General features: G+C 36.6%; 5 protein-coding genes across 13 annotated transcripts; 3 read left to right on the forward strand and 2 right to left on the reverse strand.

The window, feature by feature from the left end:
• The first annotated feature begins 3,949 nt into the window (after positions 1-3,949).
• Positions 3,950-7,697, forward strand: LOC135694769 (uncharacterized). The gene is made up of 3 exons (XM_089111148.1): positions 3,950-4,078; positions 5,839-6,000; positions 6,422-7,697. The coding sequence occupies exons 1-3, from the start codon at positions 3,950-3,952 to the stop codon at positions 6,959-6,961; spliced, it is 831 nt and encodes a 276-aa protein (XP_088967274.1). The 3' UTR covers positions 6,962-7,697.
• Positions 7,698-21,769: 14,072 nt separating this feature from the next.
• LOC148958765 (uncharacterized) lies at positions 21,770-27,870 on the reverse strand. 2 transcript variants are annotated; one of them, XM_089111038.1, is made up of 4 exons: positions 25,225-27,870; positions 23,015-24,619; positions 22,340-22,581; positions 21,770-22,139 (listed from the first exon to the last, which is right to left on the reverse strand). In XM_089111038.1, the coding sequence occupies exons 2-4, from the start codon at positions 23,132-23,134 to the stop codon at positions 21,770-21,772; spliced, it is 732 nt and encodes a 243-aa protein (XP_088967164.1). In that variant the 5' UTR covers positions 23,135-24,619; positions 25,225-27,870. The 2 variants fall into 2 exon arrangements, with proteins under 2 accessions (XP_088967164.1, XP_088967163.1); XM_089111037.1 differs by having other exon boundaries at positions 23,015-27,870.
• LOC148958766 (uncharacterized) lies at positions 21,840-40,544 on the forward strand. Of its 8 annotated transcripts, none has more exons than XM_089111039.1 (4): positions 21,845-21,956; positions 28,362-28,434; positions 33,215-33,250; positions 33,875-40,544. In XM_089111039.1, the coding sequence occupies exon 4, from the start codon at positions 39,860-39,862 to the stop codon at positions 40,199-40,201; it is 342 nt and encodes a 113-aa protein (XP_088967165.1). In that variant the 5' UTR covers positions 21,845-21,956; positions 28,362-28,434; positions 33,215-33,250; positions 33,875-39,859; the 3' UTR covers positions 40,202-40,544. The 8 variants fall into 8 exon arrangements, with proteins under 8 accessions (XP_088967167.1, XP_088967165.1, XP_088967172.1 ...); XM_089111046.1 differs by having other exon boundaries at positions 33,875-34,819; XM_089111041.1 differs by lacking the exon at positions 28,362-28,434 and having other exon boundaries at positions 21,840-21,956.
• Positions 40,545-62,128: 21,584 nt separating this feature from the next.
• LOC148958767 (uncharacterized) lies at positions 62,129-62,677 on the reverse strand. Its single transcript, XM_089111149.1, has 2 exons — positions 62,509-62,677; positions 62,129-62,349 (listed from the first exon to the last, which is right to left on the reverse strand). The coding sequence occupies exons 1-2, from the start codon at positions 62,675-62,677 to the stop codon at positions 62,129-62,131; spliced, it is 390 nt and encodes a 129-aa protein (XP_088967275.1).
• A 1,091-nt stretch (positions 62,678-63,768) lies between these two features.
• On the forward strand, positions 63,769-64,627 carry LOC148958768 (uncharacterized). Its single transcript, XM_089111047.1, has 2 exons — positions 63,769-64,282; positions 64,505-64,627. Exons 1-2 carry the CDS (start codon positions 63,769-63,771, stop codon positions 64,567-64,569), a joined length of 579 nt encoding a protein of 192 aa, XP_088967173.1. The 3' UTR covers positions 64,570-64,627.
• The last annotated feature ends 7,462 nt before the right edge of the window (positions 64,628-72,089 follow it).

Raw genomic sequence — 72,089 nt, forward strand, 5'->3', positions numbered from 1 at the left:
TCAGTAATTCCATCAAGCAGTTAAGACATACCAGAAAAACCAACCCATTAAGAACTTCCTGCAGCAGTGCTCTAGCAATAGTGTCAACGAAAGAGATGATTATCAGCTTCCTGAATAATCAATTAAGCTGTCATCAAGGGCTATTCAACTATCTTTCAACAAAGCAGAGGTGTGAACACAAGGAAGTTATTGAATTTGAAGGCAAATAATATAGAGCTGAAGAATGATGCCGATTGAAAAACAGTTCTGTACAGTTTTTTCACACTGTTTTAAATTACATTTGATAGCAGGTCAGAAGTAGGGGGGGGAGGGGGAGGGGGTTGGGGGTGCTGACAAAAAAAGATAGCAAATCCTCCCACATTTCCTTTCAAAGGATTATATTTGGAAATCTAAAATTGACAGAATTTATGAGGTGCCTTTGCGTCCATCAAGTTGAAAATCGATCTCTTAAGCATCAATATAACCATAGAGATAATGTACATACTAAAACTGTTTAATCTAAAGCACAACAAGAAATTTACCTTTTTAAAAGAGTACACAAATCGTGCTCGAACACCAAACATCAAAGCCTTCAAGATAACTTTCAGCATGCAATAAGAAAAAAATGTCACCTCATGTGAACTGAAAGCTCACATGAAGCACTTCAATAGCCAACAACTATTATTCAAATTACGAACCGTTCTCAGGTGAAAAAGAGGGTTCCTCTTCTTTTGATGTTTCCTCTGTAAAAACCATTCCAGCAACTGAGATAATGCAGTCATGTCTTGGATCCTCTTTGACAAAAACACTTATTGTAGACCGTTCCAATGATAATAGTGATGATTCAGGCAAGATGGAGGCAGAAGAAACTGAATGTAGCCAGTAATCAGATTTTGAAAGTCTTCTTCTTGTCTGTTTAATTTGTCAAAAATGAGGTTCCTGAATCACCTCAAGCTTTTGGAGGCCACTGAAATAACTATCCACCGTAACATCAAGAGGGATCTAAAAAATTCCCCAGGTGACAAGTTTTATGTTGGTGACAAAGTTCTGGTTAAGAACCCAGACATGAAAACTGGTTGAGGTATAAAGAAAAACCATGACCCATTTTTGCCATTAAATGTCATTGCCAAAGTTGTTGAGGTATTGCCCTCTTCCATGTATAAGCTTAATTTTCCTGATGGAGATAGCTTTTACCAAAAAAATACCAACTACAAAAACAATTTTAAGTTTAAACATAGATTCTTTTTTTGCGAAATATTTTGAAGTGCTGGATTCCGGAGTGCTTGCCGAGCTGTATAGTTTATCTAGTGGTTGACAACAGTGTGATATGCATTCTGCATATCTGAGGAGAATGGATGAACTAAAACAGGCTGGATTTCCTTTTTTTCTTTATGGTACTGTGGCTTGGGAAAGAAAAAGGAAAGTCTGGTTGAGTGACAAAATCATTTCCTTTCTTGAAGAAGATGACCACCAGTGCATTGACTGTTTTAAAAGCACAGACATTTAAATTTCGTTGAACGGTGTGGTTTGCAAAGGAAAAATCTTTCACCAAAACACAATACAGCTACTGGTAAAGGGACAAAAAAAAGAAATAGAAATTTTGATGAGGAATCAACTCTTCCAAAGACCAAAACGGTCAAAATATCTCCCACAGCAGCAAAAAAGTGTTTACATCTTCACATTATAACTTGTTGGCTGGTGCTACAGAAAAGTGCAACAACATTTTGGCTTCTTGCACTAATGTGCAAGTTCTTTACCTTGTAAGACAATTTCTTCACAAGCTAGATTCTTGTGAAATTGAAGGAAAACAAGGGAAGGGTTTTGAATCAAACCTTAAATATTGTATAGAAATTGTCTTTTCAGACTACCCATTCAATGTGAATATTCATGTGAAACTTATTAACTCTGATTTTAAAGGAGAACGATTCAAAATGCAACTTCAAGGTAACACAACACTTTGCAGCATGTGTGCTTTGCATAATACCATCAACAAGTTTTATCTAACTCCGCATGATTTTAACAGTGTTGCCGAATGTCTTTGGTTGGAAATGGCTCTGAGAGAAGATCTGAGCAACGATTTCCAAAAGCAAAGATCACTCTCAGGAGACTATAGCATTGATGTTATCATCAGCGTTGCACAAGACCAAGGCTATGAGTGCATCCGCTTTGACAATAATTTCAAGCTATTTTTTCAAAATGCTAACCCTTGCCATCTTGACGAAAATCCTGATGAACTGTTCAAAAATCTGCTTAAAATATTGGAAATTAAAAGAAGTGACCGCTTATTTATAGCTCACTCCATGAACCATTTTGTAACCATTGTTTTTTTGGAACATGATATGATCATTCTTGATAGCATTAAAGGCCCCGCCATTTACAGCATTCAGAGTGGGTTGACATATCTTTGGCAACTTTCATACTCCTCAGGTTTTGCTGCGTATCACATTCCAAAGCAAAAATACCCCTTCATTGAAGATGATGCTGATATTTTGCAGCCAAAGATAAATTTACGGTCTTTGAAATTATGTGCCATAACTCCACTGTGAATGCCAGCCAAGAAATATCTTCTGTCTTTAAGTAGTGAAAGCCCATGATATAAGGAGTCTTGGTGGTGAAAATTTTATAAATGACAGTATAATTTGCTCAGTTTCCCAAGCAATAAATAAATCATTTCCTAACGTATATGCTATTGACTCATTGCTAGCCACAAGACTTTTGAACCCTTCTACTATGATTTTCAAAACTCAAGCTACTCTTGTACCTCCCAGCAAAGATTTATTGCTCCTTCCAATTAGTTCTGGAAGGCACTGGTGGAAGGCACTTTCTATCAATAATGTTTCATCCAGCTATTCAGTTTTAGATTCTTCTGGCCTGGAACACCAAAAGGAGGTGGACACTCTTTTGAAACGTCTTTCTTTTCTTTCGTACAACGAAGTCTGCGAATTTAGAAGGAAGAAAATTTATTTTCCCCTCCAAGGCAGCAACGGCACCCAATGTGGATTATTTTTGATATGCGGTATGATTTCCGAAGCCAACTCTACCAACTTCGATTTTTCCCTGTATGACATGGATTATATACGGCAGCAGTTGGCATACAACATTGTTAATGGCCATGTGCTCAAGCTTTTTAGTCCTTCAATCTGGCAAGGTAAATCTTTTTCAAAACAAATAAAATTTTTTTAATTCTGAGTTTTTGTTCTTTTCAAATTTATGTATCCCACTATTACAATTTAACATAAAATTGTGTATGATGTTCAAATATGGTGAACAATTTCTTTGTTTCATTATAATTCACGTCAATGACCTTTTACCACCCTAAGTAACTGGAACGAAATTTCTACAACTAACTGAAAATCTCTTTTATTAGATTTTGCAACTGATGAATCGTTAAAAGATTATTTCCAGAGCTCTTTTATGATCCACTGATGCTGTAGGACAATTAACTTTTTATGAAAATACCAACTGTTCTAATGGAAACCAGGATGAACCCTTGTCCTTTTCAGTTTAATTCATTCCTCTCCCTGTTTTCAGGTGTACAATTTACAACCACAGTCAAAAAAATAACTGAGAATCTTGATGTATCCCAAGACAAAATTCTGTGTGTTGTGAAAGTTATGAAACGAGAGGGTGCCAACACTTTGATTAGGAATGTTATCCTCACACCAGATGAGTATTGCATTACAGCATTTGACAAGCTTTGTGTGGATGCCAATAAGATCCTGGGGATGGACACAACATTCAACATTTGTGACATGTGGGTAACCGGCACTGTCTTTCAGAATCTGCGATTGACAAATAATAAAGGTGAACATCCATGGTTCTTTGGTCCAGTGCAGCTGGACATGAAGAAATCCAAAGACACCTTTTAAAGATTAACCATTTATTTAATGGTTGGAAATTCCAACATCCGAGACATTCCTTTCTTAGTAACTGATATGGAAAAAGCAATGTTTCAAGTTTCAAGGGTGTTATGCCAAATCTGAAGAATCTTCTCTGTGTGAAGCATATAGCAGATCGTGATCAGAAGAAGCTGACCCAGCTTAAGGCAAGAGGGCAGAAAAGGATCATTGCTGATATCTATGGCACAAATGATGGTGTGGTGAGAGAGCTGGGCTTTGCTTCTGCTGATGATGAAGACGATTTTATGGCAAAGTTAATGTCACTCAAGGAAGATTGGGAAAAGCTCCCTCCTACGTTTCATGACTGGTTTTGCTGACACAAGGCCGTATGTTATAAAGGTTAAAATCACCTGAAACCACCTGAAATCACCTGAAACCACCTGCAAATCACCTGAACCACCTGCAAATCACCTGAAACCACCTGCAAATCTCCTTGCATTTAGCCGGTTTCCTGATTTCCCCTATCACACCTTAGTTGTGAATCAATTTTTCCAATTGTTCCCATACAATAGTGTATAATGAATAAAGAATTAGTGAATAATGTTTTTATTTCAACACATGTTCTAACTTTTCCATTCTTTCTTTGAATTGCCTTTTCTCAAGCAACCAATCATATTGCTTTGATTAGAACTGGAAACTGGTTTGAAATTTGATTTAGTTAGATTGACAAAAGCTCATGCACAATGTTTCATATGATTGGTTCGAGTTGATTTGATGACATATGACACAAACTTGTCATACGGAAAGGAAACCGAAGATCGAAATATTGGACTGAAACAATAATATATTTAAATGTGAGTGACACTTCAATTATCAATAATTTTTTTTAGATTACATAACTTTTTGTTTTTATATATACATATATTTATATATTGTGTAACTGATTTAGTATTTCAGTTTTTGTTGCCATGCTTTGAGTAGGCTAATGTATTTTCATTGAAAAAATATTGTTGGTAACTCTTTATCACAATACTAGGACCATCATCAGCCAGTAGCCCGAGAAGACACAAGGGGAAGAAACAGACCATCCTTATCATAACTTAGGCTGAACTTAATTTTGTTTCCGTATTCTTGCCATATTCATGTGTTGTTGGGAATTTGTCATTACTAATAATATCTTGTTATGATTATCATCACTACGTTTGCTAAATTTCATGCGTTGATGCAATAACTTATTGTTGGCTTTCCAACTATTTACACAATAAGTAACACAATAGTATTGCCGATTAACCAAGAAATGCTATATGAGATTGATGTAAGAAGGGCCTTTTGAATAAAGATTTGAGTAGAATGGTTTTTAAAGTTAGATCAGAATCGATACATAGATTTCTGATAGCTTGCCGATCAAAGTTTACCAACTAATATGAGCCTTTGTTCTTAATAATTATTTGTATATAGTGTAAAGACTTATTCTCGGGTCATGCAGTTACAGGAAGAGCCAAAACAAGCATTAATTTAACATGAAATAAAACTGAAGGACAGTGACCCTGTTTCTATACCTGCAGGGAGGTTGCCTTATAGCCAAAGAAAAGAGATTGATCAACAAGTTCAAGAATTACTGGACAAGAACATCATTGAACCCTCAAATCTTAATATGCATATGCAATAACATGACCATCATAAACAATCATTAATTGTCTTGCCTTGAGAACTTCACAATGAAATCATTTCATTGAGTCATTCGGATTGGGCATCGGGTCATTTTGGGTCTTTCAAAACTCATAGTCGCGTATTAGACATGTTTTGGTGGCCAAATGCATATTATGAAGTTAACCAATAGACCCATTTCACAGCCAGACAATACCAAAAATGCATGTGCACACCGAGAGGCAAAACATTCTGCCTGTTTACCTTGTTATGTCGAGAGTGATCGCAGTTCTTGAGCATATTTTTACAAACAGAGAATGGCATCTGCTTACTATGAAAAGCTTTCTGTTGAAGACAAAAAACAGTATGACGAAAACTAACTCTTGCAAATGGCACAAAGCTAGAAGATCCTTTCATGCTAGAGAGTGGCTGGACCAACGACATAACAAAGCTTCCTAATGTTGCTTGGGAAGGCATAACAAAGTACCTTGTTGAGTCCCCAAGTACATTCACAAACGAATCGCGGATGACTATCACTTTTTTCTGAGAATGACATGTCCATGACTGTTTTCATCATCCAAGTTCAGCATCAAAATCGTCTTGTTTCATCAAATTCCAGGTGAGTGAACTAGGCCCTACACAAAACAGGTGCCATTCTTTTGTATTTCTAAATCTGAAATGGAAACTCGTTGGACAGCATATGTAAACAAATTTAATCATGAATTTTCATAATCTAAGGAGTGAATCTTCACATTCTGCAACATTCTGCATGCATGTCAAGTCAGCCCACCATAGGAGAGCATAGATAGTACTTTAGAAGAATGCCTTCCCATTTTAGATTTTTAGGTCCTCGTGAGTTTACATCAAATTGTAAAGGTATTCTTCGAACTCAAAAGTTGCCAATAGCTTTATGAAACTTTTCTTTTTGTGCTCACTGAAAATGATATTTTCTAAAAAAATTGGGTAAGCTAGACAATATGACTTGCTACTTACAGGTACTGCCCAGTCAACGACAAGAAAAATCTGTCAAGTTATACAATGTTTGGGTGGCAATTAACAATCATCATGGATGGGTTCTTACAGCAAACTGTACCTGCATGGCAGGATTGGGATCTGCCTGCAGTCATATAGCAGCTTTATTATTTAAGCTTGGAGCTGCCACCCACTACAAGCTAAATGAGGAAGTTTCTTGCACCAGCCAGTTGTCATCATGGAAGGCAAGCAAAAGGCACGCCAACCCAGCACCTATAAAGGCAATAAATTTCAAAAAGGGAAAGAAACATGAGATACTCCAGGCAAATAGCATCAATTTTGCCACAACTTGTTATAGTGTTATGGATCCAACTTCAGGAGAAGGCAGTATCTGTAAGGAAAAATTTGAAGAGCTACATAGCATCAACAATGAAGCAGCTATTCTCACCAGCATACACAAGGAAGATATACAGGGATCTTCCAATGGTAGAGATACAGTTAGTGCTGACAGTGATGCTGAGTGAACTAATAACATTCTTCCGGAACCATTAGTTAGTCTTTTTGACCCAACATCTATAGAACTAGACAGAAATGCTCTTAAGCAGTATAGGCAATACGAAAGAAGCTTCGATGCAAAGACCTATCAGAATACAGTCATAATATTATCCAATAAGACTACTTGTGAAATTGGAATAATTGATTGTAAAATTTGAAAGTCTTTCAATCGCCCAATTACGCTTTCAACATGTATTCTTACATGTGCTACATGTTGTGATTCATCAACTTCCCTTGCAGATAACTTTTTTTTTCTCTGGTGAATTTAGGAGTTTTAAAAATTGCTTCCTTTTCATTCAATTCTTCCTCAACAAGGGCCGGTTTATATGAGGTGGGCCAGCCCACCTGACCGAGCTGGCTAACCTAGGCGAGATCTGAGTAAACAATAACATCCTTTGTTCAATCAAGTTGCGTTTATTTGAGCAGTGGGCCAGCTCGGTCAGCCGGGATCTGTGAGTTGGGCAGGCACGATCCCGGTAAGGCAAGCCCATATAAACAGTGTCAGACGGCCAGGCCCGGTTGACCAGGATAACAATGCATGTTCTGTGCAAGCGCAGGGTGACTGTGTTGTGTTTGGTTACGCGCCAAAGTTTTCTTTGTTTATCAAATTTTTTTTTCACAATTTGCATCGAACTGCAAACTTCTGAAATTACAGATGGTGTTGTTGACAAAGCAAGCCCAAAGCAAGTATCTTTAAGATAATACAGTGTTCGCAGATAAAGCTCTATAATTAGGCGACTTTGGATCTAGAGAAATGGAAGGGGCCATTTCCTGAACAACGCAGTTAAACTGATTCCTTGATAGGCGAATATTTTATGCCAAGCATCATCACTTCCCTCTTATTCACCATTTTGATCCAGCATTCTTCAGTTCGAACAGGGTTAAACCAAGCATCTCTGTGCTTTCTCCTTAACCTCCTCATCTTTGCATTTTTTGCCTTCTGTAGGAAACGATTTCTTTTTCGTTGCTCCACTGCAATCATCAACTCTTGTATGTGTCTTTGCAAGGCAATCCACAATAGCATCAAGCCATGCAACTGGGAAATCATCGAAAGTAATCCAGTTACCTTTAAAATCCAAAGAGCAATAATCGTTTTGTTTCTTGACATTTTGTGTGGAGCTTGAATAGTGCTTGAAAACTTATTTAATAAAAAACAAAACAAGCGTGCAAAAAATTGATATCAACTTGAGTCTATCAGTTGAATCAATACGAGGCCATCCCGCTTTGCCGAGATGAACTCTGCCTCATATAAACGCAATTAAAATTCATCCTGCCTAGGTGAGCTAGCTCGGTCAGGCCAGGCCTGCCTCGTATAAACATGCCCTAAGAAAACCTGTTTGCCAAGATACAGTCACCAACATTTACCTTTTTTAGAAACCCAGATTCAGCTGTTATTTTCTTGTCTGATACTCGACCACCCCATCCCTCTGATAGAAACATCACATAACAATACTTGACTTATTCCCATAAGGTATCTGGAAGTGTTATTGTGCTTGTAGTTAGACCAGGTTTGTGCACAAGCAGTCACACGGTTTGTGCAACCAGGTTTGTGCACAAGCAGTCAGATTAGAAGGACGTTCTATAAAAATTCCGCTGCAATCAATTATACAAACAGAGTCTCTGGACTTCTTTTTGAATGACTTTGGCAGATTTTGGCGTATTGTTCCTCTGTCTGGCCAGATAATCAGATTCTTCATGTGCTTTGCTAAGGCTGGTAACCATGCTCTAACTATTTTTGATACTGTAGAATCAGGTACTTGAAACCTAAATGCTAGATCTTTGTTTAAAAGGCCAAGTCGCAGTTTCTTAAATGCCTTTAGAACATGGTCATTAACAGACATACTAGAATGATAAGATCTAGCTTTGTCTTTCACAAGTGAGCTTACCCACAAGAAAGTATCTCTTGATGCTAAACCTGTAAAAAACATCATCAAGTTATCATCAGAACTGATTTTATTGAATCCGAAGTTTTGAGCTTTTTTCTTTAATCCTTCATTTTCTTTTTGCAATTGCAAGATTTTGTCACTTTTTTCCTTGTTCACTAGTTCATCATCTCTATCCCTGTTAGAATTTGTTGTCAGACTTTTATATCTTTTGGTCTTTTTAATTTCATAGCGATTCCTGTACAATTTTCTTTTAGAGGCATCTTTCAGAGCTTTCTCCACATTGAAATTGAAATTTGCTGGCACCCAATCCACATCATCAGGATCTGCAGACTTCTTACCTGTTAAAAATTTGAATGCTTATTTGTTGGTTTATTTTAGGAAAAGCCAAACAATTCATTAAATCTTAAAATAATTTTTCAAATGTTATGAACAAAGTAACACTGAAATATAAGCTAAGCATCATTGTTCTACAGTGGAATTCATAGGACTACCTTGAATTGAAATTAATTTTCTGACAACCTGGACCCGATACAATGAGCAAATTCTTGTATATAGAAGATTGAACTGAAAAAATCAAATTTCTACTTGACAACAATGACAGATGAAAACCTAAAATCCGTCACAGAATGTAAAAAGTTGCTTTGTATATTTCGATCAGCAAGAAGCATTCAAAGCATACCTGAAATGAAATGTTCATAGCAGACTTCTTGTTTTGAAATGTGCTCTTATGCTACTTTGCATGACAAAAATGGTTTTGTGTGATGATGAACTTTCACCTGGTGATCATGGGCATTTGTTTTTACCACGTCTTGCTTGAGTAAAACTAGCTCGTAAATGGAATGGACCATTCAAGATATTGCATTGCAGCCATCCAGTTTATTCTGTTGAGCTACCAACAGCCAAAGCAGTCATAATTAAAACCGTAACACATGATAAACTAAAACGAGCGAATCCCGCTTTACCTTTACAGAAACTAGTAGCAGAACACAATGGATATAATCCTGCCGAATCAAGGAGTTAACCAATAGAACCAAAGACCTCGGACAGTGATCATGACGATAAAGTTGAACCAAGATATAATTTACAGCCACGTCAAAACATCATTCGCTATAATCAAGAACCTTTATGCTTGCATTTTTTTGACACCAGAAATCAATTGCATTTTGAAAATAAATTTGTTTAACATTCAATCAGGCTTTCACTTTTTATATAGACATTTTTTAAGGGGGGAGGAGTGTTGTTGGGAATTCGTCATTACTAATAATTTCTTGTTATGATTATCATTACTACATTTGTTAAATTTCATGCGTTGATGCAATAAGTTATTGTTGGCTTTCCAATTATTAACACAATAAGTAGCACAATAGTATTGCAGAGTTACAAAGAAACGCTGTAGGAGATTGATGTAAGAAGGGCGTTTTGAGTAGAGTTTTGAGTAGAGTGGCTTTTAGAGTTAGATCAGAGTGGATACATAGATTTCTGATAGCTTGCCAATCGAAGTTTACCAACTAATATAAGCTTTTATTCTTAATCATTTTTTCTATATAGTGTAAAGATTTGTTTATTCTCGGATCATTCTTTTGTGCTACCTTACATATGGATCGCTAAAAACACAACAGATGTCATAATTATTAAAAATTAAACAACCAATTCTTGGTGGAAAATTTTAAAAGTTAGAATCTATAGGAAAAAGAAGTTATCAAAAACTGATTTATAATGTTCTTCTTTTAGTACTCTACAATTTTCTATGGTTGAATCAAACAAGAGTAAAGCAAAAGAGTAAACCATGGGTGCCGATGGCTCTGGTAGGTTTTGTTACTCTTCCTTCTTGTATCAGTTCCAATGGATATATAATTGATTTTACTATCGTACAAGGTTTTTGCGATAACAACAATAATTAAGATGGAAGCAAGAAACAATGGGAGTTAAGCAAACCCTGGCAATTTCAGCTCAACAGTGACGATATTATGAACAAAGAACAGACTGGAAGTACAAACAAAGTTTTTTTTGCTTGTCAGTTCTCCTTTGAAAGGGTTGAACCCTCAACTCAAAATTTTGGAACATGGATTCTGACTGTCAATCAACGTCCGTCTCAACCATCCGATGATTATCCTTGTATATAATATATTTAGAATTCTAATAGGCATTCTTCAAGCCCTTTTGAGGAAGCTGATTCGTTCATTTTTGTGAAAATTGTGAGGATGGTTGTTTCAATTTTTAAAGTTTTTGCAGGGCATCAGCATCTGAAGAAATTACCCAAACAATTTTTTAGACGCCACCCATGATTGCATCTTGGCAAATTGGTCCTTGGTTCAAACTGGTTCAAAATGGTTGATCCAAAAAAGTGTTCTGACCAAGAATTGTTAAAGATGGTGAAATATTGGAAGGTTTATTTAACATCATAAATAGATAGTTTAGAGACGTTTTTGCTTTAAATTTTGATGTGGGTACTGATATGAAGTCTCAAGCTCTTGGGTTCTGTAGAAACTGTCCTAATTCCTTCCAGAAGCAGTTAATTTTTTATGTTCATGCAAATTCCATAAAGACATAAATCATGGTTAATACCAATTAAATTGGCATTTGAAAAATCATATTTGCTTGTGGAAAAAGTCATTGCCTAATCTACCCAGTAAAGTATGTAACTGCAAGTCAGTTTCACTGCTACTAAGTTGCTGTGAAAATGTCATCTTGCAAAGGCCTATTATGAAAACCATGCAATTCTATTGTCCTACCGTAAATCATCAAATAAGCCCACTGGGGGCTTAATAATTTTTGATATTTTTGGATGGGGGCTTATTCGAGGGGGGGGGGCTCATACGAGGGGGAGCTTATAGAATCATTGTTTACAGTAAGAAAACATTGTTATAACCTCAACCTCGTTTATTTTGGTAGAAATTTCTTAATGAGCATTTAATTAGTTATACTAAAAGTATGAATTTGTTGTGGTAATTCAATAAAACGCCATTGGCAGCCTCAGATGGCAAAAATCATCAAATCACGGGGTCCAATTTGAGAATTTACGGTAGCAGTGGGGGCTTATTCAAGGGGGCGCTTATTGAAAATTTGTAGTTCTAGGGTGGGGACTTATTTGAGGGTGGGGGGGGGGCTTTTTCCAGGGTGGGGGGCCAATTCAAGCCCATTGTATTTCGAGCTCATTTAGGCCCATTGTATCCTTGGGTTTGAAAAGAACGTAGAATCCAGAAAAACTGCTGATTGGGTTGACTATAGTGGGCACTTTTAGAAGCAGCAGATAAATTTTTTAGAATAGTTTTATAGTAGTTTAAGACCAGTTCTGAAAATCTGTGTCAACACGAAGGGTAAAACTTGCTTTCTTTTAGAGTGGAAAATATTGAATTACATTTTCATATGCTACATGTTGGCAAAATGCTTGATTCAATTCTCACATGGAAACATTTATGGAAAATCATGAGGGGGAGGGTATGGCAGAGAAATGGGGGGTTGTCACTCCTGGTTTTGAATCAGAGGAAGAGAACGTGTCAAGTAAACATGAATGTGAATCAGATGAGAAGGTTCCTTTGGCAGACCTTGGTCCACTGGTAGGTCTAGCAAAAAATAATGTGCCTCCAGAAGAGCCTGAAGTTGAAAAAGGAAAGAACGTACCGTTGGAGGAAAGGAAACCTATTAGCTGCTAATATTTTTGCATTCAAAGGAGATGATCATCTGGGAGGTTAGGAAGATTTGAAGGAGCTGATTGACTTTTTTCACAGATAACACACTGTATCTTACGTAACTGACACCCAGACCATTTGCCGGTTGTAGCCTACATTTTATTATCTGCACAAAGAAGAAATAACGCAAGTAACAAACAGGTTCTCTGGTCAAGATTCAAGGTCAACGTGCAATTTGATCAAATGCTCAATTGCAACAGCTCCTTCACCAATATTTGTTTTGAACTGGTTCGAGAGGACTTTCCTTTTGAAATGGTTCGAGAGAATTTTTTGACCTTGAAATTATCAGATTGATCTCCAAACAGACCAACTTGTACTCCACACAGTATAATACCACAAGGGTTCAATTGGAACCTGTGCAGATGAGATTGAGAACTACCTTGGGATGCTTTTACGCATGTGCATTGCACAGATGCCAAGGTATTGTGTGTACTGGCAGACAAAAACACACTATGAACAAGTGGCAGGTATAATGAGCAGAAATCGATTTGAGCTCATCAAGAAATTCCTGCATTTTGCTGACAATAGCAATACACCAGATCCTAGTGACCCAAATAGAGAGAAACTTTATAAAATAAGAGAGTTTTTCAAGCAATTGTGACAGAATTGCCTCAAAGTAAATCCGGAAGAAAATAATTCCATTGAAGAGCAGATTATACCATCCAAGGGAAAGCGCAGCCTTAGGCAGTATTTGCCAAAGAAGCCGAAAAAATGGGGTTTTAAGATATTCAGATTGATCTCCAAACAGACCAACTTGTACTCCACACAGTAGAATACCACAAGGGTTCAATTGGAACCTCTGCAGATGAGATTGGAACCAAACACAGAGAGCAAGACAAACGCACAACACTTTGGTGCCAACTAACAGACAAAATGAATCTGCAATTCGCATTGAAATAACATCTTCAGCGAAAAAATTTTTAAGTGAGCGTCTGCACCCAGAGCAAGAAGAAATTTTGTTGAGTATGAGCGAATTGTTGAGTGCAAGTACCCTGGGGAAATTTGTGGAAAAAGGAATAGGGATGACCCAGAGGCTTTTTCCAGGGGAAGAGGGTCGCTTTGCAGATGAATGTTGTGAACAGTGGGACAAAATCGAAAAAGTGCCGCATCTTCCAGAAGGAAGCGACATTGGTTGTAAACTATCAGTACGTCTGAGAAAGCTCTTGCCTATTACAGATGGCACCGTTCAAAAAGTGCTAGCTGCTATTGGAAGTATGTCACCACATTCCATGCAAACTGAGAGGATTGTGTCTCATCATAACATCAATGTTGAAGATTCAAGAATAAACATGACTGAAGACACAATCAACGCCAGACTGCTTATTGCAGTGTTGGAACAGCTCATTATGATCCACGGCCAGCTGTTGCCCATTTTCTTTCAGCATGTGAGCGATGAAACCGTCAACCAGACTTTGATACATACAGCAGGCGGAATTTCGTGAGAAAGTTTTTCAGACAGACCGGACATTTTTAAGACTTTTGTAGCAAAATATTTGTACCAAAAAGTTTATTCTTATAACTCTAAATGCAGAAAGCATCATGATCTTGAGTACTATATTGAAATTGTTTTATCTAGTGTTTTTCTAACTATATGCTGCATGGGTGTAAGGAGTTATGTGCAAGACAGTGAAAACCTTACCAACTATACATACTCGTCCCTTTACTTTTGTTTTGCTGTCAGTTGCGTTACATTAAGGAAAGTGCCCTTTTGCGTAAATTCCCCACCAATAAAAATTTCTTAAAAGATCCCCTGTAATTCAGGCATGAAGGACTTAGAGGACCTTATGCTAATGTTGTATAACACATGTAAGGGAGAAAGCACAGTGCCGAGTAACACAGCAGACCTGTTGTATTGGGATCCTCAGGCAAAGAGGATGGACCTACTACAGCTGCATTAGCTGCATCGCTACAGGAAAAGAATGGTAGTAATGGGCAGGAGGACGTTCCACACAAAAGAAAAGGTAAGGGGGTCTGCCAATTAGCAGATGATGGACAGAAGAAATAGAGAAACACAAAAAAATTACTGTTTTATGACAATGAGCTGAATCTATTTTTTTAAATTTTTTTGTCTTTGCTGTTAAAAAATGGCCATTGAAACAAATCGACAACAAGTGATACCAGTGGCAAAGCTGGACACTAATTGATGGTCAGTTCATTGTCAACTGTGCAGACAAAATGCACCCCTGCATTAGCATACAAAAAAATATTTCCTTGAACTCAGAAGCAATAGTTTCACAATCATTTACAAGCTATATGGTTAATACGTGAAAACGAGGTTAACAATGATCAACCTATCTTACCTGGGCTGATCAATGCCTGGCTCTGCCCCCTGTTTATCTCTGCTGTTATTGAGATATGACAACCTCTTATATGACAACCAAATTTGCAACAAAGGTTACTCATCGTATAAGCAATTAATTCAAATGAAAGTAGTTTTATTAGCTGTGTTTTGTAAACTATGACATCATACAATTGTAAACATTTTGTGTGACGTCATTGATATGAAAGCATGGTGTGTTAGTTACCGTATCTTAGTTAGATTATAGAATTAAGCTTACTTACGAGTGCTACAGCAGAATGAGGATATACCTAACAGAACGGGAAATAAGTACTAACAAAACACACCGGGGTACCCTACATTCCCCCCTTACTTAATAAAATTTTACGATATTATAGGTTCAAAGCGTTCCACGGAATAGTTCCTGGTAGAATTCTACCACGTCTCTGGCGTCTGGGGTTATTTCTGGGAGGAGTGTCTGCTTCTTGCATGGAATCATCGCTCTGCTCGTTTATGTCACCGTTATTGTTGCTAGAGTTCGAGTCTGAATCAGATGAATATGAATAATTGGCTTTTTCGAATGTAGAATTGGCATGGTCGGAATTGTCAGACGGGATGCGCCTTTCTGGTGCATTAATGAATTCGTTTTTTATTACTGGCACGAGCCGATCGTGGTGTACTACTTTCTGTTCGTGGCGGAGATTTCTTACAGTAAAATTCACGCCGTTTGGAAGTTTATTTACAATCGTCCATGGGCCATCTCTCCGCGGTGCTAGTTTTCGGTTTTCTCCGGTTTTATAATGTTTGACCTTAAGCCATACTTGTTGTCCTGGGGTGTAATCGGTGAAAAAAAGGTTTTTGTTGTAGTGCTTTTGCGTTGTAAGTTTACTTATCTTCAACGCGTCCACGACTTTAAAGAATATATCTTGCAAGGAGCAGCTAGTGGCGTGTTCATATTCACCAGGCGTCATGTTGTCATACTGGTCTGGTATTTGATTTTTAAAAAGGATATCTTCCGGTAGAACGGCATTTCGCCCGAAAAGAACATTGTATGGCACCCACTTTGTTGCTTTACTGCGGCTAGCATTTAAGGCGAAAATAAGGGCTGGTAAAATTGTGGTGATGAAGTAAAACGGCGCGGATTAAATGTTTCATCGTACGAATACTCCTCTCAGCAAAGCCTTTCCCTTGGCTGTGATATGCTGATGACCTCCTTTTTTTGATGCGTAATTTATTACAGATTTAACAATATCGCCATCTACGTTGCTTCCCTGATCTGTAAGGAGGTAAAAGGGGGGTACCATGAGTAAAAATCAAATGTTTTAAGACGGCCTCGGTAATTGTAGCTGTTTGGTCCTTTAGTGGCACGGCCTGTATAAATTTCGAAAAGATATCTCCAATTAACAGAATCTACTGGTATCCAGAATGATCTTTCGGTAAATATGCAATGTCTAGCGAAATGAATTGCATTGGGGCGTGAGGAGTGAACATCTCAGCTAATGGGGTAATTTTCTTAAGGATGGTGCTACAATCGGTCGATCAGATTTTGTAAGCACTCCATCACAGAATCGTAACTGAGGAAGAACGCGTTTATATTTGCCCTTTAAAATTGGCTGTCCGTTCTGAACACTTCTCATAGCATCGGCGATCGAGGGGTCTTTTGCTTGTTCCTCCTTGAGTTGAACGCAAAAATTCTTATTGTCTACGAACAAGGAATAAATCTTATCCTCGAACTCAGATGTTGGTTGGTAGGTTGCTGCAGCTTTATTCCTAGATAAGGCAGCGGCTTTGATATTCGCTCTACCAGGAATGTACTCTATGGAATACCTGAATTCTTCAAGTTCAGACAACCAACGCGCGAATTTCCCACGAGGGTCTTTCTGATCCCGAATATGTACCAGAGGGTGATGATCAGAATTAATGATGAAATGAGTACCCTCTATATAAACTCGCCAATGTCGGACGGTGCAAACGAGTGCAAAGGCCTCCTTGGTGGTAGTGGACCATTTCTTTTGGGATGATTGCAGAGCGGTTGAAAAATAAGCTACGGGGTGTAGTTGACTGTCACTGCTGACTTGCGATAATATACCCCCTACGGCATAATTACTGGCATCCACTTCGATAACAAATGGTTCTCCCAAATTAGGAAACATCAGTACCGTCAGTTTTGATGATAATTTGAGCTTCAGTTCTTGAAAAGCAGTTTCGCATTGATCGCTCCACAAAAGAACGACACTATCTTTTGTAAGCTCATTTAATGGATGGCAGATTTGTGTAAATTTAGGAATGAATGATCTATAAATCCCAACTAGTCCGAGAAATGCTTTTAATTCCTTTCTAGTTGTAGGATGCTGGTATGAGTTTATTGCTTCCGTCAATCGAGCTTGTGGACGAATCCCTTCTTTTGACAATTCGAATCCAAGATAATCCACTCTGTCACTGGCAAAGACACATTTTGATAATTTTAATGAAATGCAGGACGATCGAAGACATTGAAATACTTGTCGGAGATTTTCAATGTGGTCTTCGAACGATTTACTGGAAATCGCTATATCATCCATATACGTGAGGATACGGTTAGAAGGTAGCCCGGACAGTGCAATATCTATCATTCGTTGGTACGACGCCCCTGCATTACTTAGGCCATAAGGCGTGACGTTGAACTCCAATTTACCTCTAGGAACTGAAAAGGCTCTCTTCGCCTTGTCTTCTTCTGCAAGGGGTATAGACCAATATGCCGAAGCTGCATCTAGATTTGACCAGAATTTAGCTCCATGCATTTGGTCGATAACATCTCGGATGTGCGGTAGCGGGTATGAGTCTCTTTGCGTGACGTTATTTAATTCGCGACAATCGCAGACAAATCTCATTGTGCCGTCCTTTTTCTTTACCAAAATAACCTGGGCGTTCCATGGAGAATGTGAGGGTCGAATAATGTCTTTATCCAACATTTGTTGAATTTGTTGATTTACTTCATTGTTCCATGCGTAAGGAATACGGTAAGGCTTCATACGGACAGGCTGAGAATCGTTAGTTATGATATGGTGTTGCATGTTTTTTACCAATTTTGGTTTTTTTGGGTCTGAGGCAAACAAATCTTTAAATTCGGAGATTAATGAAATCAATTTAGTTTTATCGAGTGGAGCAAGATCATTTCCGAGAACTATCTGAGACGAAAAATCAGCCGTCACGGTATGAATAGAATCTGGGATCTTGACTAGATTTCCTGAGTATTTCCGAGAGTTTAGTGTGATGGCTTCGGTATTAACGTTCAAAAGTTTAATTTGGAATACGCCGTTGATACCTATCTTTGATACAAATCCTATCTTTGGAAAAGGTAAAGAATGCACTCTTAAAGGACTTTTTCTTAACTGAAAATCTAGAACTTAATGTGCTTCACAATTATTGGCATCAGGTTCAAGCAGAAATGGCTGTACTTTCTTTGAAATGGGCCCATTATGTTGTTTGGATTTTACCACATTTCGAAGATTACGACTTTTCTTTGGTAAAAAAGGAAGAAAACTTCTTTGCTGATATCATACCAAAACTTTCAAATTTTTATCTACATGATTTATTACTAACATGTTACACAAAAGGTGATTAATTACAAAAAATACGTACAAATAATTTTTCCTAAACTTTGTTAATTAATATTTTGCATATGTAAAATTGTTATACTTCTTGCTTATTTTCTTTTATATTCATTACACCAGGTAGAATAGGTGACTGATGGTTGACCAGTGAACAGCATACCTGGAAAAGTTAAGATGCTAGTGGTCTCAGATTTATTGCTATCTCGTCAAGGCTTTTATTGCTATTTTTTGCCACTTTAGTATAATCTGTGCAACAATTTCAGGGTTTCATTTATTTAAGAGAGCATGCCAATAAAATTTGGGACAAAAAGACAGACTCAACATTGTATCAGGGGCTAACAAAGGTGCAATTTTGCTTGGGGGCGGGGGTGGTGGGGCTTAAGACCTCTACTATAATTTTTGCAACTGTTGAACTGCTTACATATGCAGATGAAGCAAACCTAGAATAAAAGTAGATTCTGCCCTACTCACTGTTTACTTGAAATTTTTATAAATAAATTGTTTCCTTTGTTTTTATTATGAAAAGTCCAATGGTTATTAGTGGTAAAAGAATGTAGGTATAGGAATAATTAAGAAATAAAATAATTTTAAGAAAGAGTTATGAAAATTCTATGAAAAAAACTAGGCAGTAGTATAACATTCAGATTTGTTTTCAAAAGAATTTGATGTCCCTTAATAAAAAAGGACTTGAAAAAAACATTGCAAAGTTTTTTTCATTTTATAAAGTAATTACTTACTTTTGGGTGATTAAGGACCTCACAGTGTTCCGTTAGAACTTTATCACTGGTATTTCCAGGGAATCATTACTAACAGATGTGATTGTACTATTTGGTGCTACACCAATTAAGAATTTTCCAGTGAGGTTGTGCTTGTAATTGCTGTATGTAGCATATGCAGCATTTAAGTCTTGCCTTGGTGTGGTGATTCTAAATTCATTGCAGTCAATGATAACTCTGCAATTTGTGAATTCTCCAAAAGATTCAGGCATACTTCCTTGGTTTTTTGCCAGTAAAGGCATTCTCTTCATCAGTCCCTGGAACAAAACTTCATGCACTGCATACAAATATGTAAGGAACACATTGTGTATTGTTGTGCGACTAACATCAAACCTCTTTGCTATGTCAAAAAGTGGCACATCAAGCTTCAGTTTCATTAGAAAGATCAATAACTAATTTTTGTCACTGATCTTAACTACTTCACAACCAGTCAAGTACTTCAAAGGTCTAAATACATTATTTAGCTTGTCTCATCTCAGAAAGGCTCCTTTTCACAAGTTTGTGTATCCTTTTATGTCGTCTTCTGAACGTCTTTCAAATGTGACTCTCTTTTCAAGCTCTCTCATTTCTGAGGATGCTTCATCAAGCTGTTTTGTGAGAGACTCCACTCCCTGCTCTTCGTGTGGCTGATCTGCTTGAGCTAGAAAAATTTCAGCATCAGTTTCGTCCAGCAATGATTCACCACTAGCAGCTAATTTCTTCTTAGGGCTTTTCTTCAGTGCTCTTAAAGATGTCGCTGTCTCCCTCATCTTTACTTCTTCGCTACTCTCCCCACATAAAAGCAAGCTCGGTATTGCTCCCCTTTTCAGTTTTGGCTTTTGGTACACAGTAGGTGTATCCTTTCAGGGCTTAGTAAAGTCCTCCTTTTTGAAGTGCTTACTGCACACGTACCTGTTATATTGCCATTGGTAACTTATATAAGTCTTAACCTACAAAATTGATGCCATTGAAGACCACTTTTTACCTTTGTTTATCCAATCACTGGTTCAATTTTGGCATGTGCACATTCATTGAAAAGCGGATCTGGATGATCTGAGTTCTTGTCTGTGACGTGACGTGCAAACGACTTCCATTTTGCCAGAATTAGCTCACCAATTAGGTTCATTGCCCTTCTCCTTGCTGGCCTTCAAAAGCTGTTTGGTGATACTTTTTGATACTTGCCACAGATCGTGATAATGATTTGTTTCAGGCTGCGATGTTCTGATCCACTTTGCAATGCCTGTGTGACGACCACTGATGAAGTTTTTTATGGTATGGCCCGTATTTTGTATGAAATGGAAACATTTTGTCCACCCAATAGTTCCATTTTACGGCTGCCACCAGCCTCATTTGCCCGATAATTAGAAAGTTTTTTAATTTACTTTGCCAAGGATTTGAATACCCAAAAACATTATGGCACTGTACAAAATATCAATTTTTGTAAATTGAAGATAATTTTTTCCAATAGTTAAGTTGCAACATGTATGAATAAGGTTATACAGCCTTCCCTTACTGGATAAAGAAATCTCTTCAATGTCCACTATGACATTTTGAAAATGGTTTGGAGTTTAAAATGTGTACACTAAGGCCTCTGAATCTGAAAAGTGCTTGGGACTAAATGATGAAATGTTTTGTCAAAGGCAAATGAGCAATCAGTAAAACATGAAAGAATTATAAAATGAAAACTTACCAAGTAGAGCAAGGAAATTGTAATAAAAACCTATGGAAACAATGAATAAGTATGAGATACATGTATGCAGCAATAACAAATCAATAATTAAGGGATTAATAAAAGGATTACCTTATGAGGGCACCAGCTATTTTCTGATCAACATTAGAATTGCAGCAATTTAAAACTAAAATTTATACAAATATGAACAATTCACAATCATGGCAGTCTCAATCTGAAAGAATTTAAAATGGCATTCCATGTGTTAACCTTATGTCAAGGAGGGCAATATGGTATAATTCATAATGATGTTGATAAAAATAACATGAAAATATGAATTTATGTTTACGTTCAGCAAGGTATAATAGTGCTGCAATTATTACTACAGTTTCAATATGCCAATATGACTATACCAATATGCATGTTTGTTTTAGGAATGAACAGAATAAAACAATTAAATCACTATACAATGCAAACAGCAATGGTAATTACAATTTCAGATATAAATAAATTAGCTTAAACAGTTTCATTAAAGTAGTAATACACAATACACAATGGGTTCAGTTTCTTGAGGTATAGAAAAAAATGTCAAATATTTTCAACAACACTGAGTTTCATATTGGTATTTCATATTGGCAGCCTCTTTTGCACATTATTTGCAGATCATGTTTAAAAACTAAATACTGTTGTTTCCTTGAATGTGAGCTACAGTTTTAAATATATTTGTATATTTTATTAAATACTACCTGTACTACTTCAAGGTGAACTAGTTTTGACATTGAATTGCAGAACATGGTGTATGACCCATATTTGGCACTGTGACCCATGGAGTCAAATCGTCCGTCTCCCGACCACTGTGCATCCTTAATGCTCTTTATTTTTTCGATCAATGGATCTCGATGTCTTTCTATTGCAGTAAAACAGATGGAATAAGAAACTGCCTTTGATGCCTGAAGAAAGTGCAGATTGTTATTGCTGCCAACCCCATGTGCTTGAACATCAAGAACACTTGGCTGATGTTAACACCTGAATTTAAAATCATCATTAAATTATCAGCAAGGATACTTCCACGAACAAGTGGCTGACTTCTCCAGGTAGATTCATTTTTACATTTCTTACATGTCTGTATAACAGTAGCCATTGACCCGGTTTGTTTGATTGTAACTTCCGGACTATCTTCTTTGCAATTGAAACAGAATTGTTGGAAGATCTGCATCAGCATTCCAAAAAACACGATAAATTTTGGTTGGTGAACATCCTTAGTGTCAAGTTCACATCTGTAAGGCAAATCAAGTTTGTTAGTTTAAAGTCGCTAATGTATTTTCAATTGATAATACAACATAGTTTTTACTTGCCACGTCAAGAAAAAGTAGTCTGCAAACAAGGGGCTCATTTTATATCAATGGTTAATAAGGAATTATTTTCTTTCGCAGACCTTTAGCACCCAAAATTGATGCCTAAAATCCCATTTACTTACCTAACAGTATTTTGAGAGTTTGCTTTTGACATATCTGTTTCTTCATCTGATGAAAACTCGTCCTTCTCCAGACTTGTCCAGTCTGTGTCATTCTCATTAAATTCATCTTCTTCATTATCATCATCATCATTGTCATCATCACAACCAACAGACAATTCTGAGAATGTTCTTTTTCTTGCCAACGTTGTGTCTTCATTCTCGTCACTGCTCTGTTGCTCCAAACTTTGGTCTTTGGGCAAGCCCTGTTAAATCAAATTGAATCAATTTACAGAAAAACATAATCTCAAAAATAGTGGATACATAAAGGATCATGTAGAAACTAGAAGAGATTTCTAAAAAAATGGAGATTTGGGGACCTTGCATTCCCTGGGAGGTACTCTTTTAAAAATTAATTCCTCAGAGGATCATTATCTAGATTTGCAAATACGTTTTTTCCTCGACCACATTTAAAAAAACCAAAATATACAGTGTCAGTATACCGTTTACCTCCACAAATGGTAACGTTTTTTGAAATATCCCCCTGCTGCCTCCCCCTCCCTCCCAATTAGTTTCCTTCCGGTTTAGGCTAATAGAAGTAAAAGAAGAAAATGATAAAAATACATATTTTAAAAACTAATTTTTGCACTGTAATTTGTGCATGTGCAATTTCTAAATTATAAATGAAGTTGTACGTACACCACTCCTTAAATCCAACAATTCTTGGAGATCGTTTTTTCGTTTTTTCGCGTAGTATAATTGTTTTTGAAGTTTAACAATTTTCCTCTGCCTGATAAGACATTTATCGCAATCTTTCATCCAAGCCTGTTCAAAAACTCTGATATGAGTCTGACAAAAACTCACGGACCTCTTTCTCTACGTTTTTACTTCTATCTTCATTATTAATGTTTCAAATTATCTAAAATAAGAGGAAAAATGAAATTTTGTATTTACTTTTTTTATCTTAAACAACTAAGAAAGTTACGTTTGAAATGTTTCATTTAATGTACGAAATGTAGACAATAGGCCATCTTACCTGTCTTTTCGCGCGGTCTGGCAGTTTCACGAAGCGTACCTATTTACTGAACCTCTCTGGGTATTTATTTTTATCGGGGAAATGGTGTATGGAGTGTGTACTGGCTGTTTCCACAACTAACTCCTCCTGGGCCACCCACTACACATCGTTCACCGGTGTCACGTTTGGTGTATGTTCCTTTGGTCGCCATTACGAAAAGACTAACAGCTGATTTTTGTGTCCTACTTAATATGTCATCAGACCACGTGCTTAATTGAAAAAGTTCGCGTGTCATTCAATAAAACTCTGAACTTTGAAGTGGCGTAAAATCAAACGGATTAATATTTTTGAATTCTGTTTATTGCTTCTGATTTCAAATTAACAAAAGTTTCGATTTTGATAGAAGACTAAGAAATGATGATGAGATGTCATTACCACTTTAAAGAAACAATACCTGCATCATACACACCCAATGTTTTATTATTACCTTAGGAATTCGAAAACAAGATAAATAAATTCATCCTATTTATTTTGAAAAAAATTAATAATATCTGGCTTGAACCTTCATTTTCACGGAGCTGTAATAAAAAAAGTGTGCATAAGAATAAGTGATATTTCCAAGGTTAATTTTGCAAGTCACTGTGTGATATCTTCAGCATCTTCACCTCATTTTTGATAGCGTCTGTTTAACATTTCTTTGCCTGTTCTTTGACAAGAGTGCATATGCCACACCTGGTAAATTTGTTTCTCAGGTTGATATAAGCACAATATACACACAATTGAAGTATACTTTACGGAAAACTTGAAGCTTCGTAAATTTTAGCTCTCTGTGAATTTGTACCCTTTCAACTGCATCATTGCATTAAGTAATGCTCAAAAATGCGTTAGTATGTTTAGGAAATAACTTTAGTTAGCTACATGGAACAACAATATCCAGGATTGCTATAGAAATTCAGATAAAATCTGTGCATTTGCTTGTTACTTAATGGCAGGATGGAAACGTTATCAAAATTTCCATCCCATATGTTTGTGAAGCAAGATTTTTTTAAGAATATCTTCGTCATTGAAGTCATTTTCTTGCATTTCTGCTACGTATTTTTGAATATTTTTTTTTTGAGAAACAGAGGGCAGGAAAACTTTATTCTCGTCTAGGGCATTGTCTCTGCAACTATCAACGAAACTCTCGAGCCAAGTTCTCGCTCTAGCCACTTACTCCAACTCTCTCAACTTTAGCACTTTTTCCGGTGAGGCATCCGTGAAAAATGGAATCTTGGCGCAAGGAGTAGAATCTACAAAGGTACGAGCATGTATCAACATTTTTCAGATACCTTCAGAGAGGATTATTCACCATCATTATGGAAATTGGCTGCGGGGTCAAGCCTTTATTGATTTTAATTGGAGGAATAAAGCCTATTGTTCAAAACAATGGAAGCTCATATAGGCTGCAATGGCAATACCCCCCCCCCCTCCAGCTTCTTAGTTTGTTAAAAAAGCCCTGGTCTTTGAAGAGTGCTAGACGTTCCATTCTCTCTGCTTCAAGAAGGACAAGGACTTGAATTTTTGTCTTGCCTCAAACATGCTTTGCACATTCAGCTCCATTAAGAATTTCTTTTTGCAACAGGTGGAAGTAGACCTTTTAAACTGAATTTTCTCTAGAAAAGTGCTTGAAATGTTGTGCCTTTACTACATATCGTTGCCTACAATATATCAAAATTTCATGTTACTGCATTGCTTCGTAAATTCCTAGAGGGGAAATAAAGTTATATCAAAGAACCGAGAGAGCTTTCAAACAAACAACTTTATAAAGAGAATAAACAATATATTTTATAATCAAATAGATAATGGTTAAATAATAACTACCTTTTTAAAACAAATAGGTTTTAAATTACATTACCGTGTTCGTGGTATCACACAGAGGTTGCCTTCTGTTCTCTTCTAAATCAACGTCACTGGCCTGTTTTGGAATAAATAAGAAATATTTAATTCAGTTGAAAATAGATAAAAATCAACGAAAATGAGATAAAGAATCCAAAGATGGGGGCAGATGAGTGGAAAACGAGAGCCTACAACATCAACCTCATAGAAATTTATAGGGCGCAGTCTTTTGTTTCCTCTGTTTTTGAATGGCACAAGTGTGGGGAACCATAATGGCTGCCGTTGGTTGGAAAAAAGATCTGGTGGTGGTTGGCAGCTCGGTGTTGTGAAATCGATTAGTTGTGATAAAACTAAGAATAGTTGAGAGTTTGACAGCAGTGAAATGTCGGATTATTGAAAAAATAGATCAATCAAGGTAATTAACAGTTATTTTGAGTTTTCGTTTTAATCATAGCACCAGTAGTGAGTAGTTAGTTAGGCCTATTAAAGTTTTCTTTTGGGGGAGTTCAATATAGCCGTGGTTTCATCACAAGCATAAAGTTACGTTTCACCTGGACTTGTTACAAGTCTCTCTATCTCTATTGAGTGTGAATAGTTAAAATTAGAACAACAAAGAAAGAAGAGAAACTCATCTGATTCATCAGATATTCTTCTTTTGAATATTGTGATGACCAATATCGCCAAATAACAATTCACTATTATAGTCTAATAGTATTATATGCTAGTTTGAAACATCACTTTGGTTTCGTTTTAAGTAACAGAGTGAGCTTTTTTTAAAATAAATTTTTATTTTTTATTCTGCATTGAATCCTAATGTGACTTTGGTATCTTTGTGTTAATTCTGGGTGGGGCTGACGCCACAGCATACTTTACAAACCTTAGGTAATAACAGAAGCTATCTGCAACCCACCCTGACTAGAAAGTAAAAGAAACACTGTTTGAAATTCCTTTGAAGGTACATCAAAATGTTAAAGTTAAACTCGCCATATTAGGAACTGCAAAGATGTCATGATGTCATTGAGACAAATTCCAAGCAAAACAAAAGCATAGTCACTGATGAACCCCCAAGCACAAATATCCTACCTCAGTCTTGAAATTAACATCAAAACATGATCACTATCTTATTTTTACAAGATTTTTTTACATTAGAAAATCTTGTAATGCTCAACAAATGTAATTGTATGATAAATATAGAAGAATGAAAAATTTCTTATCATGGGTTGGCATTTCCTCCATCCCTTGTTTTCCAGGGTACTTTACCGCCGTCTGGTACTCGTCAGATTTCGTCAGAATGTAAATGCTGCATACACAGAGTGACTCAAAGTCTGTGCTGCAACACTTACTTTCATTTTAAGATTTTTCCACTGAATGTGTTTTGTTTTTAGCTTCTTCCCCAAATAGAGGATATCTTTCTGTTGGAGTCTGTAAAGAGCTTGTATAAAATCCCAAGATATTTTTCCCTCACTTGGGGTAAACAATGTTTTCATGTCTGTTAAGGCATTCCTTGCAAGTTTTTGCATGTGGCAAATATCTAAGATTGCATAGATTTTTCTTCCTACTATAGATGGGTGATCAAAGGCTCCAACCAAGTTTTTTATGTTGCATCAAAATTTAGCTGCCATACTTAGGTTTTTAGGGGCACCATCAAAAACGACCAATGTACCTCAGCCCCTATTTCAGTCAACTTATTTATGGCTTCAAAGACCAATTGCTTTAAAACCTCACCATTTGGTGAGTTTGTCAAAAAATATCCCACAGGGACAAACCATGGCTTTTGAAGACCACATGCCATTATGACAAGTGCATTTGTTGCCTCGGTGTCAATTTCTTCTGCCTCTATTCTGCCATAATCAACATGACCAATAAACTTGAAAGTTTTTCTATCCCATTGAACTTGCTTTCTTATGGCCATTTTATCAAACAAGATAACACAATCCTTTTGCCTTTCATTAACTTTGTTTCCAATGTAATCATTGCTCAAATTGGAATATTAATGCTTTTAACAGTTTAGTTTTGCATTGATTTTAAACAATAATACGTTATTTTATGATGAAATGACCTGTTTCATGTTGCAATTATTGTGTAATTATTTTAGATAGTCTCAGGGTCGTAAAACCCAGGGGGGGGGGGACAGGGGGGACCGGACCCCCTCAAAAATTTGGAGCAAAGTGATTTTGCATTAGAATGTATATCGTTTTCTTCCAAAGAAATGGGAACTTTGTATCTGGGTTAGAACTACACCTGTTTTTTTTCATGCTAGAGCCGAGCTCTAATGAACTATTGTTAAAGGTGGTTGGTTATGTTAGTATTATACTAATAGTGGTGTCTCTCCGCATTAAAATCTTGATAAGAGAGGGGCTTTGTTCTATTTTTTTTTCAAATTGCATTTGATATTAATCTTCTTAGGTTATTTTTCAATTGTCAATTGCAGTTGTAATCTTATCTCTAAGCAAACACATTTACATTATGAAATTAAACCTACATATTGAAACAACCACTCCTTGGTTTTGTCAATGATCTATCTTTGATTACCAAATAAATTGATGCACCCCGCAATTTAAAATTATTTGTTTTTTCTGTCAGATCTTTAGACTTCTTTTTCTTAATCTTGCAGTTTTTTGTTGATAATAAGATGGCAATTTGATTAGTTAAATATGCACGAATGAAAGACTGGACAACAACGCAGCTTCTTTTAAATGAAAAAGTTACGAACAACAAATATTTCATAACTCAGACACTATTTCATAGTTCACATCCATAATTTTTTAAGAACTGTTGTGCTTAGAAATGTACAATATCTTACAAAATAATTTATGTACTGTCCTTTAAAAGAGTTTCATTTCTTAATCCGGCAATAAGAAATTGTGCAAGAGACCAAACAGGAAGTATTTTCTGATAAGTTAGAAACTAACACTGCATTTTGCCATAGATTGTTGTTATTCTCTCAGGGTGGTAAATTATCGGTATGGTATCTTTCTGTCATAATGTTGCTGAACCAGGGTCTGAGAGTTAAGATAGAAGATTACGTACTGATAAGAGAGTACTGATAAGTGGTTACTTGGAGTAACTCTTTTTCGAATAGAATTAAAATTGCTCTTAAGAATCATAGCAGTTGTAGCTGGATATATCTCTCTGAGTTGTTTCTAACTTTCTCAGCAAACACCACATTTATTGCAACACCAGCTGCGCCAGAGAGCACCAAATTCAGAGCATGGACATAACAATGAACGTATGCAACATGATTTCCATTATTTTGTTTAGTTAAATTACTCAACTTTTATGTAGTAATTCTCATAAATCCCTTTATTTTTAAATTGCGCTTTTTCAGTGTTTGCATTTAACCAGTATATTATATAACATTTTTCTAAAATAAAAACCCTTAATTTGCAATTCACTTGATAGGCTGAGAAAACATTTTTGGAGTTTCCTTTTATCTCGAATAACTTTAATTGCTGTTGAATTTCAAAATGTGCTTAGGGCCCAGGCACGCTACCCTGCATACCACAGCCACAAAATGTAGAGCACATAAACTGAATGCCAAGCAGGGAAGCGGAGGGGCATCTACACTCTCTAACTTATGCAGCTCTTGTCGGCTACCATGGTACAGACACGCTAGCACTCGAAACACCTTGCCTTGAAGCAACAAGGACCGATGACAGCGGAAATTCTCCAGTTATTTTTTCAATGCAAAAACCTTTCCACGATTTGACAAAAAAGCCTATTCAATTTTGATACAAGTGTGGCCGGGCCCTTACCTTCTTGAACTGATTCATTAGCATCTCCATGTTTGAAGGCATTAAGTTATGATCCATGGAGAGGGTATAGTCATATACGCGAAGTCAAGATTTTGTGCTGCAATCAGTCACTTTCAAGCAGCTTCTAATGATTCACCAGCAATAGCGAGTTGTCAACAGCAGATGCTGATATTGCATGAAACTAGAGCGATCACGCCAAATGCAAACAACCCCCTTTCGAGAAGGCCTATTTATCATGACTTTATGCCTTCAATCGTCTTTCTACAAAAATTTCACAAGCAAAATGTTGTTATCTAAGTGGTTGAAAGCTGCACCAAAGAAAAAGGAGATTTTATCCCTTAACAAAGGTTCCACTAATGAACATACAGTTGAGCCAACCAAGAGGGAGGATCCAATTTCAAAGAAGTCATCAGGCGTTTCTACAATCTCAAAATGATATGCAGGATCATGATTGTCCCTGTCAACCAAAGGATATTTTGTTTTCCTTTTCTCCGTTCGGCAAGGAGAAAAATGCAAAGAAATGCTTTTAACCATCATGGTACCAAAGATTTCCTTGGCTAGAGTACGATGTTGATACAGATTCTGCTTTATGTTATGTTTGTCAAAAAGTGGAGAGAGTAGGACTGGTAACGACCCACTATAAGGAAGCTGTCTACACAGAAAAAGGTTTTAGAAGCTGGAAAAAGCATTAGAAGAGAATGAAGGTTTCAAGAAGCACCAACAAAGTGAAGCACACAAGGCAACCACATTAGGGCTCATTGCCATCCCTGAAACTACAAAAGACATAGCTCAGATGATCGATAATAGTATAGAAAAGGAAAGACAACAGAACAGGTTGATGTTCGCTAATCTTTTGCGGTCACTTCACTTCAGTATGTCAGGGAATGGCGATTCGTTGTTCATGGTATCCTGTTAAAGGGATCAATGACAGTAACTTTATTGCTCTCCTGAGATTCAGCTGTGCGGGCAAACCGAACATAGATATCAACAAATAGCTCAGTAAGAAGTATAATAAGTTTACTTCTCTAACAATTCTGAATGAACTTATTCAGTTTTTTGTTTTACAGACAGCCCAAGCCATTTTAAGCAAAATGAAGAATTCCGAATGCAGATACTTCAGTATCATGGCTGACAAAACGAGTGACGTATCCAGGCAGGAACAACTTGCTATTTGTATAAGATGGTTAGATGAAGAACTCAGACCCCATGAAGAGTACTTACCCATACAGGTAAAGGATCTAAAAGCAAAAACAATCTCCGACTACATTCTAGATTTCCTAAAACGAGCCAACCTCAATGTCAAAGATGCGAGGGGGCAGTGTTACGATGGAGCAGCTGTTATAAAAGGGGAACATAAAGGTGTTGCAGCAATCATCAAAATGGAAATAAATCATGTCTTTATGTACATTGACATAGCCATTCTTTGAAATTGGCATGTGGTGACGCCATACAAGGCATACCTGTTCTTCAAAAAGCAGTTGAGATATCATATCAGGAGGACAATACATAATTCCCACAAGAAACTCTTCAAATGCTTTGACCTAAGCTCAATCCAGATTGCTTCGATGTTATCATTTTCTAAATTGTGCGTTGATCCCAAACTATACTGCAAAGCATAGCATCACCAATATATACTGCTAATCCCCGACCTTTACTTAGCTTAATTGGACGGCCTGGAAAAAACGTATGTTGAAGTGAAGGAGATAAACGTATGTTGAAGTTATTGAATTAGCTCTTTTGCATTTTTGGAATCTGGATGGCCTGTATGGAATCTTCAAAATTTCAAAAATTCACGCTTTTTTGAGAAACTTTTCGTTCACGGCCGCGCAATGGGTTGACCAAGAGGGGGCTGGTACCAACAATTGTATTGACGTTTGCACAGGAAAGGGAAACAATTGGTTGAAGCTGTTGGTATTCGAGTGTTGGAGGGGGAGATTAAAGATTTTGCTTACCTTTTCTGAAGAGAATGACAAACGGTGGGACGATGGGATAGCTTCCCTGATAAACAAAAAGGCATATTGCTGCACCAGATCTCTTATTATGGAGATCCACTTCTAGAGGCCATAAAGAGGCCTTAGCCAAAAAGGCCCTAGCCATGACTCAAAAAACACGCCATCATTGTAAAGCCTGGATACCTACTGCTCGAAATACCAAACCAGGATGGTATGCTCAACTTCAAATATTCGCAGCAAGGAGGGACAGAGATTCTTTTAATTGGAGATTCTATAATAAATGGCCTGTTAAGATAAATCAGTGTATGGTCCAAGTACTTTGGACAGTTATCCAAAACAAAGGCCCCTAAACTTTGGAATTGGCAGTGATCGCACAAAGCGCGTATTATGGAGAATTCAAAATGGAGAAGTTCCAAAAGATTTGATTGTTAGTGTAATACACTGTGGAACCAATAACATGAGCAAAGATTCACCATCAAATATTGCAAAAGGAATCATCACCATTGCTGAAGCTGTGTACAAAGCCAAGCCCAATGCTAAGATCTTGATAACCAGCCTACTCCCTTGCGAACAAAAACAAGGTTTCATGAGAAAAATCACCTACACTGTCAATGATGAGCTAAAGTATCTATGCCAAAGGTCCACCTAAAAGAACTTCATCTTCCTAGAACCTGATGACACTTGGACTATGCCGAATGGAGACCTTGATAAAAAGCTATATTTCCGAGACAACCTGCATCTAGTTGAGAGTGGAAATGAGAAGCTGGCAAGGTCTATCTTTGTATTTCTAGGCTGAAAGAAAGGGACAAGCAAGCACTAAAGCATACACTCAATCACTTTGATATTGACAGACAGCCTAAATCGCCAGCACCAAAACAATCACATAAACCTCTCCACACGCAAGCAGAACCACAAAAACATACCCATCTAACTACCCCTCCTTATACACAAACACAACCACAAAACCTTGTTTACACACAACCAGAAAACGACAAACAAGCACGATCACCAAAGAAACCTATAATACAGTCACAAAAACATCAACACAAACAACCCCAAAAACATACACATTTACAATCACAAACCCACACACCAATAGATGCAAACACATAAACACAGCCACCAAAACACCACCACACCCAAGCCAAACCATACAATCACCAACCATACATACAAAAATTCGAATGTTGGAATGTTTCAAAAAAACACAAGAAAGTATCAAAAGCAATTTTGGGTTAAAACAAGACTGGACAATTATTTTATTGGAATACATGCAAGGCCTTAAAAGATTTAGGGATATGAATGAAAAAGGATGAAGCCGCAAATTGTTGTGCACAAAAGAACACTCTTTCAACATGTCTGAAGAATTAGAATAAGTTGACCACTTCCCTGGATAAAAAGATGTCTTCTTCACGCAAAAGTACAGGATGTGGAAACTACAAGCAGCTAGATAAAGCTGTTTTTCACTGGTTTGTTGCAAGAAGGAGTCAAGAAGTATAAACGAAGCCATGTAACAGAATTTTTCTTTAAAAATGAATGAAAGAGATGAAAAAACTTCCAAATGCAGAGGCGGATCCAGAGTGAGTTCCTTGGTGCACAGAACTCAGTCAGTTTTCCAACATACAGCTAAAAATAGTGTTGCCTGAAACAAGTAATATTTAAATTAAGAAATTGAAACCTAAAAATTCTAAGTTTTATCACAGTCTCTTCAAATCTTAAAATTGCCAGCTTCTCTCTGTCGTGATTTGGAAACGATTTTCCAGACGCTGTGGAGGACAACAGCAGTCAATCCTTGAGCTCGGAAATAAACGTTTTGTGCCTCTGAAGTGATTGAATTGAAACAATAAACCTTTTCTTTGGAACACGGATGGAACTCAGTCAAAACAGCATCTGGAACTCGGAAATGATAACATATTTGTAAGAGAGCTATACAATGGCCCGTAGTTGATTGGCTACCTATTGTTTCTGTTCTATTCAATTCAATTCAATTTCATGTGTATTCTCAGCTTAATTACAATATACTGATCTAATCAAACAATTAATCAAGATCAATTTAAGTTATACTTCAATACATTAGTTCAGATATTTAAAATAATTATTTGTATCTAAAAAAGTTATAGCTGAATGACACATGACAATGACAAATACTGATCTATTGTGGAACTGCAAAACATTGAATTCAAAATGGCGACTGCAGATACTCACGACCATTGCAGCATTCTAGCAGATTATTAAGCGTTTGAGATAAAACCAGTTGTGTGGATACCCTTTTCGCTATTGATGCTTTTTAAATTCATTTCAGAATCTCACAGGTGGAACACCAAGTGGAATAAAAGAGGTACAACCAGCCCGTCTTTATTTATACGTTTAATATATGGCTTTCCATCTACCTTCTGTATCACAGAAATGATAATCCTTTAGCATTTTCAATTTTTCTCGTCACGATGTTTAGCTAAAAAATTCAATGTTGCAAGTATTCAAAAAGATCAAAGTTCCAAAGATCATTAAAAACAAATGGTTAGGTGTCAATATTGAAACTTTCAAGATTTTAGCTGCAGTATAATACGGAGGAAACAAATGATCACGTTTTGGTACACAGTGCGAAAATGCCTTTCCAAAAACTAGAAGTGCCCGGAACCTTTTGGGACTTTGACCACCTATGGGTGTGGTCATTTGCCCCCTTTTGATCTGGCCCTCTAACTTTTGAGATGCTTCCTATGTCCTTGTCGCTAAAGCATTAAGAGGCACTATATAATCTCAGAACATTTAGCACACTATTTACAGGTGCAGAGCAACGAAATTCAAGGTTGGGAAATTGAGATCACAGAATTATTTGACTAATAATTGTTTATAGTTGGTCACAAAAACTGTAGTTGGTCACAATATTGTAAATGCTTATCAGAGTTTTCAAAATTTTGATTATTGTTGTCATTATAATTGATATTTAAAATAATTCCTACAGGTACCGGCAGCAGCAGCCATGCAGAGATGCAGTTTCTGTGAAAAGGCAGGCCATGAACTGCAGCTAAGTGATGGTAGGACTGTCTGCCCTCAAAAAAGGGAAGAAGTAAAAAACCATTTAAATAAAATTATTGAATCACTTGGGGGCCATAAATGAAAAGAACTGATTAATCAATTTTTTGTGTTTTCCTTTTTTTGTCTTTGATCCCTAGCACCATTGTTAATGTATAAACAGCGCCTAAAATAAGAAATTTTTACAGATCAACATTTCTTTATAAAAATTGGGCGTAGTACTTTGCTGGGATTGGCACCTTGTGGCTGGCAAATATAGAAATTGTCATCATTGTGCAAATAGCATGTCCTAATTGGGCAACTTCTTCAACAAATAAATCATAAGAAGCAAAAGCTGATTCTTTACAATATATTGATTGGGTTTATAAGAAAATTAGCAACACATAGCGATGACGTAACTTGGCAGAAAAAAGTTATCGAAAGGAAACCCTCTGTCCAAGTTGTTTTTTATTTCCTTTCTTTTTCAAAAACTCCTTAAATCAGTCTTGCTCCCAGACTTTTTGGTGTTTTGAAGCCATATCTTTGCGGCTGTTCACGGAATTTGAAACTTGCAAGATCAAGCATATTTATTGCTGCATGTATTTATTTGTTAAGTTTTTCTGGAGCTATGTTTCTATCTTATTAACATGTCATTTATAAAGTAAACTCCATCGGCAAGAAAGGCACAGCTAGAAAAGCCGACTTTTCCTTATAGTTTTAATTAAAGAAATAACTCAGAAACAAACAACTTCTACCAATCTCACCAATTTCTGAAGCATTTTCTGACATCATAAATCATCAGAAAGGTACATTTCCGTTTCCACCAGGTATACATAAGAAACGTTGGCGTTCCTTACAACGGAAAAGATAAGAAATCTAGCATTTCCTCTGCTTTTTTTACAGAATAAATTTACGTTTTCAAAAAAACCCCAGTTTCTTATTCAAAGAAAATCTCTGAAATTTAACTTTTCATAGGCAAATGATAAGAATAAATTGAAATTTCCAAGGAATTCTAGTTTCTTATCTACGGAAACTGCCTGGAAATCTTCTTTTTATTCAAATAATACCGAATAAATCCGAGTTTCCAAAAAACCCTAATATCTTGTTTTACTTTTGGAAGCTGCTCAGAGATTTCAGCTTTATCTCAGAAACATTTATGTTTTTGAAATTTCAAAACTGTTTCCGGAATAAAACCACGCAAAAATAAACCGGCAGTTTAAGAAAATATCAGATAAATATCAAAGAAGATGTATCAAACTCATTTCCATAAAAGTCCTCTAATTATAAAAGTCTAATTAGTAGCATCAATAATGCTACTAACAATAATATAATTTCATCTTTTAAACAACTACTGATAAGAAGAGCGGACTGACAGGACATGTATGGACTGTAATGATATGTTTTGACAAGTTAAGATAAGTCAACACTAATAGTTGAACCTATTAAAAATAAACTTAGGGAATAAACCTATTTAATTAAGTCCTTACTATAACCGTTCATATTCTCAAAGAGAGTGCAAGGGAAGGAGAATCATACACTCAGGTGGAAAGTGAAATGGCAGCTTTAATAGCGCATACTTGGAAAAAGGATGTTAAAGAAAAACATAATTTGTTAAGATTACTCAGCTAAAAACGTATTCTACGTACAACTAAAAATTTATCTGGTAATACATTTTCAGTCCATCTACGTTATGGATACACAAAATAATTTTTGTGAACGTACTTTGTTGAAATCCCCTACCTACTTTCAATCATCGTAGTCCTCTTTTACAAATGTTTTTGTTTTCGCCCTTTTGATGGCATTTGTTTCAAGCGACAAAGGTCGATTATGAGTATTCCAGTTTCTAAACGTTCTGGAAATTTCAATATACATATTGTTTCTTAAGAGTTTCTTGATTATATTCATTGTCATGAATGATGTTTGAAATGTTTGTGACCTTTTTATCATGTCAAGAGGTTTGCTTCCGTTCTGATGCTGTATTTAGACGTGGGAAGTATATTTTCATCCCTTGTGTCTTAAAATCTAGGGCAACAGGACAATCATGTTCTTGGATTTTACAAAATTTCGTAATTCTCAGTTTTATCACAATTTAATAGTTTCTAAATATTTTTGCTTCGAGTACTGAAGTTTCTTAATTTTTCCTGACTGTCCAGCACTCGTTTCTTATAGCCAGTTTCTTATAAATAACTCTCATCAAGCAAACCAGTGAGAGGAGGCAGAGCTTTGGTCTCCAACGGGGATTTGATCTTGAGAATATTTCCAATTCTCCTTGTTCCTCTTCATCTTGCATGCTTAAACACATCACCACAAAGCCTGTTTCTTATTCCGTATATTACGGTAGTGCTGTAAAGATGCTTGTATTTTTTATTTCTTTCTTCCATAAGGTACAAGAGAAAAGTAGCACGCACTTTTCAAACAATGAATGTTTGAGCAAAACTGAAAAACCGTGAAAAGAAATCTGAAGAAATCTGAAAACTAACCAACAAAACAATTGATTTGAAATTTCGGCTTAAAAAACACAGAGAGAGAAGAGACGTCTATAATACAGACTAGCCAGTGAGTGCTGGGGCATATTGTGTAGAATGTGCATCTGTGTAGCATTTTAGGAAGCAGCTGCTCATTGTTCAGCCTTTGTTTACAAAACAAAGAGAGCAATTAATGGAGGCTTAATTTTGAAAGATTGCCAGTTCTAATATTCCAGTTAAAATTAATATGGAATCTTTGGAATGCCATCGTCTGTTGATCATGAAGCTACTGTTAGTTGTCACTGAAAATTTAAAACATCATAAGAAAAAGAAACATCATAAGAAAAAACGAGAGCCAGCAATGCCTATCAGCAAGCTAAGGTATTATTCAGTGTCAACAATCCTTTAACAACAATACTGTTTGGCAAATCCTTAACTCACAACAAATGATAATTATATATATAATGTACATTTTACAACAAATGATAGAAGTTCCATTATACATGCATACTGTACATGAAATGTGTAAAAGTCATCCACTTCAACACACACTCAATGCAACACTGCTTTAGGTATTTTTGAAATATGTGTAAAAATTGAAAGCAGAGCTGCCTCTTCTTATGAACTTATGTCAGCAGTTTCAATAAATATGTAAGGTAAAGTCAACTTTTAATGGTTTCCTATGTAATGGAGGATTCCCCTGTATGGCATCCTAGCAGATATGCCTCTCATGCTATACAGGGGAATCCTCCGTCAATAACATGCGCCACGATCATAGAAGTGGTCAGGATGTTTTGATGTCTTTTACAGGTTTTATTGACGTCAAATGAATTTCTGAAGAGAGTCCAACTAAAGATGGTTGTAAACAGGCTAGAAATAACGAGTTTCCCTAAAATTTGAATCGAAAAGCAGAAGTTTTTTTACGAGAGGTCAAAGGGGACTGATTTCAGCCTGGTCAAAGTCAGCAGTGAAATCACAAGGAAAACAATAAGGAACGCTGTTTGTGAGTTGCTTATTGTAAAAAAGGAACATTTAAATTCTAATTTAGCTGATTACTGCCTAATTTTATCAGCAATTCTAGCTACAAAATTGACTGGAAATTCTGCCATAATTTGCTCGTTTGCTGCATGTCTGCCATTTTTGACAATTCATAATGGCAGAAAAAACTGTGAAATCGCTTATTGCAATGTTGGCTGTGACTGGCTGCTACCAAAATCACACTCCCTTGCCAAATGACATGTATTCCAGCAGTCTCTGCTGGAATCAATATAGCACAAAGCCAATGGATACCAAAAACTTAGATATTTGGCAAATTTACAAGAGGTCTTCGTTTTGCATATTTTGCATCTAAGCCTTTGTTTGGAACCTGTGAATCCATCAGGTGTAATCCTGTCGATGCTATGATGACTTTTGTGTGGTGAGGTAGTTGTTTGCGCAAGCTTCCTTTTATTAGAACATGGCATGAATTGTACCATTTGTCGTTTTAATAACAGCATACCGGACATGTATAACTTCAAATCGGAAAGAGCTTTAAGACATTGCATCTTCTGACATCCTTCTGCTATGTTACCACTGTTTCTCCATATTGTGTGTCCATTCGCCAATATGTACATCTCAGCAAAATTGTCAAAAACTCTATTTTTTTTCCTTACGCTGCAACATTCTCTGCTATAGTAGGCAAGCTGCTTCTTTGACCTGTCAACCCATCCGTTATTTCTTGATGTAAATTTGCTACTTCGGGCATATGAATGACTAGGTTAACCGCCCCCAGCTTGACCTCCAGAGTGTCCCAAAACTCCCTGCCAGATGAAATGTCATTGTCTAAAAATATGACAACATTGTTATCGTTCAAGTACGTCAAGGTTAACTGTCAATTACTTCAAGTTTTTGAAGACCTTCTAGGGAACAACTTTGCAGCATTTGTTCTTTTTATGTGTTTTTGGAAAAAATGGAGTGTTTCCCCATTGCATAGCTATCAGTTTTTGTACCCCAGATTTCCTTCACATCTTCAATCAGCTTTGTTGTTGGAAAACCACATTTCATTACTAGTAGCCTTCCTTCGTTTTTGAAATTCTATATCAGCTACTCCATGATATCATAATTCTTGCCATTTGCTGTCTGCTTATAAGTCTTGCAGCCTGAGATCACAGACAACCATTTCCAGATCTCATGATAATGATCCTTAAGTCCTACTACATCAAGCAATAATTTTAAATTTTCAAGCGGAAACCTTTGGTCCAACTGGTATGCACCATTTTGGTCAAAGAGCAGCAAATGTTGAGAAACCAATTTTGACATCTGGATGCCTAGCTTTAAAGGCTGCATAGAGTTTCTTTATATTACCCAGAATACGTTGCTTTGACATGTACTGCTTTTTGTTGCCATGTATTCATTATCACAATAAAAATCCTGCAATACCTCTCTATTATTGTCTCTTGAATTCTATTACCACCAACTACATCTGACATTTCGAGAATGCCCTTTTGCTGTTTAAGAAACCTTGCTTTTTGAATTGTTTGCTTTGATACATTGAATTCGGCAGCAGCTTTCCTTACACTCCAGGAATCTGGAATCAATGTCAGCACCTGCAACCTCTTGCTTCTATTGGATATTTTCAAATTTATTTTTATAAGCTCAATGAGCTCGTCAAGGTCTCTAGCTTTTTGCACCAAGACTTCACTTTGTTCTTCCTGCTTTCCATCATCTTCAGTTAATTTTGTGATGTCAACTTCAAAGACCTTTGCAATTTTCTTTGAGAAAGCTCTTTGACCTGTGCTAACTTTGGTTTGTCCTGACTTAACTTTGCATGCTTTGGAAGGGAATGGAGTTTAATAGGTGAGACTTCTATATCCTCCAACGAAGAATTTAAGCCATCTCTGTCTGTGTCAGTTGGTGCATCTTTATCACATACTTCATCGTCATTCACTACATCAATGTAATAAACATCAACAGAAGCAGAAGCGTCTTTTATTAACAAATTTGAGCTTTCTTCACTCACTGTTCAAAAAAGGTACCCACAAATTAAGATAGGGTTTTCAAAATTTTGCACACTACAACCTAAATGGTGTGTCTTGGCAAGTTCAAATGGTTCTCATTCAGTCTGTGTTTGTGTTATACACCAAAATGTTGTTCTCATGGTCGATGCAATGAACATTGATAGAACATATGAAGATTTAATGGCAATGATTGTGTGCGATCTTGAAAACAAAACATGTATGCTTCATAGATGTAGCAATTGACCTGGAACAGAAAAGCTACGATCATTTATTATATCAAATTTGGATGAGTAGGAAGTATCTTTTCAGCAATGGCAAAGCACAGACAGTTCACAGATGGTTACAGTGTTCATGATTTTGGTTGAGTTTATTCATTTTTTGATTGAGTCAATTGACAGTTTGACTGCACACTCTTAAGGTTGTTTTCCACTAGGCGGAAAACTGCAAGCGGTCCGCTTCGCATGCTCATCGGACATGCGCATTGGTAAGCTTAGTCCAAATCAAGCGGAGATTTCGAGCACGCTGCAAAGTAGAATCAAGTTCTACTTTTTGGGCGGACCGAGTGGAAATTGTGTTAACAATGGATGGAAGCTTGTTCCCCTAGATCTGCAATCTGTTATTGCAACAATGATAAAAGCTCAAGCATCGCAAGGATCACCTGGGCCTTCGTCGTCCGATGCAATGTCATCTCAACAAGCCACATACTTGCAACAAGAACCTCTGTCTGATGAGTTGCCTAGGACAGTTACTGGGGAATTTGATGTGGAAATTTTCATCGAAGAACTTAAGAACTTCCCATGCTTGTGGAATACTTAACTGAGAAGCTATCACGAAAAGCACACGAAACAAAATTCCTGGATGGTTCTATCGGAGAAATTTGGTAAAAATGGTAAGGATGGAGTTGCTTTGTTTCAGTAGTCAGCCTGTTACCAATATTTTTCCTCCACGAGCATCTGGATTTCTCCAGGAGCATCCCAGGAACACCTATACTATTTGGGGTTTGCCTATTACTGTTCTGCAATGTTGTGTGAGAATCCACAATCAAAAAATTCTTTATTTCTTTGAAGATTTGCTTTAAACTACTAGGAAAGGGTTAATTTTTGAAAAAAATAAACCTTGAATTAAACTTGACATTTTTTCTCTAGTTGATTTTCTCAAGATACAGTTGAAGTATCTAAAAGATAATTTGAAACGATGTCTGGACAAAAGAAACAAGGAGACAAGATCTGGAGCTTCACACACAAAGTTGCCAAAATGTAAATATTTTGATCAGCTTTCATTCATGCATGACAAGGTTTCTAGTCGTCAGACAGAGAGCAATGTTTCACTTGAACCAACCGAACCAACCTGTTCAGAATTAACAGACAGAGATGTTTGTCCAAGCACAGATTTATTATCAAAGGAAGAGCCTGTAAAAAGGAAAAATTTAGAAATTCCAAATGGGAAGGGGAAAAAGGCAAGACAAGATTTGGGATTGGCAGTTGATGCCATGTTATTATCAACTATCAAGGATATGTCACAAAATGAGAAAAAAAATACTGAGACATCCATTAATGGAGATGCTGATTCCCTCTTCTGCAGGAGCTGTGTTGCCACCCTGAAGAGACTACCTCCAAAGAAGAACAGTGAAGCCAAAATGAAAATCCAGCAATTGCTACATAATATTGAGTTTTCAGACTAAAGCTTTGAAACACCAAATTGATTTGTATCATAAACTGATTGTTATATTTTGACTAATTTTACTTACCATAAATTCTCTTTTAAATCCCCTCTCAGTTAAGCCCCCTCTCTCCTATAAGCCCCCCTTTTAGAAGCAAAAAATTTAGAAGCCCCTCACTCTATTAAGCCCCATCCCCCAAAAGCATTGAATAGTGTCATAAATAAGCTTGAAGAAAGTAGTTGTAGTAAGCCTGATCACACTCAATAGACAACAGTTTTCAATAAAGTGCACTACTGAGAATTTTTGATATTTGAGAAATATATTTAGCCCCCTCTCTCTTTTAGGCTTCCCTCTTTAATAAGCCCCCTTTAGAGTGCTTGAAATCAATAATACCCCTGGGGGGCTTAGTAGAGAATTTATGGTATTTGCTATAATAATACTGTTCTGTTCACATTTTGTGCCAAAAGTATATAGAGATGTTCTCAAGGTCAGAATAGAAGACAACTAAGGCCTTTGCTTCACAACTATATTTTGCAAGCACCCCCCCCCCCCCCCACCTTAAAGAAGGGGAAAATATTTTGAACCCCCTAATTTGCCACAGTGACTATGAATAAGATCACTATCTATAGAATTTTATAAGTATGACCAAAATATATAGATACAATATTATATATAGATCTATGATATAGTTAGAGAAACATACCCCCACTTGGCATTGCATTGTGCACCCAAAAGGGTTTACTCCACTATTTGAGAAGAACTGTCTTTTGTCTAATAGAGAGTTTGGGAAAGAAGAAAAAAGCTAATATGGCTATGCTAGTCTAGGCTACAAAATTCTGTTTTTCAAAGCCTCCAAAACTTCAAAGTAATTGTTATGTTATCAAGCAGGTCAAATTTCTTAAATACCAATGTTCTTCTTAGGAATTGTTCAAGTAATAAATGGAGGGAGCTGGTTTTGTGTCACTTATATGAAGGGGGGTATTCACTCTAAACAAGAAAGTCTGATAGCATATTTATGGTTATTTTGAAAATATTTCAATAAAATGTTGGAGATTATCCAATTTATTCTTCATCAAATCTATTAGCAGTTGATCTGACTGTTTGCCATTGCCAACTAAGGGTGCACTCTTTGCAAAAATAATCTTTGAAGTCATCTCTAACTATTTTAGCTTCCTTTGAATAGTTATTGGAACCTTGACTTTGGATCTCTATTAAGCCTTCACAAGACTGGGCCTCTTCTCTCCACATTCCAACGTCTTGATCTACAAAATTTGAAGGACAGTATATGCATCTGTCAGTCTCATCCAATGACATCAAAAAATTGTGCAAAGCCACAATGGCTTTTGTTATAACAATGACAGTGTCAACCTTTCCAATTATAGGTCGACGGAAAATCCTAAATCTTGCAGCCGCAATTCCAAAGGTATTTTCTATGACTCGCCTTGCTCTTGATAGCCTGTAATTGAAAACACGCTTATGTTCATCAAGGCTATGGCAAGGGTATGGCTTTAGCATATGCTGCTTAAATGAAAATGCTTCATCAGCAACAAATACAAATGGGAACACTTTCATTGAAAGCTTTGGCAATTGTTTTCCATGCAGCTTGACTATTTGGAACTGATAGAAAATTCCTTTCCAGAAGCACCATCCACACTACTTTACAAGTCTCTTCAGCAATCCTTCCAACTGTAGTAGGGCTAATTCGATAGCTTAAGGCTATTGTTGACTTGGCATCACCCGTAGCTAAGTACCGTAAAGTCATAGCAAGGCGCTCATTTGGATGTACTGGCTCACGAAACCTTGTTGTCTGTCTTATTATGTGTGGAGCAACCCAAGATAATAGCTTTTCAAAGGTAGATGGTGACATGCGAAAACAAGCAAAGAAAAGCTCATGATCAAATAATCTTAACTCGTTCACTAACAAGTGAAATTCACCCTTCAAGTGATGGTCTTGGTGTATTTTTCTTCATTTCTTCTTAATCTTCTCCGCAGCAGAACCAACAACAGAAGCTTTATTTTCATTTGTGAACTTACGGCGGCCATCTTGTCTCGTCTCTCCCACGCTCTGTCCCTTATTTTCTGCCAAGCAATTTCCATCAGGAGGAAAAACAGCTTGGTTTTACGAGCGGCCCGCTCACATTTTTTCCGCCTAATGGAAAACAACCTTTATATTGCAAGATGTCAGGGCAGATACTTGAAGGAAAGAAAACGAGATATTGACGATGAAACTTGTTTTGGGAAATTTTGCTGAGAATTTTGAATTGGTGGTGGAAATCAACTGATTATGTTGAAGGATTTACATTGCCTGTCATTATGAAAAACAATGGTGAATAGGAATTATTGAAGAAGTGAGCAGTGAGGAACAAGATGTTTTTGTAAATTTTCTATATCCACCTGGTCAAGCTAGAAATTTTTTGTGGCCCAAGCGACCTGATACCTGCTGGATCCCATAACAGATGTTTTAACCAAGCTGCAAGTTCCATCTACAGCAACTGCACGCACTTACCAAATAACTAATGATAAATTTTCAGAAATAATTGCAGCTTTCTGAAAAATTTATTCCTAATCAGTCTGAGGATAATACTGCGAGTGATATTGAAGTTTTATAATTTTTATTTTAACCTGATTGTCTAATGTGTTTGAGAAAATCATATTTTTGGAGCTTCAAAACCTCCTGTGTTTCAAATATGCAATTGAAGTGTGTGATATTTTTTGAAAGCACTACACCAATACTTTTAACATTTGAAACTTAAAATTACATGTTCAATGACAGACTAGTATGGTGGCCCAGCATTCTAATTCAAAAAACAGAAACAAATTTTATGAAATATAAAAAAATCACAGATATTTGTGGTAAATTTGACATTTAAATAAAATTATTTTCTTGAAGTTTAAAAAACATGTCAAAAAGCAGAATACACATAATAAAAAAATTAAAGAAACATTTCCATTTCCAAGTTTCAAATCTAATTCTTTCTTTTTGTTTCTGAAAATTACATTGAAAATCGTCAAAAGAAACATTTTCGTTTTCATTTTCAAAATGAAATGTCATGATCGGCCCAGCGTTCTCATAGACCACAATGCTTTGCAAGAATAAGTGCCTCATTTCCATGCAGCTTTTCACGCCCTTTTTGATTTTCTAAATAAATGACCTTTGGATTATGTAGCCAAGAAAGGGAGATTTTGCTCCATATGGCTGCAGAATATAAAAGAAATAACGAATGGACAGAGGATAACGAACTCCAAAAATTTATTCGTTGTATGGTTGCCAGAATCTTGCGAAGAGCTGAAATTCTTGACTTTCTGCAAAGTGATTTTTCTCAGTACGCTTGGAGCCCTGGTACATTAAGTAGGCGCATGAAACATTTCGGAATAAAATTCGTTGATTACGATACAACTGTAGATCAAGTGGATGAGGCATTTAATGCAGAAAAAGATGGTCCAGATCAGTTATTAGGCTACCGTGCTATGCACAAGAGAATCAGAAAGCATGGTAGTAGAATCAGTAAGATCTGAGATGATGGGTTACAAAACTGCCAGTTTGTATTAAATTTCCTATGGAATGACCCTTACAAAATTCTCACTTTTAGCAAAAGGGAGAAAGATCTTATGCCCAGGTGCTTGGTCTTCATAAAATCACCCGAGTAAAAGTCACAAGTCATCTGCCAATAAGACAGGAAGCCACATAGATATAGTCAAAGATGATCAGGTACCAAATTCCTCTCTGCGAAGAGCATTCTTCTAAAGTTTTCCACCCTAATTTTAATGTACCCAAATATATTCTGTCTATCGAAGAAAACGTGACATTCTATATCACTGTTCACCAATGGAAGCTACCAGAAGACCACACAATATATCAGAGGCATAATCAGTCAATGAAGTCTATCAAAGTGGCACAGTTACTGCAATATGTCTCAGAGCAAGGGATTTGTCAAGGCATTCCAAATCAGCTGTCAGGTTCAGAATGCATAAGCTATATGGTACCTAAGGTTCTGCATATGAAAGTTGTTCAGCCTTTTCAGTCTGAAACATTTTTTAAATATCTATAATATAGATCCAAATCTTGCCAGGTATGTAATATATGACCTCAACATTTTCCCCAAGTAATATAAGCAAAAGGGCTTTTTAGTAAAATCTCTGGTTGTGACTCTTAAATTTGCCCTATGCCTCCACTTTTCATGTTGTGTCGAGGACCATAAAAAAGATTCTAACAAATAATGTAACACAAATGGCTGTTTGAAATCCATATTGAACCTCACTGGAAAATAAAACAGAAAACCCTTCTGTTGCTCTTTCCTTTCTCTTGTCCAGCTTATAGCTATATTGATATTACTAATATTCCTAATAACAGTCAAGTATTAACTTATATTAAAACAGGAGAGAAAAAGAAAAGAAAATATCAAATTGGTAAATGAATTCCTTGTTACCAGAGTAGTTTAAACTCTTCAGGAAATTAATCAGTGGCAATGATTTGTTTGAATCATTGTCTCCTTTGGAGATTGATTTCTTTTGTGCAAACATTTTCTTCTTAATATTCTTTGCCTACCATATTGATTTAAAAATTGTTTTTTTGATTCAAGATACAATATACATGTTATGTAAATAAACGATAATTTCAGGTGCTGCTACCATGTACATTACTGAAATGAAGCCAGCTTGAGGAGAAGGTACAGAAGATGAGCAAAGAGATTGCACACACAGGTATAAAAATTGATAATCAACTGAGCAATGACCTGAACCAGCTTATGGAGCAAAACCTTTCCAATGCTACCCCATTCATCAAGATTTTTTGGAAGGAGCAGGTGAAGAACTTGGGCCAAAGCTCAAAGAGATACCATCCTATGGCTATAAGGTTTTGCTTGTCTATGACATTGAGGTGCGATGCAATGTTTGATGAGCTAAAAACTCTGGTATACTTTGCCTGCCAAGCAAGAGAACCATTCGAGGCTACAGAAATATAATCCCACCAAAGACAGGGTTCATACCAGAAGTTGTGGACCAGTTGAAACAAGCAACTGGAAGCTTATCTGTTCATCAGCGATATGTATGTACAGCCTTTGATGAGATGAAAATGTCATCTAGGTTTGTTTTTGATAAATATAGCGGCGAGATTGTAGGATTTACAAGCCTTTGAAATATGGAGCTGAACTGTAATCTTGGGGTTCTTGCTGCTGTGTGTGATGGTGCTGCTGCAAAAAGACAACTTTTCAGCTTCTACAAAAACCTGGACAGAAGTCCTACAAAGTCAGATGCTGTTTTAACCATACAGAAAACATATTCTGACGTAGCCTGTACATTTTCTTTATCAGTGATGCACCTCATTTGAGGAAGACTGCCAGAAATAGCCTACTGATTTCAGATTCTGGCAATAAACCACGCTGTATGTGGCTTAAAGGCTTATTTCTTTTGTGAAGACATATTACAGATGTCTCCAATAATGACTTAGAAGGTTGTTTCAAATTATTACTCAAATTTTTCAAATGCACATATCAAGCTTATCAGCTACTCCAAAATGAAAGTCATGCATGCATGCCCGGTTCTTGGTGAAATGTTGCAAGTGTCCTGAAGAATTTCTGTACAAAAGAATGTATGGCAACAGAAACCTTCTGTGAAATGTTTGACAGGTTCCTTGATAGTTTAAATGTAAAAAGCTTGAAAGAGTCGCAGCTGGAAAAAAAACCATCTTAAGCTTCATATATCTCCACCAATGATAAATGACTTTGATGGCTTAAAGATGTTCTCTTGAAGTATCTGAATGTCTGGAAAGCATCTATTGAAATGAAACCAGGGAATCACAAGAAAGTTGAGAAAGAGAAAATGTTCATCTCGAAACAAACATATATTGGTGTCCAAACAACTGTATTTTCAATTATAGAATGCATACATTTTTGCCTCAACAATGGAATGCCTTATGTTTTGACAGAGCGCTTCAATCGGGATCTAGTAGAGGAAATTTTTGGACAGCGAAGGTGCATAAGTAGAAAAGGTGATCTGTACATCCATTTGGCTGTAATGCAAACATTATCAGTACCCAAAGATTTGTTTCACAAGAGACAGGCAATACAAGTGACAAGATCAAAGGGTTACAAAAAGGGTTTTAATGGCATTTTGTGGATCGTAAGCCACTAAATAAAGACAAAAAAAGAAATAACTTCAAGTATATTATTCAATCATGCTAACAAACGTTGTTTGTAACATAATCACTTCTAATTATAATTATTTAATCAAGCGCTCTTTTAGAATAAGCTCCCTCTTAAATATGCTCCAATAATTCAAAAAATTAATATGCTCCAATAACTATCAGATTTAAAAAAAGCCAAATGATTACGACTTTTTTACAACTATTTGGGTATAGCACCAGTTCGTAGTTTAATATATTTAAGTTGAAGAGCTTCTTCTTCCAATTCCATTCATATTAAGTTCTTCCAGTCACAAACACTGCTGTGTTTGGATACAATTTGTGTCAAACAAACCTCATTTACAGAAATTATTGTTTCTAGTAAGTACCCAATCTCAGTGAAGTCCTCTACTTGAGCAGCACATTTTGAGTTAGCCGCTCTTCCAGGGGTTTTCCTTTACAATGTGCTGCACATGGCACTATGGTCTGTATACAATCGACCTCAAGGCAAACCATAGCTCCATTTCACGTTTCTTTTCATGATAAATAAAACCAGAGTTGTTAGGCAGTTAGCAGGGCACCCAGCCTCAACCGTTAAAAACTTTTTTTTTAAAGGCTAGCGTTCACAAAGGAGTATTATCACGAAAACAAACGTCTCACCCATTCACAAAGTTCAAATCCAGATCTGCTTTGTTTGATTTAAAAAATACTATGATTTGTGAGTTTCTATTAGGGTCGTGAATATGCCATAAAGACCGTCTCTGCCTCTCAATTATATTCACAAAACCTGTTAACTATATTCAAATGGTCAATGGCGGGGTACCCAGAGGCTTAACAGTCAAAAACATTGCTCTATAACTGCTAGTATTCACAAATAATATCATCTTCAAATTTGGGTCTCACGCATGCATAAATTTTAAGTCTACCTAGTTATCTTAAGTCCAAATCTACCTAATTATTTTGAGTACAGATCTAGGATTCACTAGGTAATTTACATAAACTCATACAATATAATACAACCATTTTGGATAAAGTTATTATTTATAAAATTTGCCCTTATTCCATTGGGAACTAATTCTATAATCTCAATCAGTAGGTTCACATTTCAGAAGAATTACACAGCACGGAATCAGTAGATAAAGTCAACTCATTTAGGACTTTTTATAGCCACCCAAAACTATATATATACATAAGTCGATGACATGAATGGCAGAAATAAGTTTGCAATTAGAAAAATGTTTTCTATTTCTTTGTGCTTTATATATTGTCTATTTCTTTGTGCTATCACCACACTTTAGGTTTTACAAAGTGCCCTTTTTTGTCCAAGTTTTTTTAGCGTTACTTTTGAGTTTGGTCAGAAGATCTCTGGTTAAAGAAAAGCATCTCACTATAAGATACATCGCGAAAAGCTCCTCTCATATATTGTAAACTCCTTTTGAATGTTCTTCATCACAATAAAGAGGGCAATGCTCTAAGATAGCCTTTTGGCATACATGTATTTTATAAGGGCAGATGCCATGGGAGCAATCTTGAACATGGTCATACCTGGTGCAAATTTTGGAAAGACAAAGAAGCAGGAACAGAGACCTATTCTGAAAAAAGGCTTCCAGCTGTTTTCTTTTTTTGTTGAAACCAGTGTATGACCTGCTTTCTGATGATATGCTACTAAAGAGATGTTTAAAAGGCATAACTCAAAATCAGAATGAGTCCTTGCACCTCATGGTATGGACAAGATGTCAAAAATGCAAAATGGAAAGTCTCAATTGCTGCTTGCCTTTCTGCTGCAAATTTCAATATATGCAAATTTCAATTGCAGATGTCTTGAAGGCATTAAAATTAGATGTGGCCAAAAACTTTGAAGTTATTGAAAAAAATTGACAAGATAAGGCTATTTGTCAGGGGCTTTTGGTCTTTCTGCAGAGCCTGAAAACATTTCTAAAAAAGAAGTTGATGCAAGTTTGAAAAAGAAAAGAGGAAATAGAAAAGTGTTCCAGAAAGGCGACCATGTTTGCCCTTCAAGAAAACAGTCTACAGTATAAGATAAATTACAAAACTTTTAAAATCAGCAGTAGACTTTTAAAGACTAATGAGCCTTTGTGAGGGTGGCAAATTATCCAGGCGACAATCCAAACAATGGCAGTAAACTTTATGGATTAACCAAAATTGATTTCAGACTGTCTGAAAATGCATTATGGGATGCTTGCGTAGCGTAATGGCTCATTGTTAGCAATAGGTCTTTAAGAAGGCAGGTTTGCATTGTTCCTATTGATGATATAAATATCATGGATGATTCATTTGATGCTCATTTTTATCAACTTAAAACAACTGCAACTCTAATATTTACATTCAACTGTGCCCCTCATAGTGGGAAAAGATCCAAGGTCATCGTGTTCCCACTACGAGAGACACTTACAATAAACAATTCATTACAAAGAATATATACAACAAAACACAAAACTAAAAAGGGGGGGGGGTAGCTGCTGTTTGGGGTTTCACTTAAAGCATTGAGTAGTCTTAATGTTTGAAATAGTGGCATCCATGATCATTCTATTTTAAATTTTATTCAATCATGAACTTCCATATAAAACGAGATCGCACAAGGCTGTTGTATCCATATCATTTATGTCCAGGACAGGAGTTTCTGAAAGCTGACCAAAGAGATCTGTACGCATCAAATCAAACTGTGGGCAGTGCAGGAGATGGTGTTCATTGTCCTCTTTTCCAGTTCCACAACTACAAATCGGGTTTAGGCAGTCAAAGTTATGCCAGAATCTATGTTTGTTTAATGCACTAAAATTCAATCGAAGTTTTGTTAAAGAACTAACACTGTCAATGTCATGAATGATATAAGTAGAGTTTCCTAATGGTTGTCTGATTGCAAGAAGTTTACGTTTGAATTCAGCAATGCTTAGAGAATGTTTTATATCATCACAAAGAAGATTCCATTTCAAAAGAGTATTTTGGAAATACGTATTCGAAAAACGGACAGTTCACCCAAAATTTTGGTTGAACTCTGAGATTGTAGGAAAGTTCGCTTTCATCTGGAATTGTCGCAAACAAGTAATGAGGGGATTGTGACTTTTTCACGTTGAAAAAATGACACAAACGTCGATACCATCTTCTCTGATACAAGTTTCCCTAACCTAATTCCTCGTAGAGTCTTTGTCTACTCGTACCTCTCCATGCTCCAGTGACTGCAAGGGCAGCTGAATATTGAATATGCTCCAGTCTGTGTGAAAGCAGATTGCATTTCAGGATCATATCTATGATATATGATGTCTCCATAATCCAGGTGGGGCCTCACATAGAGCTTATATAGCTGATCGAGCACATTTCTAGAAACATATTTGGAAAGATGTTTTATCATACCGATACTTTAAAATAGCTTCTCGAATATGGCTTTCAAAATTTAATTCAGAGTCAAGAGTTAGTCCCAGGTGTTTGTGCTCAAATTTTGTATCTATCTCGTTGGATCCCAAAGATAGGGGTGGATGGGAGGGCTTACGTCTCTTGCAAGAAAAAATAAGTTTTTCAGTTTTACCCGCATTGAACTGCATTTTCCATTGCCATGCCCATCCATGTACCGTCTCAAGGTCCCTATTCATGTCCTCTGCAGTTCTATTGACTCCATTTACAACAGGAGAAAGAGATGTGTCATTCACAAACATTCTCACATGGCAGTGAACATTACCAACAAGGTCATTTATGTACACTAGAAAAAACAAGGGTCCTCATACTGAGCCTTGTGGCACTCCTGCAGATATTGATGCCCATTGTGAGCTTTTCCCATTCAGCACTACACGCTGTTTGATTTGCAAAATAATTCCGAATCAAGTAGAGAAGGTTTCCATCTATGCCACTGCATTGCAATTTGTATAGACCCTCATGCCAGACCCTATCAAATGCCTTCAACAAGTCAAGAAAGACAGCTCTAGTTTCATGGCTGGGAAACTCTTCAAACCCACTGTAGATCTTGTGAGTTATAGATAATAACTGATTAATTGTCGCGTCACCTGGTCGTAAACCAGACTGTCTTGAAGTTATAAGTCTATTTTCGTTGAGATGTCCATATATTCCATCAAATAATATTTTTTCCAAGACTTTTCTGAAAATTGGTAGCAGTGTGATGGGTCGATAATTTTTTTTTTGCCTGCTTTCTTTTTTGTGCACTCGAATAATATTGGCAGACAGATGGATAGATTCCTGTCTCAAGGCATTTTTCGAAGATCAGGCACAGGGGCTCAACAATTGAACGATCGTATATCTTTATCATGAAAACCGAGATATTGTCACATCCACTTACTTTTTTAGAATCTAGAGCGCGAATCAGTTGGAGAACTTTTTCCCTATCAATATTCATGTTTTCTAAAACAGAGTTACATCTTGGCCGGAAATTAGGAAGAGAACTTCCCGTTGCTATTATACAGCATTGTTTTACAAAGTAGTTGTTTAAAATATTAGCTTTGGTTTGAACGTTCGTCACAAAAAGTCCATTTTCCAGCAAAGGAGGGATATTTGAGACTAATTTCTTATTGATTAACCTGTTAAGGGTGGTCCAATAGGTTTTAAAACCTTGGTGAGGGTCAAACAAATTTCTTCCAATGTGCAAGTAAAAGCTTTCTTTTTGATGAATAATCATTTGTGACGTTCTATTTCGTGTCTCCTTAACTAGGTTCTAGTCCTCTTTCTATATACTCTATTTTCCACGCTGCACAAACTTTCTATACACTCTGTGTTTTCGCTTGATCGCAGATTTTAGCTTTGGTGTTATCCATGGTGGATCTTTATCTTTACATTTCATGATTTTGTTAGGTATACACAACGAAAGAATAGAAAGCAGGGCACTGGTGAAAACCTCCGACTTTTTTTCGGACCCTAGGCAATCAAATCACGAATTCCAGTCAATGCAGCTAAGTAAATCTCTGATTTTGCTGGTGTCGGCTTTTGAGTAATCCCAGACCGTTCTTTTATATGGAGGTGGAGAGGGTAAGGAATAGTTTAGTTTACCATAAATCAGTTGATGCTGGCAGTGTTCATCTAAGGAAGGATGAGCACTGGATTCCACAAACATGTTGGGTTGGTCGGTTATAATGAGGTCAATACAGGACCTTCCTCCGCCTCGAATATTGGTGGGTTCATCGATCAACTGGTAAAGGTTATTAATTTCTTTCCATCAGCTCATCCAAAGAAGTTCCCTCTGGGTTTTCAACATCGTTATCCCACCACTGAGATGACCTGCAATTAGAATCTCCAGTCAAGACCAGAGAATGATATCTTTCCCTTCGAAGCTGATCGAGACCCACCTGTAGTTGATTAAAGGCATTGAGTCATGGTAAATAGGCTTTCTCTATAGGGGGTCATTTGGTTTCAGCGTGATCGCTGCTGTTTCATGTGAAATTGGCATCCGTTGTTGACAACTTGCCATTGATGGAAACTGTTATGTTAATCAGTAAGAGGTGAGTTCATGTGACCAGTTCAAGGTCAACCAATAGCATCGCAGTCATGGGAATCATGACTCAGCGGATTTTGGCACTTAGGGTATACCCAGTCTATTTATCATGACTCAATGCCTTTAATAAACTTCTCAAATTTATGACTGTTTTGGCTAGGACTACGGTATATTGTAATGAAAATTATTTTCTTTCGCACTAAAGTTATTTCAGCAACGATAATTTCTTGCAGTAATTCGAGATCAGTTCTGCGTTTGATTGGCAAACTCTCTCAAAAATACAAGCACACTCCCCCAGTTTTGGTATTGCTTGGGTGATCATTACAATAAATTTCTTTACTATAGCCCTCAATACAGATTTCTTCATTATCAATAGTAGAGTCTAACATGGATTCTGAGATCGCATTTATATCATTTTTGTAAATTGAATCATAGGCCTCGATTAGTGGAATTTTAACGTTACCTTTAGCACAAATACTATTCACGTTCCAATGAAAAAACTTCAGGCACTTGCAGATTTGAGGGCCAGGATTTGTTTTTATATCACCAGAAAGCAATAGAAGAAAGTCCCATGAGAGGAGTCTCCAAGATAAATGGATTCCAGGAATACATTTACAATACATTTTGCAAAGACAAAATAAAATGTAACCATTGCATAGGATGTTGTTTTCATGTAAACAAATATAAAATCATGAAATTTGTGTTTAACCATGTCAGGGGGAAGAAGAGAAAAGATTGATGCGATCAAGATGAATGGCAACAGAGTGAACACCGATATCCACATAAAGAGGTACAAGTAGACAAATGAGCAAAGACTTGTCTGGATCAATTCTGCACAAGGAATAATATGAGAAACAATTATTGTGTGCCTACACCTGCAAAGCTCAATCCCGGCACGCCACTCACTGGTTCCTATGGGCATTTAATGCTCGCTGTATCTCTTTGATCATTCTGAGATTACTTTGAATTTGGGTATCTAGTCAATTTACAGCAGCTAAAACAAAGGGAGGAACAGAAAAACCTATTGTATGCACAAAAGAAAGAAAGTAATAAAAAATATATATTGACATTTACACTTGGGAGTGCGACAAATCGAGTCACGATCGAAGCTGCAGCAGGGGACTGTTTTAGGCAGTTTGAGCAAAGAAGTAGAATCAATTGTGATGGCGTTCACTTGTAAAAACAAAAGCAAGCTTGGGTACCATCATTACGAATTTTTTCTGCTTTGATATCTCATTCATCGACCTGCTCTTCCTCGCCACTTCCTGAGTCATTGTCACCTCCTGCTCTTTCATATCCAGATCGATCAAACTTTTCGAAATTTGTGGCAAAGCTGTACAGTTCATCAGCACATCTGTGTGAATCGATGTTATACATAGAACAGAAGCTTCTGACACTAGGCTCTATGTCATGAGATGTATTATGTGTCCCAAACAAATCTTTGAACTTTTTACCTCGAAGAGAAGTGAGAATCTTTTCCAGCACGCAGTGGAATGTCTCTCGTGTCCACTGATTTTTGAGTGTCTCTGCTGGCAAGTCATGCTGGAGCTCTCCATCCATCATTCTTCTGCGAAGAACTCTCATTGCCCTCCATTCTACACCTTCAAACTCTGCCTTTGCTTGCGATTATCATGTCAGGAATTTTTCTCATTTCTTGTAGTTGTGAAACTGCTGAATAAACCATTTGCAGAGGCTGTCCAAAATCTACATTAATAATTTGCATGTATCGGCTAAGAGGACCAGCAATTGCAAATATTTCTCTGAACAGACATGCGGTTACTGTGATCTGCTTGAATTGGAAAAATGCCAACAATCCTTTTACTGTTGAGCGTTGCTTTGCTTCAAAAAATTTCTGCAGCAACTTCCTCCAGCATTTTCGCAATGCATTCAAACCTTGACAAGAACCTATTCAGGAAAAATTATCTTGCACTCCATCTAACGGTGTTCAAGCGCTTTACCGAGAACACTTTCAAGCTCTCATCCTTCTGGGCACTTTCAAAAAATGAGTGCACTTTGTGTGACTTACTAAATGAATTGTAAAACTTTTCCAAATTACCTGAAAAGGCTGATCACATTTATTGCAACACCAGCTGCGTCAGAGAGGACCAAATTCAGAGCATGGACATAACAATTAACGTATGCAACATGATTTCCAATAATTTGTTTAATAGTTGAGTGTGTAATAATAATTTCCAATAATTGAGTGCCTGTAGCCCATTGCAACATTCATTCATGTTTGAAGCACCGTCGTATGTCAAAATCTTTTTGAAGGTTACATCTTGCAACTTGAATATTGTAATGATGACATTGTAAAGTTTGTTAGCTTTTTTTTCTGTTGCTCTTTGACAGGAAAATAGATGTTCTGAGCATTCTCCAGCCGCATTTGCTTAACTGTTCTTTGTGCGTGACGTCAGGTATTGTATCTGCCATTAGTGCCCAAGATCAGCAGGTTTTGATTTTCTGCACTACTTCTGATTTTCTCTTCTTCGATAATTCTTATTAGTTTGTTTAATGAGTCATTACTAAGAAATGTCAATTTGAAACCTCGACCCCTCACACCTCGTTTACCAGCCTGCTGTTCAGACACCATGCATCGTTGTAGCTTTTGTAAGGTGGTCTTTCGTAGCTTCATCATACTCAGACAGAAGCTTGAGTAGTTCCAAAAAGTTTCCAACCTTTGCATTTAGGTGGCATACAGACCTTTCCTGATTCACAATGTTTCCATATTGCTTTTCCCAGGTGTTGAATCCAGTGATGGTAAATGCATTTCCTTGGTTATCAGCGGAAATTGAACTGCTAAAAAGAAGACAAGGAATACAGAAAAGGCTATCCTTCATCAAGGAGTAAGAAACCCATTTACGCCTTGTTCTGCTATCATCTTGAAATATGCGTTGTGAGCAATATCTTAAACAATCACTGTGTTGGCTTTTTCTCTGCTTTAAAGTTCCCTCTGTTGTTTGACATGGATTTAGTCGTATTCAAGCTTCTTTCTTGGCATTAGTAAGGGCTATTCCAACAATGACAGCAGGATCAAATGTGTTTTTCTTTTCATAAATGAATATATTTGAATTGAAGCCACTTCGCTCACCAGCAGGAAAATAAGATTATCTCGTAAAGTTAGCAGTGGTTTTAGAAGCATTGCTATCATCACTTCCAATTGTCTCAATCTTCTGACCTTCCTCTGTGTCATCCCCCTGGGTTTTGCCAAAGGGATTCTTCCAAAAAGTTTGTTTCAACATGTTCTGTGTCACCGATTTTAATTGTAGTTGCCGATGGCTCAAGATTGTCGTTGCTGAGACCAACAACCTCGTTTGCCTTGAGGTGTTTTGCATGAAAGATCCACTTCTCCTGTTTTCTATTTCACACACTTTTTTAGCTCTTTTGGATTCTGGCCCAGATTCTTTTCTCTTTGCAGGCAGGTTAGAAGCCATTGCTAAGGAGAAATGAATAAAATAACACTTTTTATTGCAATATTTTGTTATACGACTTCAATTTCTAACCTTTGCAGCTGTCTTTCTCGTAGCCATTTGCCCTCTCAGCCTTTCTCTGTGATTTACTTGAAAACTTCTGCATCAAATTTAGCAAAGAACAACTGTTTGTAGGGTTTCTACTCATTTAAAGTCATGTGCAATGCAACAGCTTCACTGCTTCTCGGTTTATTTTCTGTTTTTCAGTAAAATATCCAGCTTTTCAAATTGACTTATTTTATAGGGTCGGCCAATTTTCGAGAAAATACGGTAGGCAAAACATAAAATAGTAATCAAAAGACATTCTTCTCATTTTCACTAATATTTCATACAGGCTTGGGGCTCCTGAAACTCCTTTATCATTTCCAGAATACCAAATATTGCAAAAAACAATTTTGGCGCCCCTTAATCTCTAATTGCGCCCCTTTTCAGGGCGGGGGGGGGGCATGGCCACCTGCCCCCCTGCCACCATGCCACTGATTAGTTGACCAAATTATATTAGGACTCCTTGACAAACAGATAACAGGAGCCTCCAGAGACACTGGATGAAGCTTTGATTATTGCCAGGAGGTTTTAAGCAGCACAAAGTAAAATGCAGACTTTGGGATTTGATAGCAAATGGCAAAACCCTACAATTTAAGGAAGAACAGGAAAGAACCTGACAGGTATCATGTACCGTTTTATGATTACTGACTGCTGAATCGAAAAATAAACCGTAGAGATTATTTGTCATATGGTATTCTGAAAGAGAGAACAAACTCTAAACATTTGCTTTGTGTAAAAGGTATGAAGGCAGAAAAGAAAATCCGTTTTTCAGCAAAACATCTCGTTCATAAACCAACCTTTTGCAACAATCTTTTTAAAACAACTTTTGCCTACACTGTCTCTCACTCCTTACGGTCTTACAAAAAACACGATCCTAATTCCAAAACTGATCCAAGGGTTGATCTGGTAGATGGTTACTGTCCTCACACACGGCCCCTCAAAATTAAATGCAGGCCCAACGAACTTCTGTTCATGAGGAAGCTGCCATCAAGGGTTCTTTTGAGTAGTGATATTTTGACATTCCTCGAAGATTTCCTTGTGCTTTGCCAGGTTTATATGTCTTTATGACATCATCTGCTGCTTTGACTTGGCCAAGATATGTTTCTAAGATCAAATTCAGGCGGTGAGCAGCACAATGAATGTTTATCAATCAGGGGTACTGGTGTGCAAGCCTCGAAGCAACTCCTTCATAACACCCGCTCAGGACAGAAGCACTGTCTGCCCCTACAGCAAGAATAGAGGCCACATTGATGAATTAGCAATGAATCTCATTTATCAGTTAGCAATGAATACATGCCAGCTTTGTTGATCTTTTCTTTGATGGTTCTTCTTCCCTAAAAAGACATTGCTTTGACCAACTCATCGCATGAGCGCTTGGATGTGTAATAGTAGGCTCTGTACCGATGCTTCCTCTTGCCATGTAACATTTTGAACAAGGGATTTGTACGCAACATCAGATTGATGAATTCTTTCCATTTGCCTGCATTTAGTGATTCACTTGTTTCATCATGCCCTCGGTAAGCCATTTCTTTGGCACAGAAATACTGGTGAAACTGTAGCAGGATCTTCATATATTCTCGATTATTGCTAACAATTGAAGGCCGGTCAGGATCTAACATGCTTCTGATGCCTGCTGCTTCATGTTCCCATTTACTAGCATAGGACTCCCATCATGTCATGGAGAGAAGATGGTCGCTACATGCATCGTGTTTTCTTAGACCATGATTTGTTTCAATAGCTTTAGCCTAAGCATCCCAGCCTGTTTTGTTAAATGCTATGTTGGACTTTGCTTTGGATGTGCTGAAGTTTCTGCGAGCAAAGCAAAATGCTTTGTCCTCTTTGAAACTATACTCAAGCGGTCAAAAGCTTACATACTAGATAGCTCTGAAGCAGTGGTTCTTGCAGCCTTCAGGAAATGATGCTAACTTGGGCTGTGAAGGACTGCAATAGAGACTTCCGAGATTATCAGAGGAAGCAATCTCTGCTCCCCGGAACTGGATATCAGTCTTTTAAATTGTATCCTGTTTCACAATTGCCAGGGTGGTAGTACAATTTACTTGTTTTTAAGTTTCTGCATGGCTATCATTCTTGTCAGATTCTGCATGCTGTAAGAAAATTTTCTATGTTTAAGCCAACTTCATATATTGCTTTAATTAAATTGTAGAGACATAGCAGCCATTTGAGTTTTACAAAAATGGCATGTAAAAGTTTTTGGCTTTCTGTGATGAACTAGACTAAGAGTGGTGAAAAGGAAAGTCGACGCTCAATGTGTATAGTTTTAGAACTGAAACAAGTCTTTTTAAATCTTAGATTACTTTTTACCTACACATGAGCTCTATTTATAGAATTTGCCTCTCCTTACTTCCCTTTATAGGATGTCATAACGTATTGTTGATAGGGGTCTTGCGGCCAGGGAACGCTTTGACAAGAAAGTTCCCATCAACTCTAAATAGCTACTCTGGCACCTGTAGCTTTCTTTTACAGTGCCTAAAGCAACTGAAAGATTTCAAAAGAATCCAAAACTCAGAGACGAACATAGTGGGGAGTATAGGGGTGTAACACCCAAGGTGTTTGAAATATCCGTCGGTAGAGAAAGTAATGTAATAACCAAACAACAACCAGAAAACTTCTTTAAAACCTTACCAATCCTGTTAATGTAGTCAAGTAGTCTCCACACGAAGCATTCCCATTTACCTATTGTAACTTTTTATTATACTTCATTAATAGTAGATGTTTGTCTTTTTTAAGTCTGTAAATCATGTAAAAAATAATGACACATTTTGATCTACATCCGCCCCTGCTAAAGCTATACAAACTTATGCAAAAGCCGTAATCCTGTGAAAATGAAACTGAAATACAAACACTTTAACTTTCAAATAATAAAAAAAGCCTTTTGACGTAAATACATTATAAACAAAGTAACTCCTTCTTGATACCACTAATAGTTAAAACTCTACTCACCGCTCCATGCATCCATTTGGAAAAACTTTTCTGAAATACCAGAGAGCTCTGACCGATATAAAGAAATTTTCATAAATTTTGCTTGTCTGGTGTCAGCCTGCCAAAGAGCTAGCGTATGCTAAATTTCGCCCCACATCAGAGGCACAGGTCTTGCATATGGAAGCCAGGCCATCAACTTGTGTATAACTAAGGAACTGCACATCTCTGTTTGCACTCCAACAGGTGCACTGGCTTGCATATATGGCCAGTCATACAGAGATCTGGTAGAGTGTGATACCATCCACGCAATGTTCCACTGTCCAGTGTTGGAGACTGACAGGTTCTCTGTCAACTGGCAGGTGATGAGATACGATGACGAGATTCCCCAAGTGTCAGTTGATATTTTTCGCCATATTTTACATACTTTGGATGTGTTGCAAAGTAGACCAATTCTTGTTGCTTGCGGTGACTTCTCTCAGCAGCAGCCACTGGCCACTGTTGATGGATGCTGCCATGAGGTGCCAAACATCACATCTAATTGTCAAGTTATGTCACAGTGTCACCTCATAACACTCCATCAACAGTTTGTGCACTCGACGAGAGTCTACTGGACTTCCTGACACAAATCAGATACTCGCCTCTGACAGAGCAGCAGATCTGCTGAACACTGCTCATCAGGGGTCCAGTCACATCAGATCAAGTTGTTTCTGTATTTTGCCAGCATCCAGAGGCACTGTTTCTGACCGTCTCTAAGAAAGGTGCACATTTTTTCAACACTTCCATCATTCATCGATGATCAAGTGGATAATTCACTTTTGCCTCATTGCCTCTCTTTCATAGGGTTTGAGCTTTAAAATGTTTATTGCCTCGCTTTCATCTCTTGTCAGCCCAATTTTTTAAAACATTTTCAAACGCTTTCACAAAGTAAAAATTCAAGTCATGGACTCAGATGAAGAGTGCACTGCAGCAGCATTAATCGCTTATGTAATTATTAAGAAACGAAAAAGAATGCGTAAGAAAAGGCGTCGATCGATGTGGGTTAAGCCATGGTCAAGCCGTAGGAACGAATTTGGTGTTGATAACACTCTGCTCCGCGAGTTGCGCCTAGAAGATGCAGAAGAATATAAAAAGTTTTTGAGGATGTCATCCGAAAACTTTGACGAGCTTCTTAGCCTTATACAGCAAGACATCCAAAAAAATGATACATCTTTTCGAGAGGCAATTCCAGCTAGAATGAAACTAGCTGCAACCATTCGGTTTCTTTCAACCAGCAGTAATTATGCCGACCTGCAACATTTGTTTCGAATTCACAAAAGCACGATATCGCAGTTTGTACCAGAAGTTTGTGAAGCCTTATATACGAGATTGAAAGACAAACATTTGAAAGTAAATTTATTTTATTTATCTACATTATGATGGGTGTAGATAAAGAATTGTCAGAAAGTTTAATTATTGTAAGATGTAGATGGCCCTTGTTCATGAGTTTCATGGTAATCTTTTTGAAGAGGGTACGGATACTGCTGATGCACTACTTGTGGCACGGTACTTGGCCCAGGAGTTGCCTGTTGATATGGTATCGGGTACCCAAACTGCCCTTGGTAAATTAACTCTTGTATTTTCACCTTTATGAATTCTTTAGTTCTTATGTCCTTCATATTTCGAAGCCCAGCTGTGACGTTTTGGCCAAAAATTTCATCAGCATTCATTATCTTGTTCTTCCTAGATGCTAGAAAAGACATCGCTTTGTCAAGCATTCTACCCTCCTTACTTTTTTCCTCTGTCTCACGCTTTTTATTTTTTTGCAGCGGCTGTTTTGTTGACTTCTGTTTTCCTTTTTGCCCCTCTTTAAATCCAATGGTGCCATCATCATCGTCATCATCATCAACATCATTATCATTAGCATCATCAGCATCATCATAAGCATCGTCAGCATCATAAGCAGCAGAATCTTTTTCATCATCGTCATTGTTAGGGACGTCGTCATTTCCATAGTTCTGAAAAAAGATTTTTGCATTTTAGATGCATTCAACAGAGAGGAATGGATGGCTGTTGCAAATGAATTTGAAGAAAATTGGAATTTCCCCAATTGTATAGGGGCCATGGATGGCAAACATATAATGATGAAGCAGCCAAAAAATAGTGGTTCCTATTTTTTCAATTACAAAGGCACTTTTAGCATCGTTTTGTTGGCATTGGTGGATGCAAAATACAAATTTTTGTATGTCAACGTTTGTATGTCAATGTCAAAGAATAAGTGATGGGGGAGTTTTTCGTGGCAGCTCATTGTCAGAAGCGTTAAGCAAAGATCTTTTGGGGATACCAGCGCCCAGACAACCAACAGGCTCCGAAAGTGCATTACCATTCGTAATTGTTGCAGATGATGCATTCCCTCTTCAAAATAATTTGATGAAGCCATACCCTTTTAGAGGATTCTGAACAGCGAATTTACAACTATAGGTTAAGCAGAGCAAGACGTGTCGTAGAGAATGCATTTGGAATATTGGCTAACAGGTTTCGAGTTTTTTTATCCCCTTTAATGATTTCCCCGGAAAATGCTGAGAAGGTGGTTTTGGCAAGTTGCGTCTTGCACAATTTTTTACGAGAAAGGCTCCATCACGCTACACACCGGTTGGAAGTTTTGACGTTGAAGTTGTTGATGAGGGAAAGATTTGCGATGGAAGCTGGAGAGCAGAACAAGGGAACCTTCAATCGATTCTTATTTTGGGTAGCAATAATTATAAGCAAAACAGCAAAGTGATTAGAGACGAATTTTGTAGATATTTCAACTCAAACGGAAAAGTACCATGGCAGGATAGATTTATTTTATAATAATTATGTAGTAAAAGTTGTGCCTTTTATCGCTGTTGTACCTAGACATTGTAATAATTCGGTCATAATGTCAAGCTGTATCCTTAATCAGGTTTGTTATTTTAACTGTGTTTGGTTGTAGTATTTATAATTCTGAATAAACGTCTATCAACGCAAAGTATACTAAAGGACAAAAACGTAACTAGCTACAATAAACTGCAAGATTGTGTGTGACACCCAGCCAACATTTTCTTCGTCAGAATTTACCGATTGACGTAAAGTTGGCAATCCAAAAAATTGTTGTAGAAATGGAAAAATTATGATTTTGAGCAGTAACAGTAAACCATACAATACTTACAAATGAAGAGGTTGCTTTGCGTGAAATGACTGTGTCTCGCAAGAACATCATCGATTGAAAATGAGGCCATTTCGACTCATATGCCTCGTCTCTGCCTGCTCCACTTTTTGTTGTGCTTTACCTCACTTTCTAAAAACGTAAATTGTCAAAATGAAAATTATCAAATAATAGATAGACAAAGAAGGAAATCAAATGTTTTTTAATGTGAACTTTATTTTAATGAGTGTGAGAAAATTGCTAAAAAGGGCTTATAATCAGTGCTGAACAACATTATGAACTGCAATAAATACCTGACATAGAGAAATGATTCGCCAAATGTTGCAAACTCTTGTTTTTTGCACCTCTGTCGCGGTAGAGAAGAGATGTTATTTGCCACAAACATTTTTCTTCTCTCCATGCATTAATAAATTCTTCAGTGACTTCTGATCGCTGCGATTTGTACGCCATGTTTTCGTGCGGTTCACAAATTGACAAGGAGCTATTAGAAACTGTCCTTGAAATGATCTTGGCGCCTTACTGAACAATAGCAATCAGCGAGGATTTTCAAAATACAAAAAGAACTTCCGGGCATTTTATTGCCCAAAAGTTGAACATGTTCAACTTTTAAAACGGAAACTCCGGAATGTTGATAATTTGAAAATGTATGGCAATAATTAGGCAACCTCTGCAAATACACTAGGCACTTTATTGCCAGTCAACTAAATGCTGCAATTAAATGCCTAATGTATTCCAGCCTTTATTTTGATGAACACCGTGTGACTTATTATCCCTGCACCCCTTCATTCTCTTGCACTATTGCAAAAGTGCAGGGCCAAACACTTTCCAAAGTGGTCCTTTGGTTTGATGTGCCCTCTGCCCCTAGGGTGACAGCCTATGTTGCCTTTTCCCGGGTAAAGACTTTCCAGGATCTCTACCTGCTTACGGAAGTCAGTACAATGCATTTCCGTCAGGTCCAGGTCTGAGAGTGAGCCCGGCCAATCTAGGTTGATTTTCCTTTCCTTGACTGCTTCTATATGTGTTCTACGTTTGACGTTTTTTTGATTTTGACATACTGCCATGCCAACATGCTTTATAGACTTCCTTGTTGATTAAAAGTGCCTTTTTACTCAATACCATTTTGCAGTACTTGTCTAGTAATTTATTGTAGCTATTAAATATTATTATTTTGATATCGTCCATATAGTATATAGCTGTAGACAATTGTTCATGTCCTCTCTACAGTAGCTTCAAGCACTGTGTGGTTCATTTTTACTATTTCCCTCATTTGAACTCCTGGTAAGACGAAAAACTGGTGTATTAAAAGTCTAGTACCTGGGCTCTGTGTTGTGTATGACAATGTCGTATTATGCATTTAATCGCCCTTCAATATATTTTTTCTGTTCCTTTCATAGAATGGCATTAAAAAAAGAAACAACACAGTGAGAGGGAGTCTCGATTTTCTCCCACTTCCCAAAGAACTTCCTAAGGCCATATGGTAAGGCTGAGGAGACAGTCACAGAAGAAACAATATTGAGGAGAACAACTCCAAAAAATTGTGAATGGCTTTGTCCCCCACAAACCGCCATCTCAGAGTTGCATGCCACACTCTCTGTCAACATAAGATACTTGAGAAGTCGCCTCTTCTGACTGCAGAGAAAATTGAGCAAGGGCAAAAAAGTATGCAATCGTTAATGGAGCCAATTCAAGATTTCTCAATTTTCAACGACCTTGAGCCAAGCCAACACAATGTCAAAGACTTTTTCAAGGTTCTGTTGACAGATGAAAAGGCTGAAGACTTCTTCAAAGTAGCCTTTGCTCTTGGTGGGGCCCTTTTTACAACGGCCATACAATTTTACAACATGAAGTCGTTGGTTGTCAACATTGATGAGTTTGGAAAAAGAATGGCAATGAAGGAGGGAGACTTGGAATTTAAAAAGTCTCCCACCTTAAAGACACTTAAGAATATTCTCCTTGGCAAAAAAAGAAACCAGCCCGGGATTTCTCTCCCGTCTACACATTCCTACCATGTGTTCTTGCTTTTAAAAGCGCGCTTTCAAAGAGTAACATTTCATGGTACTTCTTTCATAGTTTTTTCCAGATATGACACATTATTGTCATATTAAGTTTCTATATTGTCCCTTATTGTATATAGACTACGGCTGGAGAAAAAGGCAACTGCATAATCATCTTATAAACTAGATCGCTGAAAAACACAGAAAGTTAAGAAAAACTGCAAATTTTCACTTGCTTCTTCTAATGCTCCTTGCTACAATGTTTTCCTTTTCTCCTTTTCAGAGAATGGCATTGACAAAGGAGGCAGAGCAGGGAGAAGGTGTTTCATTCTTCTCTCAATTGCATAAAAACTTTTTACGCCCGTCTAGAAAAGCAGAGGAGACACTCAAAGAAGACACTGCTTTAAGCCGGCTAAGCCCTAAAAATTGCGAGTGGCTTTGCCGGCCTACGACTGCCCTTTCAGACCTCCATGCAACGCTGTCCGAGAACATGTCTGTCATGGAAAAATCGCCTCTGTTCAATAGAGAACAATTCGAGAAAGGGCAAAAAGCAATCCAGGCACTCATGGAGCCCATTGCTCCATTCTCAATATTCAACGATTCGCAGCTGACCAGCCAAAATGTAAAGGACTTTTTCCAAGTCCTGTCGACAGATGAAACTGCTGAGACATTCTTCACGCAAGCATTTGCTCTTGGAGGAGCTCTTGGAGACTCTTTCAAAACCTTGAAGAAGAAGACCACCAGGAGCCAGAACGCAGCAAAAAGAGGAAAAAGAAGGCAAAGGAAAAGATGCGTGCTGGAGATCAGGAAAAGGGTCATGGTGGAGACCAGCCAAGGGAAAAGAAAAAAAACTAGCTAGACAACATCTCTTTCTTTATATAACATTCTCTGAACACATTCTTTCTGATAAATGGTTAAATTTTTACTCAAAGGGACTTTAGGTACAAGATCAGGGTTATAACTTTCATCAGTGTAATTTCTTACTCTGTCTACGAATGAAGCCCCATACCCTTGTAATCTTCAATAAGTTTCACTGCAGCTGGCATAACTGTCCTAACCAAATGTAGTGATCCAATCGGGTCCTGCCCTTTAGTACAATGTCATCGGCACTTATATTTTTAAAAACTACGTCTACTCTAGAACAAATACTGCTTTTCAAATTCAGCAGTGACTCATTAAATGAAATCCCTGGGGGGAGGGGGCACATCACATCATTTTCAAAACTACTGAAGTGTCCCTTGCAAAGAAACCTGTATTGAGACAACATGATAATTTAACAATGTATTCTGCCTTAATTATTGTGTCTATCTTATATGTCTTCACAGCTGAAAAGTGTGCTTTCCTCTCCACGAATATAGCATTCAAAAGGGCACAAAATTCATTTTGTGCATCATTGGTAAACTTGCAGATAATTTACCCAGTAGGTTATATTCTGGATTTTCAAAACCACTGATGCATAGTAACTCTTCCAATACATTATATCCAACTATAGGTAAATCTAAAGTAGTATGTTCCCTCTGCTTGCTTCACAAAAATGTCCACACCATCAGCTGTATTTCCTCAAGCCTCGGTGTATTTGCTAGTTTCCTTGTAGAGCATCTGGGGGTAGTTGCTTATTCAAATTCCCTTTCAACGCTGTCACATCTGATTTTAAAGACTGGATTTCAGCTAACAATTTCTCTGTTACTAGCAGGTCTTCATCACCCTTCATTTCCTTTTTCTCTTTGATTGTGGTTGTCACTTGCACCTTGCTGACTTTGGGTTTTGCTTTCCAAATCCCAATTTTGCACTTTTTTCGGAGGTTTAAGACTCACATTAGAAAATTTTGCAGTTACGCAGTGGGAAACTGAACCATATTGCAAAGCGCAGAATACGATTCCCTTGCATTGCTTTAATAGAATCGCTGAGAGGAAAACACATTTGATAACAAGAGAAATACATTTGATAATTGCGTCAATCACCTTCTTTCAGGATAAAATCGTTTTAAACCATCCTCCACCTGGCGATCAAGCTCATAAAGAAAAGTTAATCCTTTTGTTCTTGGGGGGATACCATTCCTGTAGTCCTGAAATTAAGCCTAATCAGTGTTTGCAAATTATCTGTAGCGATAAGGGTTCTTCTTATGACGGTGAAGTATCAGGTCTCAGGTCGTTAGTGGAGCAATGGGCTAGGCCAACGGGCCTAGCCCCAAGTAGATAGCACACAAGAGATACTCGTTCTTTGATGTTATGTTTATCGTTAAAAACAGTGAGACTCAATTATTCTAAGTTGGATTACATTATATTAAAACACAAACAAAGGAACACTGTGAAACATCACACAGCACGATGACAGTGACGCACATTTCCCGGAAAGGGAGTTACTAACACAAAGGCGCGACAAACAAACATGTGACATTAACACGCAACATAATCAAAGATCTAGCTGAACATAATAATAGTAATTACTGAAGAATACAAGTCCTGAAACGTTACATATCTACCTTTGCATTACCTGTTTGCTCATTGACTCCTGTCTCCCCCTTCTAACCTAGATAACACCAATTCAAGTTGCTTCTTTTTTTAATTTCCAGTGCCTCGACTCTTGTTCTAATTGTTTTATTTGGGCTCAATAATTTACCAGGCTCAGGTTTTGCTACAACAGCAAATCCCTAATGTTGATGGATTTCGACGAACATTCTGGAACCTTGGAAAAATTTCAATGTTGTGAACTCAGATCTGTTACAAATTCTGCATACTGGCAACAGTCACCGAGTTTTTGTTAGTTCTATTTGGTTGTCTGGAGAGTCAGATTAATTTGTATGACAGTTTATATAACAATGTTATTACAAAAGAGTGACATCACTTCTTGGTAGAAAAGAACACGAGCTTGTTGTTGTACCAATTCAGCAACAAGGACTGTGGTGTTTTTACAGTTGCATTTGCTACATGCCTTGTGCACCATGTAGACCCAATAACTGTTCAGTTTTATGCTCCAAAATTGTGACCACATTTTATATCCTGATTTAAGTCAGGGTTCTAAAATATATTTTTTGTCCTTTAGCAGCTTGCCAAACATTTAGTAATTTGATTTTTTTGGTAATATTGCATAAACTATCTAAAGCAGTTAAACCTCAAAATTCATATTGTAATCAATTGTATTGAAACATAAGCAGAGAAAAATCGCTACACTTAAATTCTTGCCACTTTAACCACTATATGCATGTAGAATAATAAGATAACGAATACTTTTGCTATTCTAAAATGCGATTTGACTTTATGTGTCATGTCCAATTATGCCGTAACTCTTCAACATCATATAGAACTGCTGGTATATAAGTTGTGGAAATAGCCAGGAAATCGCTGGTAAAAGGGTTGCTAACAAATATTTCAATAATTTAATAAAGCTTTTATAGTCCTGTTTGATACCACCCTTCCAAATTTGGTAGCTGTTTTACTGTTAAATAGAGGGAATTGTACAAGATGGGGTAATTTGAAAGAGCTTAAAAAATTCCCAATTATTAAAAAACCAAAGGATTGGTCAGTCTTTATTTGCTTGTATCAAAGATCATTAGAGATTGATTAGCTAATTAAAAATGTTGAACTTTAATTGCAGTTTTTGACTATGCAGTTTATAAGCTATTTAATTTGTAGGATTGTATATTTTTGGCTCAGTGTTCCAATCACTCCTTTAACATGAACTTCAACATGTTTGCAATTCCTTGGGTGGTTTCAACAACTGGGGTGGACCATTGATTATCAATGACATTTTCTGATTCATCCTGCTTAGTTTCTGTGGGCTTATCAATATTTCCGACGGTTTCAGTTGCTGTTGATACCTTGCCTTCTGCCCCCCTAGTTAACTTGCTCAGCTTGATTTTCAAGGCATTCACAGTAACCTTAGAATTTGGAAATAATTCCTGCCAGTGCTCAAGAAAAATGTTCATTAATGCTCGCCCATCACCTTTTTCTTACTTAGCTAAGGCGGATTTCCTAATACTAAGCAGTGTTTCATTCATGTCCATACTCCATGTTATCTTAGCTTTTCCCATTTTTATAAAAGGGTTTTAAAATGGGGTTTAATAAAATCCTGAAAAAAAAGAGATAAATATTACTGATCAACCTTAGTGAAATTAGACAATACAATTCAAATGTCTTATCTTTGTGATTGTTGTGCAAAATAATATATTTTGAACTGAATCTTTGTAACAGCATCAACTCTTCTTTGGTTTGCAGTTATATAAACATAAATCAGATGAAAGTTAATGACAGTAATAGTTGCACATTTGGATGCAGAATGTTTAAAAATGTTAGAAGAGGTAACAATTGGAAACCTCTTATTGGCAAAACAAAAGGAACAAACCTCTACCAACAAAAACGCAGTAACAACAGTATCTATAATGAAAATCAGTTCAGTCTTATGATATGTAAGATATGATATGTAAGATATGATATGTAATGAACACATTAACGGTTTTGGAATAATATATTTTCTCTACATTTGCTAATTCAATGTTATATTTTCACACATAAAACTCAATCATATATTATAGTACTTTATAAATTAGTTTCAGTCATAGATAATAAAATCGTAACCATATGCGGACCATATGTTTAGGGCTAGTTCCCAATATCTTGTGCTAAATGATATAAAAATAATTTCTTGTAGAAACATGCTTATAGTATGGCATTACAATCTAATAAAGTAAGATCAGATCAAGTTGACCTTTAATTCTAGCATATATAGTTCTAATATCATAGTACTATACAAAGCAGTTTCTGTCATAGAATACTACTAAAACAAAGATATCTGGACCATATTTTGAGGGCTAGTTCCCAACTTCAATATCTTGTGCTAAATGGTATATGTATATTTATTTATGTATGAACACGCAGATAAAATGGCAATACAATCGAATAAAGCAAGGTCAGATTAGTGAAAAACAGTCATTCATATATATCATTCATAGTCAAATCAAGCATGTATGAAAAAAGCATTAGAATTTTGGTGTAAAAAGTTTAAAATGATAGACCCTCTCTTTCCATTATATTTTTCATTAACAAAAAGAAGAAGCTTAAAATATTGGGTATTTAAATATTTCAATTTCAATAGGGTTGTAATAAAGAGTTTGTTTGGAAACATATCCATTATTATACTGAAATGTAACAGAAAATGATAGGTTCATGTCGGGAATGATAAAGTTCTCCACGACAATAACTCACAGTTGATAATAATAAAGAATGATGCTTCCGAGTGTTGTATTGCTTTTATTTTCGCATTTACGCTCTTAACTTTCGAGTCTGTGTCCAATCCCCCTAGATTACATTCTACCTGCATTTATACTACTTTTACCAAACATTCTAGACACATACTTCATTATTACGCAGCATTTACCTCACTTACAGTCAGCAATGAGTAATGTTCTAATATAAGAGACTCTATTGTGATCTTAATCTACTACGCGGTTCTAGATTTTACTTTAAGGATCTGTTTAATAAGCATGAGGTAAGCATAACGAATACGAGGCTACGCTGGAACATTCCTGTAAAATGGGCCTAAGTGTCGGCAGAATACATATAAGTTGCTAAACAAGAGGATATTCATGGAAACTATGGGTCTACATTTAAATCAAAACAAAGGTAATAAGAGATCCATTATTGCTTGAGGTATTTACTGTTCTAGAATGTTCATGAAGTATCGGATTTCTCCACATTCATATATAAGAAAAACATTAAAAAATGTTAAATGTAGACTTACCAACAATACAATTTAAAATATCTCAATAAAAGGCAACAGGATCCAATCCAACAATTACCAACTGTTTGAAAGAAAATAAAAAGATATAAGATAAGGCTACATAAATGGAAAATTGGTCTACATGATTAAACATGTTTGAATCATCATGATGTTATCCATAGCCAAATTGAAAAAATTGTATTACAAAAACTGCAGTCATAATATAATTCATGGTACCTTCAATTCTAGCATATATAATTCATAGTATGAAAGTACCATAAGAAGCACTTTTTGTCATAACTAATATAGTCATATAAATATGTGGACCATATTTGAGGGCCATTTTTCAATTTCAATATGTTGTGCCAAGTGGTATAAAGATTATTTTTTATCATGAACATGCTAATATCATGGTACTATAATTGAATAAAGCAAGCTCAGTTATTCAGAAATATTATTTATAGCCTAATTAAGCATGTGTGACAAATAAGTATTAAAAATTGATTGTAAAAAGTTTAAAATGATAGACCCTCTCTTTCCATTATATTTTTCATTAACAAAAAGAAGAAGCTTAAAATATTGGGTATTGAAATGTTTCAATTTTAATGAGGTTGTAAACATATCCATTGGAAACAATACTGAAATGTAACAAAAAATGGTAGGTTTTTTTATAAGAAAAAACATTAAAAATGTTTAAATGGAAACTTACCAACAATGTAATTTGAAATATCTTGATGAATACAACAGGATGCAATCCAATAATTACCAACTGTTTGAAAGAAAACAAAAGGGTATAAGATAAGGCTATACAAATGGAAAATTGGTATACATGAATAATCATGTTTGAATCAGTATGCTTTATTCATTCCAAAATTGAAAAAATTGTATTAGAAAAAGTGCATACATCAATATGCATCAAAGTTTTTATTTCCAAGAATGGAAATCAATACAAAACTACCAGACCATATGTTGAAGGGTTATCTATATATCAAAATGTTTGATTTTTTATATAATTTGAACATCTAACAGGGCATAAGCAAATGTTATTTAATGTTTGAAAAAAATCTTCTGTTTGAAAAACATCATGTTCCATATGCAAAAGACATGGCAACAAAAAGATATATTTCAAAACCCTTCTTTGGAATGGTACAATAATGCTATAGACAATTTTGATATTAAACTATGATTGCATTAAGTAAGTCCATTTGTTGCAATTACCACTATGTTATGTAATTCATATATACTTCTGTATGAAGTGATATTCAATAGACAGGGGAAATCATATCAAAATATTATATTCCATATAATTTGTAAACTCACCAACTGTTTATTGTAAATGAACCAAAGAATAAACTGGAACAAGTTCACATTAGAATTGCAGAAAAAATAATATAAAAATAATTTTGTGAAATGAAATCAACAATCATAGCCCCAATGTTTTATATTTATAAAACCTTTTTAAACTTAAAACAATTTGAAATTCGGGTTTAGCATGTTAAGATCAGCATACGTATTACTGCACTAAGAGTGTTGTATAAAGGAATTAAAAGGTGTTCAGCCTAAAATAAGATCAATGATACTCACCAAATATAAGAAGAATTTAAGCAAAACAAGCAAGGCAACAAATATTAAGCCAAGTGGAAGACATCTGCAAATACAATAAGGAAATACTAGAATGATATAAATAAATTGCCTTAAAATGATAAAACAACAACAATGTATTTTTAGCATAGTTTTATGATTAAAAAAAAAAGTGCACACCATATGTGGAGGGGCAATATGTCCTTATGAGGAAGAGGGTTACATATGGGGGAAGGGGGTTATATATGTCTCAAGTTAAATTGCACATTACATTCAGAACAAGTAATTTCAAATGCAGGGGCAGACACTTGATCAAATATTGGAGGGCAAGCCTATTGTTTTAAAAAGATGACATCACATTTCCCATTGTTTTAGAACAAAAGACCATTGTTCTCTAAAGTATTGGGGGCGGTCGTCCCTCTTGCTTCTGCACCAATGTTTCTGCACTAATTTATCTGCAGAAACGATGTGATACTTCATTGTAATTGATAAATTAAACTTTGATTCAATTGTTGAAACAAATAAACGAAGTCAAAAGTCTCCAATTATAATATTAACATAATTAATGTGCT

This window comes from Rhopilema esculentum, chromosome 11 (assembly GCF_057945365.1).
Source record: "Rhopilema esculentum isolate cy_ngs chromosome 11, ASM5794536v1, whole genome shotgun sequence".
Lineage (NCBI taxonomy): Eukaryota > Metazoa > Cnidaria > Scyphozoa > Rhizostomeae > Rhizostomatidae > Rhopilema > Rhopilema esculentum.

What these genes read in the sequence shown, in the direction of transcription:
- LOC148958768 (XM_089111047.1), top strand. Translation starts at nt 63,769, where the DNA reads ATGGCTTTGTCCCCCACAAACCGCCATCTCAGAGTTGCATGCCACACT. An exon ending in TCAAAGAGTAACATTTCATG is followed by an intron (nt 64,283 to 64,504) that starts GTACTTCTTTCA and finishes TCTCCTTTTCAG; the next exon opens with AGAATGGCATTGACAAAGGA.
- LOC135694769 (XM_089111148.1), top strand. Translation starts at nt 3,950, where the DNA reads ATGCCAAATCTGAAGAATCTTCTCTGTGTGAAGCATATAGCAGATCGT. An exon ending in ATGGCACAAATGATGGTGTG is followed by an intron (nt 4,079 to 5,838) that starts GTGAGAGAGCTG and finishes ACAGTATGACGA; the next exon opens with AAACTAACTCTTGCAAATGG. An exon ending in ACGAATCGCGGATGACTATC is followed by an intron (nt 6,001 to 6,421) that starts ACTTTTTTCTGA and finishes TATTTTCTAAAA; the next exon opens with AAATTGGGTAAGCTAGACAA.
- LOC148958765 (XM_089111038.1), bottom strand. Translation starts at nt 23,134, where the DNA reads ATGAAAGATTGCGATAAATGTCTTATCAGGCAGAGGAAAATTGTTAAA. An exon ending in TGTTGGATTTAAGGAGTGGT is followed by an intron (nt 22,582 to 23,014) that starts GTACGTACAACT and finishes TTGATTTAACAG; the next exon opens with GGCTTGCCCAAAGACCAAAG. An exon ending in AACTCTCAAAATACTGTTAG is followed by an intron (nt 22,140 to 22,339) that starts GTAAGTAAATGG and finishes TTTGCCTTACAG; the next exon opens with ATGTGAACTTGACACTAAGG.
- LOC148958767 (XM_089111149.1), bottom strand. Translation starts at nt 62,677, where the DNA reads ATGGCGTACAAATCGCAGCGATCAGAAGTCACTGAAGAATTTATTAAT. An exon ending in TATGTCAGGTATTTATTGCA is followed by an intron (nt 62,350 to 62,508) that starts GTTCATAATGTT and finishes AGAAAGTGAGGT; the next exon opens with AAAGCACAACAAAAAGTGGA.
- LOC148958766 (XM_089111041.1), top strand. Translation starts at nt 39,860, where the DNA reads ATGCGCATTGGTAAGCTTAGTCCAAATCAAGCGGAGATTTCGAGCACG.